The sequence below is a fragment of the Gossypium hirsutum genome, chromosome D04 (genome assembly GCF_007990345.1).
Source record: "Gossypium hirsutum isolate 1008001.06 chromosome D04, Gossypium_hirsutum_v2.1, whole genome shotgun sequence".
NCBI classification, from domain to species: Eukaryota; Viridiplantae; Streptophyta; class Magnoliopsida; order Malvales; family Malvaceae; genus Gossypium; species Gossypium hirsutum.
The window spans coordinates 3,007,511-3,078,709 of record NC_053440.1 but is presented as its reverse complement, the minus strand read 5'-3'; the positions used below and the strand labels follow the sequence as shown (position 1 = coordinate 3,078,709).

The window sequence follows — 71,199 nt, the reverse complement described above, 5'->3', positions numbered from 1 at the left end:
GCCAAATCTCATATTCAATATCACAAAAAAAGATGTTATATTGGGCTTTCCATGAGAGAAGGTCTATGCAGGGGTTAAGTCAAAGAAGTTAATCCCGGAGTAATATGATAATCATATGTTTAGCTAGTGTGAAATGAATGGATCAAGGTAGAGATCTACCATTATGGCGTAGACGATTGCAAGTCTGCTAGTAGCAAAAGTAGTCACCGAACCGTATATATGCATATATGGTTATCTTAAGAAGGCAAAACCTGGGAAGGTAAAATGAGAATCTAAGATGAAGCGGGACAAGATCAAGTTCCAGAAGGAATTGCTATTTGGAAGAGCATGTTTACAATTAAATCAGAGGGTATGTCAGGCAACGATGGAAATCAAGAAAGGCAAGGTGTTGATCACGCCAGAAAATCTGTGGAGTTCCCAACAACGCACAAAGAGTTTAAATTATGTACCTTTATTCTTTTTTCCCTGAAAATGTAGTATTTCCAATGCACTATTGTTTAGAATCTCACGAAGTCATTCTGAAGCTACGATTATGCTACCTTATATGCAGAAACAAGGATTTTCTGGACAAGCCAGACCCCGTTTAATTTACGTGTTGAGCATTGAAGTTGTTTCATGCGTAAAAAGAGCACCCTTTAAGCCTACGCCTCAAGTGTTGGATTAGTATATGGGCGCGAATTAAGTTTAAAGTCAAAATGAGTGTAATATTAGGCCTAGTACCTCAAATTGATTGCAAAACTTAAAGTGCTTGTACAATAGGAGATTTATTGAAAGTTAATCTTTGAATTATGCTAATTATCATGATTTGAAATAAATTGTACAAGTAAATCCTTAGGTTCCTAATCTAAATTTATAATTAAGATAAGTTCGAAAGGTGAATTTGTGACTCAAATTTTGTGATACTCGATACCCGAACCTGGCAATCGAGTTGGGTATAAGATGTTACATCACCGCCGATAGTAATGATTAATCACCTCGTCGTAACAATGTGCTTCATTTCTATGAGTGATGATCGGATTTTCTGCTCGAGTTCCCATTACTATCCTCAATGAGAGCACCAACACCCAGGAGAACTTGAAATTTGATTTGAGAAAAGAAACAAGAAAAAAGGTAAGAAAGAAAGAAAGAGAACAGGCTGAACGAGAAGAGAGAATTGGAGAGGAAAATATTATTCAATAACCAACTTGGAGAATTCTATTACATCAGATTAGAAATGTCTAATCCTTAAATTTCTTTAACTCTCTCATAAACCAAACTGGCGATTTAATGACTCGCTCACTCTCCTCATGTACCCCTACTAGATTTCCTTTTGGTAGCATGCCCATAACAGTACCCCAAAAGGAAAAAGAAAAAAAAACCTTGCCATTGTGGATGGTGTTAATCCTTAATCTTCTGTGTGGCCTAGTGCCAGACTCTTTGTCAAAAGGAAAACGCAGCAAAAGCATAATGGAAAACAGAAGTTTACTATAAGTAGTTTTCATTATAGATATCCATTTCTCATATCACGATTGCTGACCTCTACATTGTAGCCTTCCTATGATTTTCCTCGTAAAAGTAGATCTGACATTACTGTTGTTGACATATTTTCTTTAAAAAACCCTTCATTATTTTGATACAATAATAAACCTTCTGAAGAAAACAAGAGACTCTAAAAATAAAAAATTCATAATCATTTCCACAGTTTTTTTATGTTACATATGATTAGGGTACAAAAACATGGTAGAAAGCACAATTGCTAAAACCTGAAAAACTATCAGCTAATTAACACTAAAAGCAGTACACAGTTCCAAATGTCTCAAATTTCACTAGGAAGAACATACAAAATTGTGACGACCTTCTGGCAGCAACACAAAGAAATGATGAAAACTGTAACTGGAACAAGCATAAACAGCACCATTTTTAAAAGTTTGAAATTACCAGTCAAAGCCACTACCAGCACCAAACTATCTCAGATGGCTGCCACATGCAGCAACTATCAGCAGCTCTTATCTCACTCACATTAAGTTATTCAATCAACCATGAGCAACTATCAGGAGCTCTTATCTCTTCGCTGCTTGCGGACCTTCACAAATTTTCTGGCAGACTTATCACTGCCACCGGTGCCCAATGAGAAGCTCCCTCCAGCACCAAATTCAACACTACCAGAAGCCAGAAATGGAGATGGATTCTGTGGTGCGCCAATGCTTGTTTGGCCTCCAAATTGGACAGAACCTGCTCCTGATGGGTTTGATGCACCAAAAACAAACCCAGAAGCAGGTGATGAGATTGGCTGTTGACTAAATGTCACAACAGTCGGTGAAGCCTGAACTGTGTCCTCTGCCATACTATCTTCCATTTGATCATTATTACTAGAGGGTGTTGACCCAAACACCAAGCCAGGACTAGTGTTACCAAACACAGGCTGTGATGGAGTAGCAGCTGCAGCCGAAGTGAATGAAAATATGGAACTTGAGGAGGCACCGGTGGATGACCCAAAGATAGTAGGTGCGCTGCTAGGAGCACTAACAGAAGTTGATGATCCAAAGGAAAATCCCGATGATGACCCAAATGTGAGTGTCTTGGGGGCTTGCCAATTGGAACCAAATGCACCAGCAGCAATGCCACTGCTAGAGCTCAGAGAGTTAGTTTCTGAAGAGGAAGAACTTGTTCCAAAACTTGCACCTGAACTAAAAGGTTTAGCCACTGATGCTGATGACCCAAAAATTGAAGTGCCAGAGGAGAAGGTTGCATTCCCACCCAATCCAAAGGATGGAGATGATGCAGATGAAGAGAACTGAATAGGTGTGCTATGGGTTGAGGAACCAATGCCAGTTCCTGCTGCAGATGCTTGGGTATCAACAGCATTAAAAGGATTTAAACCCTGAGTCAGTGCAGTAGATGTGGGTGCAGCTGGAGCACCAAATCCAAAGATGTTGCTTCCAGAGCCCGTGATTGCAGATTTAGTGGAAAAAGTACTATTTCCAGTACCAGCTACTGGCAAAGATGTACCACCAAAAATGCTACTGCATGTGCTTGTAGTTGAAGATGAACTGCCAAATATACTACTGCCTGTGCCCATCACTGTGGTAAATGTGCTGCTGAAAAAGCCACTTCCAGAGTTTGTAATGGTGGAACATGTACCACTGAAACTGCTATTTCCAGAGCTTGTGAATACAGCTGTTGTACCAGTAGTGCTGCTCACAGCACTACTTCCAGAGCAAGTAAAAGCAAACGTACTACTGCAAGGGAAAATCCCTACATTGCCAAGACTTGTATCCTGGGTCTTAGATTTGGTTGCTTCCCGTGAAGTTGATGGGTCCCCAGAGGATGAAAACTTGAAAACAGGTGAAGCTGTAAAGGAAGGGATTGAAGTCTCCACAGAGGGGATGCTGGTATGGCATATAGTGGGATTCACAGTTGCACTTGCAGAAGTGGTGGCAGTAGCAGGAGAGTCATTATTGTTGGCAGTTGCACTGGATGAACTTCGACCATTACTTGGGACTAGATAAGGCACTGGTGAAGAGAATGAAAACGAACTAGAAGAAAAAGACCCATTATTTACAGCAGAACAATCTGCTGAGGCACCAAACTTGAAGTTAGATGTTGAAACAGCAGAGGTGAGTGCAGTTTCAGGTGTCCTAAAGATCCCATTCATAGTGCTTCCTCTATCAGTTTTTTCTGACAAGTGATTGGTTACACCAGGAGCAGTAGTCGCGAAGCTGAACGTAAAGCAACAAAGCATTTAAAGAATATTGTTTAAGGGAAATCACATACGCATGGGCACACAGACATATATATACTGATAAATCAACTTATTGAGAAGGTGCTTTTGTGATTATTAGCAAAGAGAAAGAGGTGAAGTGACCAGAGATACCAAACAACAGCTGGCTATAGAATATAAAGCAGCAAAGTTTTAAAGAATAACATACAAGAAACCATATGCACTGATCAATCATAGTATTGAGAAGAAGCATTTTTGAGATTGTTAGCAAAATGAAAGGGGCAAGTGACTAGTGAAAAAATAATTATAATAAGGAACTCTAAAGAGTGGTTCAGTTAATCTACAAAACACCCAATTATTTTTATTGGCCAATATGTATGGTTTCCTTATGATCCCATGTCTATTGTTGAATACTTAAATACTGAGAAGAAAAGAGTTCGACACCATCTCCTTTCTTACTAGTAAAGATACATCTAATTAAAAAGTTTAAAATGACAGGAATTAAAGAGAACTTCAAACAGGCAGGCTTTCTCTATGCCTATCACCTTACAAAAAAAAAAAAAGAAAACACACACCTAGGAACATCAGGCACAGCTTGATCATAACTCAAGCTAAAAGGCCAGAGAGCTATTGTTGTCTGGTGCTAAGGCATAGGCACACCTTGGAGGACACCTTGACACCATGAGATGGATGCCAACTTTCAAGTGCCAAATTGAATTTTTTAACTTTAGGCACAAAAATTGGAATTTCAATTAACCTTTTGTAACATACTATCCTAACCACACTACGCAAAACTAATATCATCAAATGGACCAACAAATAAACCCACACTTGATATCTACTATCTAGGAGGTTAGCCATGTAACCTAAACTCCCTTTCCATCAACTAACCACTAATCTACACCATTCACCCCACTATCAGTGATTCTACAGGCAAGGGTTAGATTCACCCCTAAATCCCCTCCCATCCTGTTATAAGAAACCCGAACATGGTAGGGAATTCTTTTACTCCCTTCCAATCAACTAACCAATAGTCTAAGACATTTGACCCACTATTAGTAATCCTATAAACAATCCTACATTGGAGGTATAGAAAGAAAGAAAGAAAGAAAGAAAGAAAGGGGAAGAGAAGACCCAAGTAAAAAGCCTTCCAAACAAGAGAAGTTGATTAACAGATATACACCAACCTGCTTGAGAAATCTAGTTCTTGGTCTGAACTTTTGGCAAGCTTAACACCTGAAGATCCAGTAATAGTTAAAACCTCACCAACATTTCTAGAGGCAAAGCCAAATGTGGTAACAGCAGCATCTAACTGCACTGGTGCAACTTTCTCCCCAATGCTAACCATAGGAGGAGCATTTGATTCTGTAGAGAAAGCATCTTTTTTGGCTGCTTGAGTTGACTGAGATCCCAAAAACGCTGACTGCATAGATGAGTTTGCCACCTGTACTACTGGAAAAGTAATACTGGAATTCTTTTCAACAACTGGAGATCCATTAGATGTTCTCATTCCAGGATTTCGATTGACTGCAGCACTTGATATAGGCATAACTTCAGAAAATATAGAAGGCTTCTCTACAACAGCTTCAGAAGCAGCACGCTTACTTCCGTTAACAGAATTATCTGACTTCTCCCTCCATTCACCAAATCTAGCAGGTGTGGCTCCAATAGAATAGTGACCATCATCCAGATCCAGATAATCCTGTGACAGAGACCATAAGCATTAACCGAAACAGCATATAAACCAAAAAGGAAAAAACAGAACAAAACAGTGAAGCTTCTAATCATGCTCTCCTAATCAGAAGTAATGCTTTGGTTGCCTTTGCCAAGAAATCAAAGACGTTAAAAATGAAAGAAAACAAACATGTTGGTTTTAGTAATATTCCTAATTAAAATTTATTTAGCAAGTACTTTATTACAATTAAAATCCTTAATTTTAGTTTCTTATTCTACAAGAATAAAATACTATCTAACTTGTATTTTAGGGGACAATTTTAGTTATAAAATAAGACAGAAATCCTACTAATTTATAGAGGCTTAAGACAAGTTCCATATATTATTAATCATAGGTCCTTTATGAGGTAAGTATCAATGCAAGGGTAGAGTGTTATCAATCAAAGCTGGTATTCCCTTAATCTATAACCCATGAATGTAGCAAGTAGGCATGATAGATCCTTATCATTTGGAATTTTAAATAAAATATATAGCACTTGATATGCAAACTAAGGAATTTAGATTATTAACAATTGCTCTAATATCACCAAAAACTCATAGCAGAATATGACATGACAAAAATTTTCAGTTTACCAATTACCTCATGTGCACTTATCTGAAAAGCCTGACTCTTTTCCTGAGATAACTGTACGACAGACTTGATACCACTGGAATCAGCAGCTCTAACACTAGGCTTATTATCCTTCATTAAACTATTACTATCTACACCATTTACCGCAGGAACTTGCTTGTCAGAGAGAGAAACCAACGTTGAGACATTTTTTTTAACCTTATCATTCTTGTTAGACACAGAGTCTTGAAAATCAGTCAATACAAAGCGAGAACCACTCACCTTACTTGAATCATGCACGTTCTCCAGAAATTTTGAAGAATCTACATTCACAAGGCTTTTACGAGCCTGCCCACATAGCATAGATGGTGACAGCATAGAGGGTGATTTTTCCCCTGGGGAGACCAACATTTCCAGTTGCTGGAATATTTTTGAAGCCATCTGACTGGACTTGGACGGAACAGTGGTAAAACTTGTGCCAGGACTGCTGTTACCCCCAGTCTCAGCTAGAGTATCTAAACCAGCTGAACTAGTGCCAACCACATGCGCAGATAGAGGGGCAGCAGAAGCAGGTAAAGTCAAGTTTCTTGAAGAAAGGAGACTTGATTTTTGACGAATCCGCCGAATTGGGCCAACTGATCCTATATCATTGTCTAATACTGAACTCCTGCTTAAAACCTGAGAAGGAAAGAAACATACCCATTTAATGATAATTCTCTAGATAGAGAAATCCTGAAAGAGAGATAGGATCCTGAATCAGTACCCCCTGCCCGGAGCCAGAAATTCTATTGTGCTCCCATGTACCCTGAGATGACGATAAAGGTCCACCAAAAGCATCACTATCAGTGCCAACACTCTACGGAATGAGTAAACAACTAGAATAAGACAAATGATAAACAAGCAAAAATACAAGGGAGAAGATTGTCAAGCACATCAACCTTGATGAGAGTTGATGAGTTAACCCTGGAATAAGGTGTTCGTGCCATACTATATATCGCAGACCTGCCCTGTGATCTTGGGGTCATGAAACCGTTTCCAAGACTCCCAACATGGCCAGAAGATCTTGGCACAAGTGACGTAATGGAAGACTTAGAAGGAAAGATTTTATTGCTCGGTGAAGATAAATCTCTCCTAGGCACTTGATTTTGTAATCCATGCATTGATGTGGATACCTTTGAAGGCCTACTGCCCATGTAAGCTTTTGCAAGCTCAGCAGGTGAAGCAACATCCTCATCAGGAACCTGCATAACCATGTGAGTTTTTTTTGTGTGTGTGTGTGTATAAAATTAAAATTATGCAGAGTAAAGAACATTTGAGGAACGCAAAATGAAGGAAAGAAGCTTTTCCTTACAGTTGATCTGGCAACAGGTGTTAAAATAAGATGGTTCTCAGTGCCATTTTCTCTAACTGGGCTCTCCAGAAAATCTTCTTTCTTGTCATGTGATACCACTGAGATCATTTCAGACCTCTTTTCTTCATTACCACCAGTAATATCAACTGTTCTGGAACGTAGTAAACTTGTCAAAAGATCAATTTCGGATCTGAAACAGATTAATAATATTCATCATCTATAGCATCAAGCTGAAGCAATGAAGGAAAATCATAAAGCATTACAACAGCATCTACAGATTGGAAAATAGATAGCACAACAATCAACTACAAAGGTTGCAAGTATAACAAGAATTTGCAAATTGAAGTGATTCAATCCAACTCATGCTCTCAGCCCCTCTTCCAGTTAATGGAAACTGGAAGAAATAGGAACTACAGAATCCTAAAGCATAGAAGCACACAAACAAATACAAAAGGTAAATTATCACAAGCAAGCCAAATTAATTTAGCAAAGTTCCCTTAAAGCAAAATAGCACAAATAACCATGCATTTTAACTTAACATCAACACAATAAAAGTTCAGATCATCTTGCCTGGTAAAAGTCTTCTGCTTTAAAATTTCCTCGAGTTCAGCAACTCCACCTTTACCGGAATGATTAGTGGGATTCTCGCATTCTATGATGTCTCCTTGCACAACAGGAGGAACCTTAGTGGAAAAATGCATATAAAACAATAAAGCATATACGTTGGGTTCATCAAAGAGAAAATTGCATAGGGGGAATGTTATATATAAGTACATAAAAAAATCATAAAACAAAGGGACAGATACATTGCCTGAAAGCAGCATCTGCAGTTAACAGTGAATAAAGGTAACATGAGAATTAAGGGCAAAGTCTGTCCCAAAGATTTAGTGCATGTGGGTGAATGTAATATTGCTCTAAGTAAAATGTAACAAACCAAGAAAAAAATGTCAGTTTTAAAAAGAATATAAAAGCTCTCAGTTTCATGCACAGTGCTTTGGGGAATAGAGAAGAAAATGTTACATGGAAAAATACGAACAAATAGATTTCATTGGTTCAAACAAAGTATAAAATACAAGTATAGAACATTATTTTTTAAACATAATTTAAGAAAGTGGATTTGACTTAGTTCGTTATAGTAAATTATGAAGATAAATGCTTGCAATCCATAAAAATTAATTAACGATCCAATACATCTATGTATTTGAGAGGGTATAAGAATAATTTTGTATTCCTTAGTTCACATATATCCACTTCAACTTATCCCTAAGCAGAGAAGCAACAAGTCCATGCATGTGAAACAATCAAGTCAGTCATGCTTTTATGCAATCCATCAAGCAATTTATATTACAACTTGAAATCTAGATCCCTTCTTTAACATTCAACTTGCCAAATGCAACCAGGAAGTACTGCATTATTAGACTATTGCACCCAAAGTAAAGATAATACAACCACATAGCATTTTCTACATATACAAAGAAGATATTGTAGTTCTATATGTTCAAAGTCAGCACTACAATGGCTTCTTTGTCTTTGTATGCTCAAAAAACCAAGAGTTTTCCGATTAAATAGGGCCAAGACCTTGACCGAATCCTATCGATTTTTTTCAAGACTTGATTCCAAATATAACCATATACTAGAATATTGTATAACATCCAGCTTTCCAAACTGACATAAATTGAAAATTTCCTCTACATCGAAATACAATTTTGATGCTATGTTTGAGAGCATAATTTTAGAAACTGGATTTGGATTTGGTTAGTTATGAAAATTTAGGAGGCTATGTGCACACAATACATAAGAATTAGTTAGGGATCAATCCCACTTATGCGTTTGAGAGAGTATAAAAAGATGGATTTTAGATTCCCTATTTCACATAGGTACATCAAATTTATCCTTAAGCAGTGAACCAATAAATCCATGCATTTGAAAATAGTCATTCTTTTATGCAATCATCAAACCATTTAGACTAAAATCTGAAATCCAGACCCTTCTTTAAAATTCAACTTCCTGAATGCAATTTGGAAGTACTGTACTCTTAGATTTTGGCACCCAGCGAAGATAATACTACCATATGAGATTTTCTACACATAATTATAAGGAAGAAAGAAATTATTCTAGTTCTATATGTTCAAAGTTTGAAAATCAACAGGTTTTCATTTTTCAGGCAAAATATGTTTAAAAATATAAAAAAGAAACAAATTACACAGAGATACATTAATAAAGCTATCAGGAGGCTAAAAACATCAAGGTTTAACTAATACTTACTGTTGAAGTTGTGTCCAGTTGATTCTCCGTTGGTTCCCGATTAGTCTCTGACAAGATTATTATATAATCAACATCACCAAAAAAAAAACTACTTTACCGTAATTTAAACTTCCAACATGCCTGAAATAATTAAAAAATCATAAAAAGATTATATAGTAATATCCTATTTATAGCTTATTCCTTGTTAGCAAATCCTGATCATTAACTTGAAGGAATAGAAGTAAAACACTGTACATGGTTAAGCATATTTCATATGTTCCTGTCTATAGTTCATTAACATATTTTTCCAGTACGCATTAATTTCACGCTACAAGCAACATTGCGTAATCGGGGAATGTTTTTAATCTATATTCGTATTCTAGGGAGTAATTCTTCATTTTAAACGAAGCATATATCAACTAATAAAAAATATTTTACACCAAAAAGAAAACAGTGGAAGGAACTGTTTTCATTTCAATAACAACAGCATAATTATAACTGCTATAGAGAAAATTATTATCCGTAAGAAACAATTTCTTCTACTTGGACTTTCAAGTCGAATAAGTAAAACCCTAACTCCTAAAATTTTTTCTATACCAGAAACAAAAAATTCCCTAACTAGATACTATAAAGTACCACTCCAAACCCCAATAATAAAAGCAACCCAACAAAACCAATTTTCACAAAAATGCTCCAAAATTATTTTTTTTACTTGCTCCCTGTATTTTAATTTGGGAATCAATAAAAGAGAAGCGAGGAGAAACTAACCAGAGTCCAGCAGTTGCGGTGTAGGAGGTGGCGGAGGAGGGAGGCGCTTCGTAAAGACGGAGGCGAAGAGCCTGTGAGCACTGGAAGTAATAAGCCTCCGCGCTGGATCCACCAATTTCGATAACCAACCATTTTCATTGCTGGAACCGCTGGGGTTTCTTATTGAGGTCGGTGGTCGATCGTATGGCGTAGTTTTTGTTGTTCTCCGAAACGGCCGTTTTTTGAATTTTCCTCCTGCTCCTTGTGCGCCGTCGTAGGGGTTCCCCTCCTCACGCGCCGTCGCCATCAGATAAATAGAAAAGGGATATGAATGTAAGGGTTTAGGATTTGGGGGAAATTTCTTAAAAAAAGAGCTCAAGTTTGGTTAATTAGGGTTTTTATATCTCATATAAAAGGCGTTCCTTTTACGACCCCTGTCAAAATAAACACAAAGCTTTTTGTTTTGAGATTTTATGAGAAGGGTTTAATTTCTATTTTAATCCCTATAATATGCCTGAATTTCAAATTTATTTTTTATACCTCAATTTGTATAATATCATAGTCATTCTAAATACACAATTTTTTTCTAATTATATTAATTTACTTCTTATTTTATGCTAAAATTTGAATATTAAAATCTCTCTATTTTAATTTTTAACATAATTTATTATAGCTTTTACTTTTTTAGAATATGTAATGATGGTAAATTTTTAATTTTAGTCTCTATAATTAAACTCAAATTTTAATTTTAATTTTTATATTTTAATTTTTTTAATATTATTAGTTAGTCTATATATTTTATTTTAATTAAAATATTGACATAAATTTTTAAGAATTAGCAACATTGTTAAAATTTTCTGTTAAATTCAAATTATTAAAATGTCATTTTTTGTTACATAATTATCAATTAACTAGTGTCTTTTTGGTTTGATATATCACACAAGCAAATGAACAGAAGAGGTCCCACCAAAATATATAAAAAAATCTTTTAATATAATTCAATATAAAATATTTTAAAATTTTAAATATTTTATATTTGTTTTTATAGAAAATATTATTCTTTAATATTAAATTAATGTAAAAATGAATTAAAAATGTTAAAGGGCATGTTCGTCATTCGAGTTTTTCTTTATTAGATATCTATTCTTCTCATCCAAACTCATAAATACTGTTACAATACTAATTCTATTTCATTCAATATACCCACTGTTATGCCTATTAAATTCCATTACAATCTTATTTCATTCTTATAGAATGATTATTCCATTACAGCATTTATTTCATTCCAGTGAACTAAACGTGCTATAAATATTTTGGTGAATCCTTGAAATTTTGGTGAGTCCTTTCAAATTTTGTTATATCAAAATGTTGACTTTGAGTATGAGTACTCTAAAGAAATATTTAGAATTATCAATATACCCTTAAAAGCATTGATAAATCTTTAGAAATTTTGGTAAAGCCTTATAAATTTTGAAAAATCTTTAGATATTTAGAAATATAGGTAAGGCCCCGTATATTTTATTAACTTAGAAAATTTTGTAATGTATGTACCAAAATTTGAATTTATACCAAAATTAGTTTCTAATCCTAAATAATATTTAATTACGAATAAAATATATTGTATTTTGTTTATTATATATTGATTATCGTATCATCTTATTTGGAGGTGGTTAGAGCTCTCTATGTCAGTGTGTTAGAGGATTCAAGAATTATGGAGTTCAGAAAAGTTCAATAGATTATAAGAACTAAAGGACGATGGTTGATTAGGTATATTCTTAGATAAGACAATCTAATGTTGACTATTTGGCTAAGTCGAATTTAAGATGGAAAATAGGCTTATAAGTTTACGATGACGTCCCTAATGAGGTATTAAGAGTTCTACATCAAGATAAAATTATATTTTATTAGTATAATTATTGTAAATCTTAAAGGTAAGTATGTATAGGATTTAAATCTCTTAAGACTTTTTTATTGTAGATGAAAATTAATCATCGTCATTGATGTAATTTGATTTGTACCATTAGATATAGAGGAGTTCAACTATAAACGGAGTCCTCCATTTTCATTTTTAATCACTTCATTCTTGAGTTACTTTATTTTTATATAATTTTTCTGTTTGTAACTTCTTTCTTTTTTCGAGTTTGTTTTTGCTTTCGGTATCCTAGAGAATTTTTATAAGATTTTTCATTTTTTAAGTGTTAGATTAATTTAGACAAATTTGAACTCAAGAAATTGTTTAAGATCAGTTTGATAGACTAAAATTTTAATCCTGTGACACTAGCAACAAGTTTTTAAATGCACTTTCTCACTATTATTTTATGGGTAGCCATTTTCATTATTATTTGATTAAATTCATTTGAAGATATGTGAATCGATTTCTCGACCTGTTGAGAAATTTTATTTTTAAAATCTATTATTTTTATTTAATCTCTACCACAGAAGAAGCAAGCAAATCAAGATTGCCATGGAAATTGCAACCTCGTATAAAGCTTATTTGATAAACTCTGAAAAATTGCAGGAGCAACTTGTGATGGAGACCACGAAAGAAAAAGTTCTCCATTGTCTCTTTTTCTCAACAAGCAATAGCTCTTTGGACTTCGTTTTTTTTTTGGGGGGGTGTATGAGTAGCTAGAAGAACAGTTAAAGGCAAAAAGGTAACTTAAGGGCAAATTTGGCTATGAATAATGTATAATGTAATGCATGCGTCAGGTTAAGAGTAGATAGCTTAAATAAGGATAGAGGAATTTTGTTCATATACAATTAATTGGATTTAAATTAAAACAATTAAACCCTAAATTAAAACCATGTATTAATCAAATTTCGAGCATTATATTTTTACATTGATATTCAAATATAAGTAAATAATGAGATTTTTTAGGGAAATATAGGTTAAATCAAATACCCTAAACTTAGTATATAAAACAATGCTGCATAAATAACGGTATTTTACAATGCTCAATCTCTTTTTTAACTTTTTTTTAAGTACCCACGTCCAACAATGTTATACGATCATTAAAATAGATGAAAATTTTCAAAAAAGATTTGAAAAGTATTCAAATCAAAGGAAATGAAATCGTGTGCATAGCTACACATTAAATCAAAGTTCAAAAGAAGCTTGCAACACATCCATATTCAAAGTCAATGGCTACCAGTTCATTCTTCCCATCTCTACACTATTTTATATCTTCTTACTCTTCATTTTTTTCGTTATAACATCCTACACATTCATATATTACTGAGTATAATCCTTCAAAGAACCTTTATAATATGATCCTTCAAAGACCATATAAATATATGAAAAAAAAAACCTTATAAATAATCAAACAAATACATATTCATATCCAACAGCCACTTGAGTCTAAGCCGCATAAAGTTGAATTTGGTTAGTGCTAATGGCAACTCACGGTCAAAGAACTGTTAATACAGCATAGGAAGCTGGCAGACTAAATTAAATTAAAAGTAAACAACGAACAGGACAAGACAGCTGAATTTGCCTAAATGATCTAATCGAAAACACAAGCAAGCAAATGATCAATAGTTCAACATAGATTTTCTGAAGCAAATTCTATTACACTAAAAAGCCATGTCCTTTCGTTGTGTAACGAGCAAGTTCCCAGACAGGTGTCTCGTTGGTGTGGGAAGCTACCATTTCAAAGTTATGTTAGCAAATTATAACATACAGTGAATGACGACAAGGATAAACAGACAGAGAGAGAGAGAGACCTACATAGGATATACTTCCATATTCCAATGAGGTCATTTCGACTTTTTCCTTTTCTTGACCTTTCTACTTGAGTTCTAATCTGATCTGGAACACTAACTTTCCTAAGAGCCTTGCCCCCTAACTACTTAGCCCTACCCTTCCTCATCATAATCTTCTTCATCCTCATCTAACCTTTTTCCAAGCTGAGCAAGTTGAAGAGGATCAATGGCCATCTTGTCCATGTCTGAAAGAGACCAGCCTGGGTATTCTTCATGTTTAGTTTCAGTTATTGGTTCTGCTGAAGAAGGCTGAGCTGCTGCTGCTGCTGCTGTTGCCGGCTCAAGAGCAGCAGCAGTAGCAGCACCCACTGTGGGCTTTGCTTCCACGTTCTCATCTACCTCTGCATTCAGATCAAAATTCCGAACAGCTTGGTTGGCATCTTCAGCAATTGTGTTCTCTTTTATCGGTTCCTTGGACTCAGAACCATCATCTACCACCATTCCAGGGGTTGGATGACTTTTGCTGTTTTGTTGAAGAGTTGCACAGGGTTCAGGTTCTATTTCACGATGAGCATCTCTTTCCACATTTCGACCTCCTCTTCCACGTCCCCGACCTCGTCCCCGGCCTCTCCCTCTACCAATGGTCCCTACATGACCCACATCATGCTGCATAGAGCATGTCTAAAAGTCAGTTATTGAAAGCACCGAAATTCACACACACATTAAATAGATGATCGATTTTAAGTTTATTTATACTTCATGTAAGAGGCCTGTCATTGAAAGTAATTTATTCACAAACATCTAAAATAATATACATTGCAGTGAACAAACCTAGTTCATCTTTTGCAGAAGTATCTGGCATCTATATTGCTCCAATTCACTAAATTTTCTTGAAATACCCATGTCCAAGACATACACGGACATGGGCATAAAGATATAACTCCTCAAAAACCCTCCAAATACATGAAAAAACTTATAGAAAATTTAACATACCCGTGTCAGATATATGTCCGTATCCGACACTCATACCCGAGTCCAAGTAACATAGTTTGGCTTTGGCATAATAAATTGAAGTTCACCAGATACCTCTTTGTCACTGAAGAAAAACATTCACCACCATTCATTCTTAAAGTTGCACAAAAGCAAATCCGATGATCTTTATTTTTATAGCTGTCTAGAAACACACACACACACTCACAAAAAAAAATGATGTTGAAATGGAAGCCATCTTACAATTCTGCTCCTCTTTGATTCTTCATCACTGTCATGGACTTCATCTCCGGCGGCTTTCCTGGCAGCAAATATGGAAACATATCATGAAATAAGTGAATCTTTCGATGAATTAAAAAGTAACAAACACAAAGCAACACTTTCTCTAACCTTCTCCTTGAAATACTTCGATCGTCATCAGCAGCAGCAGCAGCAACAGCATCAGAATGACCATGACCATGACCATAATCAGGAACCCGGCTAACAATTTCCCTCAGAAAATCAAATACATTATAGCTCTGTACGCAATGCTTTCTGCAGTTTAGTTGGGCACTTTAGTTAAACCAAAGCACAGGACATAATAAGATACCATGCTGATCAGAAGACTTGTTAATTGAAAAAAGTAGCATGATCCGGAAAAGGAGAGAAAAGATTCAGAATCACGATTCTCCATCTACAATAATCAGCATAGTTGATCTGTATCTAAATACTTTATGACCCGAAAAGGAGGAAATCTGGACCAGGTCCAACATAAAATTAGAACCTTTTAGGAATCAAATTTGTGAGAAAGGGATGATGTAGCTTGATAAGTTCTGGAATGCTAGTTTCAATTATTGAAATCAAAGAACACATTTCAAGAAACTTTCTATTCCTCCACTCACCCTAAACACCCCAAAAGCTCTTGTATGAGGACATGAAAGGATATTTGGTTGATCACCACGGAATCTTGATATTCTTATATCATGTTACTTTATATTAGTTTGCAGTAACATTGATAGTTGTGTTTTCCACTATGGTACCCTGACTCCACATTTTTCTTCAAGTACCCATGTCCAACACCCATATACAACACGTATTCAAACATGGACATGGAATATGATCCCCCAAGAATTCTTCAAATACATGGAAATCTTGGGAAAATTAAATACTCATGTCAGGACACATACCCACATCCAATTCTCACACCCAAGTCCAAGTAACATAGGTTTTCCATGTGTTTCTTCCTTCACTATTAGATACAATATTGTGCTAATTCTCTTCTCTTACTCACAAAGTGCACCTTTTAGGGGGAAAATTCAAATAAAAGAAAGATCAGATATTCTTGGTTTACTAAATACTGAGATGAGCACTTCTACAAAAAAGAATGGTCACGTCAGCCAATGTAGTTGCCAAGTGGTAATTTCTTTGTAAACTAAAACTATTACAAGAAGTCTTTACTGAAAGTATCTTACAAGCTCTAATTCTGTTGCTCCAACTCTTCATTTTCCCTCCATGTTTGATATCCATATCCGACATATATTCTGATACAGGTACATCTCCCAAATGTATAGAAAAACATAAAAAATAATAATCAGCAGACCAATATCCTAAAATAACCCCAAGTCTAACATATATAGAGGCAGCGGAGGGCTTTATTCATGTTCAGGACAGGAGAACGCTTGAATGTTGGTATTTTGAGAGAAATTGAATCTGGGTAGTAAGTAAATCTTAAATTTGTTTCTTTCATACCATCTTTGGTTTTTCGGCAGTATTGCATCTATTTGCTATCCCCAGTCCACTCACACACTCTCTCTTTTCCCTTGACTTCGTGTCACTCTCGTTTTTCCCTCTCAACATCTCTTCCTTCTCTCTCCAACTCCAAATCAATCAGTGCCCGAACCTTTAAGATCAAAACTCCAAAAAAATATCTAAGGCTTTTAGTGAGGTTATCATATTTATACTATAGCTATCAATGTAAATGGTGCACGTTCACATGGTCAGAAAATTGAAACAGAATAGACAAAGAGCATTATGCGTATGAAAACTTATATAAATGCAGAAAGATCCTTGAGCCCTCAAGTAGACAACAAACATTGTATGCTAATTGCTACAAAGAATAATGTTAATTCTTCACTTACAAATGTAACGAATTCATGGTCTTTGCTCCTCTCTGAAGGGTAATCTCATATGTACGATCACAAAGGTCTTGTAGAAACAATTCCAATGCTTTAGCTGCAAGGCCATAGAAAGAAGCATGAACAAGTAATATACAGACGTGGGGGAATTAGTTACATAAAATTGTTTACTTTGCTGCCACTCACAAACTAAAACAGGCACTGCTAACGCAATCTTCCCAACATCTTCATCGGCTTGCATAATCTTTTTAATGCGAGCCTGAAAATCAAATATGTTTGAAAGTTTCAGCACAAATCACAGCTAACATCTATTAAAAGTGATAAGAAAACCAAAGATAAGGGAATATCATTCCAAGAAGGATAGCTTATAGATCCATGATCGAAAAGCATACATAAAACATCAAAAAGATGTATATTATTTACCAAACTTTTTAATCATTCTCTTACAAAAAAAAGTTTAAAAACAGCTTGAAGGATGTAAAAATGTTTCCAGTGTGGAACCATAATATTGTATATTTAAATTAAAAGCAATCAACATTCTCTATTAGAATCTGATATATTAAGAAACCAGACAAGGTTTGTTAAAAAAATCCGAGAGAGTAGAAGATGAGAAGAAATGACCATTGACACGGCATTCCTTGTCATTCCATTAAGTGAGCATCACCTTTCAGGTCACTGGTTTAATATCATCAGCTTAATGCAAGTAACCTATCATGAAGCTCGCTTATTTTACCAGGTTTTGATTTCAAACCAATCAAGACACAAGTAAATAGAGCGCAGATGTCAACAATAAACAAGAACAGCAAGATTGATGAGAAACAAAACTTCTAGAAATCGGTACGCAAGACATTCTGAAGCCTACCATCAGTTGATGTTATAGCTCATAGTATGGTCATCTGAGAATATTACTGTAATACTTGATGAAAAACTATAATTCTAAAGATTTTATAAGCAACAGCTGCCAGTGACTACTTCAAAAAGAAGGCAATTTCCAAAAGATGCATTAGAGAAACTCTTTATGGATAATGATCCCTTCTTAAAGCAAAAGCTATGTCTGCAAAATCATTGCTTAGTTCTATCATCCTCTTAAAAATACATTTTATTTCAATATTTTCAAAAAGATAGTGGAGGCTTTAACATGATCCTTCACCTTCCTGTAGAAGGCAATAGAGGTGACCAGTGAAACTGTCCAGAAAAGTGCCCTATCAGTACTACTGAATTCCAAACTCCAACTAGTGATTGCAAAAGGTTACGTTTCAGACTAAGAAAAGAATTGTTAACACAAGAACAGAAAGAGATAAAGGGACATCCAGAGAGGATTAGCAATCACAGAGACCACACACTATACCATACTGCTCATTCTTAATATGTCAGAATTTATACAAATGATTACTTAAGGATTCAAAAAAGGCGTCGAACAGATGATAACTTAAAATACCAGATTAAAAAAGAAATCAGTCCCAAGTTCCAACTACTGTAGTGTTGGTACATTGCAGAAAATCAATCAAACAACTCTCGGTTCTTGCTTCCAAGAAAAGGAGAAAATCAAGAACAAATCATTGACTTTCAGCATGTGACCTTAGACAGTAAATCAAAACTGAACCATGCTCAAAACCACAAAAGCTCTGCACAACCTTCGAAGAATTATACCTTTTTTAAGAAGCTAAAATATTCTGACCAAAATAAGAACGCTAAGCATGAAGACTGATTACAGCATTTTAATTTGCTGAGAAACAAAAGTTCACTTGGCACCGTCTTCATTTCAAGATAAGAATAAGAATAAATTTTTTTAATAATAAAACAGATTTATGTATACATAAGCTACACGTTTCATAAGAGCTTGCATCCCAAAACCAAGGAAATAAACAAGGGTGCCAAAAGTTTTTTATGCTCGTCAACTTCATACACATTAAACCAATTCTATAGAACTGAAATAGAATACTATTCAACAATAGCATTAAAAAGCCAAAAAAAAGTAGCAGCAGCTATGTCGCTCCTGACTCTTTGCTTTAACTTTAAGTACATGAGTATGGGGCTATGAACTTCCAAAGATAAGTATATGGAAAAACTTGAAAAAAAAAAAGTAGATACCCATATCCAACTCTTATACCAGAGTCCAATTAATATCCTGATAACATAAATAAAAAACGACCTAATTGTTATATATAAATTAACTGAATTATGATTTCAAATCACCTAATTTGTTTGAACCAATCATAGCCTAGAAAAAGCATAATCCAAGAGGAATTTAGGAAAACATCACCTCCATAGCTAGTAAAAATTGACCAATTTTGTAGAACCATCCAAAAAAATAAAATTAGAAAACCATAAAAGAAGCTACCTGGGGTTTTCATAGAACAGCCAAAAGAAAAAAGAAGCCTCCCTAAAATGACTATGAAAAACACAAAACCAACAATACGCTCCATGAAAATTCCATAAAACTAAAAAACTTAATAAACTAAATTTTCAAAAACCCTAATTATTGAAAACATCATCCAATAATATGGGGAAATTTTCCTACAAATCGAAATTTCAGCAACAAAAACAATCACAAAACCAAAAAAAACACCCAGACTTCAATTCCATACGAATCAATCAAAAATCAAATACCCAAAACAAATTAACAACAGATAAAGCAAAGAAATTAACCAAATTCAAAGAAAAGAAAATATAAAAAAAATGAAGCTTACAGCTGGGAAACGGGTATCAAGCTTCTTCCTCATGGTTTGGTTGGCAGATTTGGATCATTAAATTATTAAAATACTAAAAAAAGTCAACCAAAACAAGATCTTTTCCCTTTTAAAGAAAAAAAAACCCTTCAGAAGGAAATCATTGTTGCCCTAATCCTTTCAAACATGAAAAAAAAATCTAACAAAAAACACCACCTTCCACCTATCGCAGATCCGAATATAGCTTTTTTCTTTTAGATCATATAAAAACCAAACAAAAAAACGAAATTCTATGTTTCAAAGCCGAATATACGTCCGTACAAGTTGGACAAAAAGGAAAACTAAAAAGCAAAAATAAAATAATTTTTTAAGTCAATTGTAATAGACGGATAAACTTACAGTAAGAATAATTTAAAGTTTAACAGTCCAATAGATGCTGGACGCGTGTTCAGCTCGATACTTTATGGGAGATCTAATATACCATTTTTACACATGAGATATGTTCATTGGACTGTCTTCACAGTTTCATGACTGATTCACAAAACATTTCTCCGATATTTGTTTTTTGTTTTCTATTTATGTTCTAATATTAAAGTATGTATGGGACACACAGTTCAAACTCATTATATTAAATGTTTATTTTATAAAAAAATTTACTTCATCTAAATAAAAAGTTTTATTTGTTGATTGAATTTTAATTCGATTAGAATTTGTATTATTGTTAGTGTATGAGTACTTAAGTTTAAGTGCGCTAAAGTATATTATCTTCTTTGTTTTATGGATTGGAAGAAACTATAAATCATTTTAAATATTGTGTCAAAAAAATAAATATAATTCAAATTTATAATGAAATTATGGAAAATAATAATAATAACTTTTATTTAAATCTTATATAAATATTCATATCTGCATATAATCCAAAACAGGCGAAGGAAAAAGCAACCGTAAAATTACTTTTTTCTATATTTAATTTGTCTCTTAAATTCAAAAACTTTAATTTAATTTGGGTTAATTTCAGTTTAAATAAGAAATTAATTATCTAAGTTAATCATGTATGCACTAATGTAAAATGTAAATCCCTTCATCAATAATTTAAGAGTTTTTCAAAAATTACCAGTAAAGCAATTTTTAAAAATGGCGTTTTGACCAGCTATTGGAATTTCTTTTGTCTTCTCTAATGAATATTCTTAAAATTTTTTAGAGATTAGAAAAAAAAATACAGAGAAAAATAAAGGTGAAACATGTCGGCTATTGACATCTTTATATAGCACAAACAGTGGAGACAAAGCTTAGTGGGAGGGTCAAAAAATCCCACTATAGTCCTTGAAACCCAATAATAGACTCTCCTAAAATTTTGAAACCCAATCATCTACCTAATATAACTACTACCACTAATCACCTAAAAATATCAAGTTGTCATCTACAATACTCTAGTTAAGTCCCAACTAGGTCTCAACTAAGCTCTAGCGATGCTCACCGAGTTATGGTTTTCACGCTAAAACACGGAAAAACAAATCTATCGACATACGAACTAACAAGTTCACCAAAAGCATATAGGGTTGGCAGATTGTCTTCCAGCGAAGCATTTCATCGATAGGCGTACTGTCAAATTCACGCAATATGTCACCCAAACACTTAACGAATAATTCACCAAACTCATCATTTTTCTACACCGACTTATTCAACTACATGCTAAACAACATATTGATATGGTCTACATCGGGCGGACTGTTACATCCTAATTAGCATAATGTCAAAATTTTCAATACTAAGGCTAGGTATCAGTTCCTAAGGCCTAGGTACTGCACCCCTTGTACTTTGTTGGGTCATTGCACTTTCTTGTGCAAAAAGGGCCCCCCAATGCCCAAAATTGATCCTGAACACCTCTGACCACCCGAGTGACTTTAAAATGATTTTTAAATTGTATTTAAAGTCTTTTATTTATCCTAAATTAGGATTGATGATTTTATAAAAAATGTTTTAAAATTTTAAATTAGTATTAATCTCTCATTTTCTCAAACTCAAAAAATTTCGTTTTAAGTACTCGTAAACTTTGGAACATTGTTTTATGAGTTGAATATGTTCAATTATGTTACTAAAGAACTAAAATGGCTTATTTAAGTTCAATGTTCTTTCAAATTGACATCAAAATATTTTAATATCTTTTGTAATAAGAGTTTTTATAAAATAAAATAAAAATGCACTAGCCTAAAAGTATTCCAATGGCACCTCGTACTTGTATCGTACGCTAGAACGGGTAAGAACTATTACAATGAACATCTTATTTAGTGTAATAGATTGTGTTGATCGTGAAAGAGTTTGACAACCAAAGGAGCAAAAGATCATCTTGGCGATAAATCTCTCTAATGTCCTTCCAACCATTGGAAAGGTAGTTGTTCAATAATAGCTTCGTCATCCTTAAAATGGGTTCGAGTTTCAGTTTGTATGATGTAGTTTTTAACTTACGAAGAGAAAATTGTTTAACCAATTCGAATTGATTTTTAATTTTTTGAATTTTTTAACCCTAATTAAAATTACTTTATTATGGTTAAGTTATCGTTAAAATTTGTTAATAGTCCCTATACTCTATGAAAATTATGATTTTAGTAATTATACTTTAATTTGATCATTTTTAGTCATATACTTTTAAAATTTTAAATTTCAATTCTCACAAAATGATAGTTGTTAAATTTATTATGTTATTTCCAAAATCTAATGCTGCAAATATATTATCATACATGTAACGTTATGTCAACATGTTATTTTCACATATTACTCACGAAAAATTCAATCAACGGATCAACGACTATCATTTACTTCAACTTTGAAAATTTAAATCTTAAAAACGATTCATTTAGAAAATATGAGCTAAATTTATAATTGTCTATAGTATGAGATTGAAAACTAAACTTAATCAAATGAATTTAATTACTATTATTTGAGTGAAAATTAAAATTTTAAATTTTAAAAAATATAATTTAATTATTTTAAAAAGTACAGAAGCTCCAATTGATTAAATTAAATTACATAGATTGAATCCACTATTATGGTTAAATTATAGTTAAATTTTATTTGGTTTTGATGTTTATTTTGATGCTTATGTTTAATTTCGATATTTCTTTTAGAATTTATGTTTTTTTAAATTAGTATTTATGTTGAGTTTTTGTTACATGTCCAGAATTAATGGTGTTAACTATTCATTTATTCAATGTATGTTTGGTACATGATAAATCTAGTATTTGACACATAAATATTTTCGATTGAAAGTTATTTAAAAATTTAAATTAAAATTATACATAAAAAATGAAATATATATTAAAAATTTTAAAATGTAAAACATAAAATTATTTTCTAATGTTTCAAAAAATGAAAATTATTTTTTATAGTTTTCATATTTTTTTATAAAACTAATGTTTTTTAAAAAAATTATTATTTTATCATTTTGTATGAAAATTAATCATGAAAAATAATATAAAATAAACAAATTATATTTTTCTAGATTTTTTTTATTTTTTTAAATTTTCAATGATACCATTATTGCCACGTATTAAATGTTTATTAGATCACATAGAAAAAGTTAGGATAAACTATACAAATAGTTACTCAACTATCAAAATTTTTTATTTTAGGCACCCAAGATAAAAAAGTTTACAATTTAAGTATTCATGTTACGTAGTTTGGTCATTTTGGTCACTCATGTTAGAATCATAAACCACAAGCTAAGGTGACAGTTAAAAAATTAGTATAATAACAAATTTAGCGTCAACTTTTATATATTATATCAACTTAGTCATAAATTTAAAAAATTAACCCTCAAAATTTACAAATAATCTCAATTTGATCCTAATTCTGAAAATTTCAAAAAAATATATAAAAATACATAAATATTTTAAAATATATATAAAAATAAACAATAATAACATATATAATTTAAAAATATAATGAAATAAATAATTAATTTCAAAATATATATGTTAATAAGTTTTAATATTATTAATATTAAATAAAATAAAAATCTTTCCCACCCTCGTCTCTCCCCTTCTACAAACGGATCTCCCCACCCCTGTTTCCCTCCCAAAAACGAAGAGAGCAAAGACTAAAAATCAAATGGCAGCAACTACAAAATCAAAGATTGCTCATTCACCATTACTCCCTTAGAGCCCCTTTAGATGGGTATTTACACTTACATTTAGTTTTTTTTATCTCACGTTACAATATTTAATTTTATCGTCATTATTATTTTTATATTAACTATAGATAAATATATCGCCAATTTAAAAAATTTTACTTTTTTGAAAATATTTATTTTATATATTTTAAATTATTATTATATTTTTTGAAAATATTTATGTATTTTTATATATTTATTTAATTTTTTTAGAATTAAGATCAAATTGAAATTATTTATAAATTTTGAAGATAAAATTATGACTAAATTGATATAATATGTAAAAACTAAGGGCTAAATTTATTATTATATTAGTTTTTTAACTGTCACATCTGAAAATGACTAAAATGACCGAAAATACCTAAAATAAAAAATTTTAATCCCAAAAATTAACACCGATTAAAGGCTGTTTTACCCAAATAACCCAAAAAAATATTATATTTACAAAAACAATCCAAGTTTAAAAACAATCATCAAAATAACCTAAAGTGAACAGTACTCACTCTTTTTTTTGCACCAATAATTGGCTAATCATTGTGTAAGACTTAAAAAAATTATTTTTTTGGGTTCTGGCCTGTCAATGGCCGGAACCCATGTATTTTTTTAAATTGTGTAATACTGAAATACGGATATACGAAAAAAAAAATTAAAAAAATTTTTTTGGTGCTGGCCTGTCAATGGCCGGCACCCAGTACACAGTACAAAGAAAAAAAATTTTAATTTTTTTCGTGTCAGAATCAGATAAAAAAATACGAAAAAAATTAGAAAAAAAAATTCTTGGGTGTTGGACTGTCAATGGCCGGCACCCAGTACACAGTACAAAGAAAAAAAATTATTTTTTTTCGTGTCAGAATCAGATAAAAAATACGAAAAAAAATAAAAAAAATACAGTACAAAAAAAAATTAATTTTTTTTTCGTGTCAGAATCAGATAAAAAATACTAAAAAAATAAAAAAAAATTTGGGTGCTGGCCTGTCAATGGCCGGCACCCAGTATACAGTACAAAGAAAAAATTTTAATTTTTTTTCGTGTCAGAATCAGATAAAAAATACGAAAAAAAATAAAAAAAATTTTGGGTGCTGGCCTGTCAATGGCCGGCACCCAGTACACAGTACAAAGAAAAAAAATTTTATTTATTTTTTTCGTGTCAGAATCAGATAAAAAATTACGAAAAAAATAAAAAAAAAATTTGGGTGCTGGCCTGTCAATGGCCGGCACCCAGTATACAGTACAAAGAAAAAAAAACTTTTAATTTTTTTTTCGTGTCAGAATCAGATAAAAAATAAAAAAAAATTAGAAAAAAAATTGAAAAAAGAAAAATGTAAAAATAAAAGGAATATTTACATAATAAATTATAATATTGACAGGCCAACACCCAAAATTTTTTTTTTCTATTTTTTTTCCTATTTTTTTATCTGATTCTGACACGAAAAAAAATTTAAAATTTTTTTTCTTTGTATTGTGTACTGGGTGCCGGCCATTGACAGGCCAACACCCAAATTTTTTTTTATTTTTTTCGTATTTTTTATCTGATTCTGACACGGAATTTTTTTTTCTTTGTACTGTGTACTGGGTGCCGGCCATTGACAGGCCAGCACCCAAAAATTTTTTTTTTAATTTTTTTTGTATTTTTATCTGATTCTGACACGAAAAAAAATAAATTTTTTTTTCTTTGTATTGTGTACTGGGTGCCGGCCATTGACAGGCCAGCACCCAAAAAATTTTTTTTCTAATTTTTTTTCGTATTTTTTATCTGATTTTGACACGAAAAAAATTATTTTTTTCTTTGTACTGTGTACTGGGTGCCGACCATTGACAGGCCAGCACCCAAAAATTTTTTTTTTGTTTTTTTTCATATATCCGTATTTCAGTATTACACAATTTTAAAAAAAATACATGGGTTCCGGCCATTGACAGGCCAGAACCCAAAAAAATAATTTTTTTAAGTCTGACACAATGATTAGCCAATCATTGGTGCAAAAAAAGAGTGGATACTGTTCATTTTAAGTTATTTTAGAGATTGTTTTTAAACTTGAATTATTTTTATAAATATAATATTTTTTTAGGTTATTTAGGTAAAACAGCCCGATTAAACATATCTAATCAATTTTGAAAAAGAAAATTATAAGCACCAAAATTAAGCGAAAGATACGTGCCAAGGCTAAAAGCAACCATGAAAATTGGCACGTGAATGGCATTTTCGTAAATATAAAAGAAGAATAACCTTTTGTATACCCCTTTCGTACATAACAGTTCCTTCTGTAGTATTTGATCTTTTATTCTTCTGACGAAAATTTTTCCACATGATTTCTCATCTTTGAAACCAAAACAAACCAAGTTTGAAGCTTTTCTTTTTCAACATTTAAGCATGAAAATGAAGAGAAAAGGGTTAACCTCAACGTATGAAGACAACCCAGAGGAAGAAGGTTTATATTATAAGTAATGCATGGGGTGTTTTTTTTGTTTTGCAAAGTTTCTAACTTGTTTTTGGTTACTGGTAGGGGAAGAAAACATGGAAGCACTTGATGATGACGATGAAGAAGAAAACAGGGGTAATGAGAAAAAAGACTCCTCCTTTTCCTTCATTTTGAACGTGAATGATGCTAAAGCTTCCTCATTTCTTACATTTTCAACGTTAATGCAACTCAGTTTTATGGTTACTACATGTTAGCTTTTTCTTTTCTTATCTGTTTCCATTTTTCGCCTCTTTGCTTCTCTCTTTCTCTCTTGATGAAGCATAACTTCTCTTTGATGAAAAAAGTTCATTCAAAATGTTTTTGGTTTTTTAAGGACTTGTGTCTTCTTAATTATCTTTTTTCTGTTTTATATCTCCATAACTTTTTTTTTTATCTTCATTTTCCTCTTTAGCTTTTTTCTTTTCCCTCTGGTGCTTTAAAAACAAGGGAAGGGTTATTAATGGTGATAAAAGTAAGTTCTATGCTAACTAAGTTTAGATATCTTGCATTTTAAGTATGAGAGCCCTCAGTATTCAGTTTGTATTAAGTTATATGCAATGTAATAAAATTTCATTCACTTGGGATTTATATTTTTATTCATATTCGTTCTTTTTTATGTTATGCTGTTAGTTTATGTTTTATTTTCTTGCTATTTCTGTTGTTTGGACTAAAATAATGGTAAAAGATCTTTATTGTTTATATGGTCGTATTGCTTCCTTTTTTTAACGTTCCTCTCTTAAAATCTTCCAAAGTGGCATTTGGGTTACATTTTCATTGTCCCGAATCTTATTTTTCTTGAAGTTCTTCGTTCATGTATAATGTTGTCTGAATCTGTGCTTATGGGGATGAGCAGAGAATTTGGACCAATTTTACTGTGTTAAGAGTATAGATAAGGACTGTGCTAGCTAACTCTGTTATTGAGCTAGCCTGTTACCTGTTAGTTTGTTATTCAAACAATTAAGTTGTTAGCAATAGCAATTACTTATATATTCTATCAATACTATTGTTACAATGTACAAACTATAATACTAGTCTAAATACAAAAGAATTCTTTCATTACTTAGTATATTCTATTCTTTCAATACCTAGACTAGTTTCATTTAGTATACATTGTAAACTCACCGTAGGTGTTAACATGGTATCAGTCGCCTAAGGTGCTGGAGACCTGCTCTTAGTTTGTTTCCATGACCACCATAGCTTCTGCTGATTCTCCCTCCGTCGAACATGGATATCCGATGTTCACTAGTGCTAGGCTCGTTCACTCGTTTCCTCGCCATGAGACTGTCAAGTTGGATGAAGGCACTTTCGTTCTATGGCAGCAGCATGTTTGGTTGATGTCGAAGGATACGAGCTAACTGGTTTTTTGGATGGAACGTTACTTGCTCCACTGCGCTTTGTGCAGTCTCCGGAGGGCTCGCTCGTTCCGAATCCAGATGCTTCAGCGTTTGTTCAACAAGACAGGTTACTTGTTTCCTAGTTACTTTCCACAGTTAATCCCTCGCTTCTATCTTCTTTTAATAGAGGCTCGAACGGCGTGTGATGTGTGGAACACCGCTACTCATCTCTTTGTTGTCGTTACAAGTACGAAGCTTTCTCGTCTTCGTCATGATCTTCACTTAATTAAAAAATGGAGCCTCTCAGTCAAAGAGTATATAGCGAAGATTCAAAACACAAGTGCATCAAAAGAGGCTTCCGGATCTTAGATCTCAGAGGCAAATAAGGTAGAAATAATGCTTGCGGGCTTACTCCAGAGTTCGATGCCGTACTTACCTTAGCGTCGTTCTCGTCGGAGCCTCTGCTGCTTCAATGTCTCATCGACGTGTTACTCGAGAATGAGAGTCGCCAGGTGCATACGGTATAAGACATGCCTCTTTATGCCAATATTTTGGAAATCGTTCCGTCGTTGGCTTTGGTGGGCTCTATTCGTGGTGATCGTCCCTCGTCTGGAGGCCGCATGAAAAGGTTTCGATCCCGCATACAGTGTCAGATCTGCGGACAGTTCGGGCATTTAGCCCAGAGGTGTTTTTTTGTTATAACCGTGAGTATCAAGGCCCATCGTTGGTTGTTCAACCGTCGAATCTGGCCCCTTGTCATGGTCCTGGTGTGTCGTTTTCGTCGTCGGTCTCTGGTATGCTTCATGGTTCTGCCTCGGCGGAGCTGCAGGATACTTTTGTGGGAGGAAATTTTTGGCCGTTTGTTGCTCCCTCTTTGTCTCGACATAATAGGGTTTCTAAACCTATTTTACAGGGTACTGACGGAACTTACGGTGGGCCCTATGCTGGGTTAAAGTTTCAATACGGCGTTGGGCATAAGATGTACAATGCGCCTAGGACTGCTAATGATGGGGTCACTAGGCCGATTGGGCCTGGTCTATTTAATGGACCTGCTAATGCTAGGCCGATTTGGTTTGGATATTTTAATGGGCAGTTACCGTTTGGCTCAAAGTCAAGATTTTGGTTGAGCTTCCTCTTCTTTTGGGCCGTAAGATCCTCCTCCTCCAAATGGGCCAACTTCGAATTGTGTAGAGTTTGTTGCTTCCCTTGGCCATGGACGAGACCTTGGGGATTCGGATGTTGGTATTTGTAATGAGCCTGGGTCGTCGGTTCCCTGGCGGACCAAACCAAGGGTTCGTGTGTACACTGGGCTCCCTCGTCTACCTGACTTGCATGCATCCGATGTTTTTGACTCCACCGGGTCTCATATTAATACCACTCGATTTGGTTCAAACTGTGACGGCAATGATTCCTATATTCTTATACTTGTTGGAACTGCATCTTGGTATCCAAATTCAGGGGCTACACAACATGTATGTCGCAATGCCTCTGCTTTGCATGACTCTACGCCATACTCAGGTACTTCTTCTCTCTTAATAGGTGACAGGATTCCCACCAAGATCTTGTATATTGGTAATTTAGTTTTACCTGCACAGTCTAAATTGCTGCGTTTATCTAATATTTTGTGCGTACCCAATATACAGAAGAATCTCCCGTCTATATCTCAGTTTGCCACTAACAATAACGTGTTTTTTAAATTTCATTCGATGTATTGTGTTGTTAAGGAAATCATGACTTGGGAAATTTTACTTATGGGCCACATTCGTATGGGCTCTATCACTTTTCTTTACCAGTTGCGACTGCTCAGTCTGTTGAAGCTTCTTCTACTCCTCCTGTTGGACTCTAGAATAAATATGACAACGGTGCTATTTTTTCTCTATGGCACAAACGTCTTGGTCATCCATCTGCATCAGCTGTTAAATCTATTTTAGATAAATGTAATATTGCTTCAGCTAAATTTTTTCTTAATAATGTTTGTACTGTCAGTCAAACGGGAAAGTCTCATAAATTGCCTTTTCTCAACTTTACTACTGAATATAGTGATTTGTTTGCCTTGATTGTCTCTGATCTATGGAGGCCTGCATCAGTTGCATGTGGTCGTAATTGGTATTATGTATCCTTTATTGACATGGGCATTCGATTTACGTAGATTTATCTTATTCGTCAAAAGTCTCAGGCAATCATTTGTGTTGTTCAGTTTCAGCAGTTAGCCAAAACTCAGTTCGAAAAAAATATCAAACAATTTCAGAGTGATTGGGGCAAAGATTTCCGAGCTTTCATGTATGTTCTAGCAAATCAAGGGATAATTCATTAGTTGTATTGTCCACATACCTCCGAACAAAATAGGGTGGCTGAACGCAAACATCAACAAATTGTTGACATGGGTATCACACTTTTGGCCCAAGCAAATCATTCTATGGAATATTAGGGCTATGCATTTTACTGTGCTGTTCATCTCATCAATCATCTTCCTACCTCAGTTCTGAACGGCCAGACTCCATATAAGGCTCTTTATGGCCAAGATTCCACATATGACCATCTACGAGTATTTGGGTGTTGTTGTTTTCCATATTTACGACTGTTTCTGCGTCATAAGTTAGATTTTCGTTCTCAACCTTATACGTTCTTGGGATATAGTCCTCAACACGAGGGATATTAATGTCTTATGCCGGATGGTAATATCATTATTTCTCGTCATGTTGCATTTGATGAACAAAGGTTTTTGTTTCATTTGTCTGCTACAAGGGGTTTCATGGCTTTGTCTGGTGCTATGTCAACTTTTATTCCTATTGTTAAGACTGTTCATTCTCAGCCTTTAGAGATTTCACCTGCTCTATCGCCTACATCATATTACCTCCTGGTTTCTCTGTTGATCTTCTGGCTGAGGTGGGTTCTGACCATGAGCCACATAGAGTATACTGAGTAATGAAAGAATTCTTTGTATTTAGACTGGTATTCTAGTTTGTACATTGTAATAATTGTATTTATAGAACATATGAGTAACTACTATTGCTAACAACGTAACTGTTCGAATAACAAACTAACAGCTAATAGGCTAGCTCAATAATAGAGTTAGCTAGCACAATCATTATCTATACTCTTAACATTCACCTATCTTCCCGACAGGTAAAACCCGAAGAAGATCTCGAAATCTAACAAAAGACGATATAGAGAGTGGCTTGGTAAGAATTTCAGCAACCTGTTCACATATAGGAACCTAACTAATAATAATAGAGCCATCTGCTACCTTTTCGTGAACAAAAAACAGATCAAGCTCAACATGTTTGAATTTGGAATGTATGACAAGATTAGTAGCTACGGCAACTACACTAGAGTTGTCACACCAAATGGTAGGAGGATCGATACTATGAAGGTGTAACTCATTTAGTAACGAGACTATCTAAGTAATATCACTCGTAAGTGCAACAATGCTCCGATATTCAGCCTTAGCCATAGACCGGGAAACTACATGCTATTTTTTGAAACACCAGGAGACAGGTGTGTGACCAAAATACATACAGTATCCCGTCGTAGAGTGTCGATCTTCAAAATCGAGCCCCCAGTTAGCATCTGCATAACCAACTAACAAAAGCTGGGTGGACAGACGAAAAATAATCCCATAATCAAGTGTACCAGATAAATATCACAGGATTTGTTTTAAAGCAACCAGATGGACAGTAGTAGGCGCATGTATGAACTAACAGATACGATTTATCACGTAGGCAATATTAGGACGAGTCAGGACCACATACTGTAAAGCACCTGCAATACTTCTATACTCATTAGGATCACTAAGATAATCCCCGTCAGTATTGGATAGAGTAGACGAGATAACCATTAGAGTATGAACACTCTTTGCATGAAACATAGAGCTCCTATCAAGTAGATCGCGAATATACTTTCTCTGAAAAAGACGAAGACACACTGTAGGGGAATGAGTAACCTCAATTCCTAGAAAATAGTAGAGATCACCCATATCCTTAAGTGAGAATTCATTATTCAACTGCTGAACAAAACTGTCTATACAGTCAGGCACACTTCTGGTAATGATAATATCATCCACGTACACAAGCATATACAGAGTAGAGTTAGTCGTAATTCTAACAAACAAATATGCATCAGATTTGGACATAACAAAGCTAACAGAAAGAAGAAAACAATTTAATTTATCAAACTAAGTACGCGGAGCTTGACGAAGTCCATATAAAGCTTTCTTCAGACGACAAACTAAAGGTCTACCATTCGAACCACATTGAACATACCCCGGAGGTTGTTGCATGAACACCTCACCAGCAAGATCACCATTCAAAAAGGCATTATTCTCATCTGCTTGACGGATTTGCCACCCTTTGGAGTCTACAATAGAAAAAATGACGTGAATAGTAGCAGGCTTTACCACTGGATTGAACGTTTCCTTGAAATCATACCCAGGTACCTGAGAATATTCTTTTGCTACTAACCGAGCCTTTCGATGAGTGATAGTGCCATCATGATTTTTCTTTACTTTGAAAATCCATTTACATCCGATTGCCTTGCGATTAAGTGGTAACAGAACAATATTCCAGGTGGAATTATTAATGAGCACGTCATATTCTTCTTGAGCTGCAGCACGCCACTCTGTGGTAGAAAAGGCCTCTATAATTGTGCGAAGCTTAAGAGTCTCAATAGACAAAGCCTTGGGCTTAAAAATGTCAGCCTTAGACCAAATAACCATTGAATGAGTATTTGTTGGAGGCAAAGAGGATGACAGAAGAAGAGGAGAGGATGGAGTATTAGTGGTAGGAACGATAAGACTAGGAATACCACCATCATTAGGTAAGGAGAAATGTCTATGTGGCTCATGGTCAGAAACCTCTTCTCAAAATTATTTTTTCAGGAACTACTGTACCAAAAGAGCGTCCACGTGAAAGCTTTTTTAAATTAACAAATAATTTAATTAACCCTAAACCCCAAACCCTAACTTATTTAATTTTTATTTAAAAACCTTAAACCCTAAACCCTAATCTAATTTTTTTTAATTTATAATTAATTTACTCAAGTAACCCCAAACTCTAATTTATTTGATTTTTTTCTTAAAATTTCTAAACACTAAACCCTAATCTATTTTTTAAAATTTATAATTATTTTACTAAAGTAACCCCAAATCCTAATTTATTTGATTTTATTCCTTAAAAACCCTAAACCCTAATCTATTTTTTTTAAATTTATAATTAATTTACTCAATAACCTTAAACCCTAATTTAGTTAATTTTTTTCTTAAAAACTCTAAACTCTAAACCCTAAACCCTAATCTATTTTTTAATTTTATAATTAATTTACTCAAATAACCCTAAACCCTAATTTATTTATTTATTTCTTTAAAAACCATAAACACTAAATCCTAATATTTTTTTAAAATTATAATTAATTTAATTAAGAAATCCTAAACCATTATTTATTTATTTTTTCTTTAAACCCTAAAATCTAAAAATCTAAAAACCCTAACCCTAATTATAAAAAACCCTAACCTTGAACAACGAGAAAAACGCTTCCTTAAGGAAGCGCTTTGTCCACGTAGACACAAAGCGTGCCCTCAAGGATGCGTTTTCTGTCCACGTGGACAAAGCGCTTCCTTGAGGAAGCGTTTTCCTGCTTTATCCCCTGACAACGCGCTGACATGGATGTGTTTTGTGGAAAATTGGCCCATTCCGATAATTAATTCAGGACTTGACCCATTTCGGTAATTTTCAAAAGAAAGGGACTTTTATTGGTAATTTGCCCTCAAATTTGTAAACAATTTCTCCTATTAATTAAATAAAAAATCCTTAAAAGTCAAATAAAAATAATCTAAATAAATTTAAATAAAAAAGATAATTTAAAAACAAAACTTAAATGAAAGTATTAACATAAAAGCGTTATGCCTCGTTGAGGTAGAAAAATACTATAAAAGTGTTTTTCTACGTAGAAACAATAAAGAATAGTTGGCTTTTTTAGTCAAAAGTATAATGAAAAAGTGTTTTTTCACCTAAATGCACAAATTTTGATTCACGTGCTTTTTGTGTTTAGAAATGAAAATTATTAAATTATTTTTATTTATATTAATTATTTAAAAGTATATATAAAAAATTAAATTATTTAATATTGTACATATTATTATATTAATTTATTTAAATATTAAATATTATTATATTTAAATTTTAAAAATATTTATATATTATAAATTTTAAAAATAATTTATATTAATTACTTAAAATAATTATATTAAATTATTTAAATATAATATAATTTAACTAATTTTTTAATTTCTATATATAAAAATAACATTTTAATAAAAAGCATTAAAAATATTTTATAGCACCTTTTAACCAATTTTTTGAAAGTAATTTTTTGTAAAAGCAGTTTTGAATGAAAAAGCCAAGGCCTGTGGAGTCCATCAACTGTGTCAGTAATTATTACACTATAAAAAAGGCCAAAAGCCTCAGAGTCCTTGACTTGCTTCACCCTATACCTATGCCTATGCCTATGCCTATGCCCACCTCAAGCCTAAAGGCAGAGCGCGGGAACCATGTATGCTTTTGTTTATACAAACAATACAACCTCAAATTAAAACACACCTAAAACTCCCTTCTCTTTCTCTCCTCTCTCTCAACAACGAAAATGGCGAGGAAGAGAAAACGAAGCTGGAAAGCCCCAATGGTTTTATGGCAAATCTTCAAAAACGATGCCAGAAACTTAGCCAAAACCATCGCGTTTATAATCCCTCGGCCTTCGCCTCCCTTTACTTGCGGCCGTTGCGAAGGTCGTTCTTGTCTTCGATGCTGTGAAGATCCCATGTCTTTTCTTATTCGACCTGACGACCCTTTGGATTACGTCAATCTTCTCAATGATTGTTTTGTTGTTGTTAATGGAGATGCCCCTTTTCTTGACTTTTATCCCGATAAACGTTGGACTCAAGAAAAGGTTTGGTTTCTGCTTTTAAAAATGTCTCATTTTTGCTTCAACGAAGATCCTTTTTTACAGGTCCTTTTTTTGGGTTTCAGCTTGTCGTAAGGGTTGTTGAGATGATGTCATCTCTAAGACTCACGGCTTCTAATGTAATATGTTCTGGTTTTAACAAGGCAAGTTTTTTGCTATTATATTTTGATGATTATTTTGTACGAAGGGTTTTCTTTTTCATATACAGTATTTTAACTTTGCAGGGTTGTGACTATATTTACAAACTAAGTGCTTGTGTTCCGTATATGATTAGACTAGAGCAAGTACTTTTAGAACCTGTATAAGTAAATTTGTCTGTCATGAAAGTTATATTATTCATTGGAGCATGCTACAACAATATATGACTGTTCGTAATATTTTGCTTAAGGTTTCCTTTTCTCCTCCATGATTGTTTATGGAAAACTTTTTGTATTTGACAAAACAGCGTACTAATTCAAGCCACATTGTCGAGCTTTTGACGTCTTCAGCATGGGGTATTCTCCATGAAAGGGTATGTCGAAGTTTCGCAAATGTTTCTGTTTGTTAACTGTCAAGCATGTCAAATAGCTGTGTTCTTGGTATATTAAATCCTTTCTTATTTCTTCTTGACAATTATTGAGTATTTGCAGGTTGGGGATAAGTGCATGTTTCATCTACTGTGGCATACAACAATATTTGTGCCCATTTCTGACAAGAAACACCTCCAAGTTGCGGGTTCTCCTGTCAATTATTTTCGCAAGAAGTCAAAGGAAGTGAAAAATCCTCAATCTGGTATGCAATACTATGTAGCTTCAACTTCTCATTGGTACGAGGATATGGCCCTTCAAAGACCATTCAAATACGTGGAAAAAACTTGCAAAACAAATCAACATACTTTTTTCGGACACTTATCTATATCCAACACTCACATTAAAGTCCTGCGTATCATAGATGATTGGTTGAAATAATATATGCTTGTGCATATAAATAAAAATAATATAATACTTTTGTTATTTGAATTCCTTTGCAAAGCTTGATTCAGTTTCCTTTCATAAAACAAATATTAGGAAAGTGGTCTTATCTCTACCTATAATATGGATGCATTTATGTCCCAACCAGAAGCACTGTAAGAATCAGAATCATGTAAACGTTACATGATGGATGAAGAAAAAAGGTTCTAATACAGTAAGCTACAATGTGAGTGCAGCTGCTAAGCTGCATAAATATTAATGCCTGTTAAGTTCTGGTTCTATTGTGTCCTTTCAAATTGGGCAGCATTACAAATTCCTGAAACACAAATACACTGCTATATTGATTTACTTCGATTTCTATATATTGTATCACAATGTGAACGTTTGCCTGCTAAACTGAATAAATATTGTTACTCGATGGAAAGATAAAGTAATTATGATAATTTATTACTGCTATTATTATTTTTGTCGAATTTACTTTTTAAGTCTGATTTTAATACTTTGAAGTTACATTACAGTGATAACAATTTCCTTCCTTAATGTGCTTCTTTCGGATTTTTTTGCTATTAATAAAATAAAATTGTGATAAAAAGTTCATTGGTCATGCAAGGTATTCTGTTATATGCTGAAAGACTACTAACTTGCACACTCTGCTTATGGTGTCCAGTTTGTGGGAAATGTTTGGCCCTAAGAATGTGCATGGGCATTTTAAAGTGAGCTAATTATTGTAGGGTGCATTGTGTACCACATACTTCAAGTTTTTGTATGCTTGTAGCTGTAAGTTGATTCTATGACTTGTATCCTTGCCTTGATCTATCCTGGTTCCTCCTTTTTTAAAATCAAAATATATAGGCTTTTGAAGAAATATAAACGTCTTGTTATTTGCACCCAAAAGAATGGACTTTAGTTGGGACATCAGTGGAACATGATATATGGTCAAGAGTCATTGATCGTCAGAACTTGGTTCTGTTCTACCATTAGATACTGGAGTCATTCTTTGATATCAGTATGAGTCAGACCCGATAGAATTTGATCTATCCTTTGTTCTTTTCCTCTCAGTTGCTCTCTTTAATGGTACTGTCATGTTAATGTTTCACTATCACTGCATGCTATTTTTTGACACTCCCTTTATTTTAAAGCTTTGCAATTTAATTTAAAGATAAAATAATTTATTGGTTTTTGCCTTGTTACCTATTGGTTTTGTTCTCACTTGCAAAATTTTGATTGAGCTTGATGACCACAGTTCCTTACGTCAGATGTTTTCTCATGAGCAGGAAGGAAAAGGAAACGAACTTATGGTAGCAAATCTCTTTCCAATGGAGAATTTCAAGGAAGTTCAATTCAGACTGCAGAGAAGCAAAAACCATTTTCAAGACCATTTAAATGGAAACGTGACAAGAGGCACCGACTACACAGCATTCCAGAATCCAAAGAGGAGTCAATCTCCAGAACCTTTTGCTTTTATGAAGATTGCTTACCTGGGAGTCTCGTGTGCCTCTCCAACCCCAATCAGGTTGGTTATTTGTTTTAACCCAGAACTATGTTTAACTGTATAGTTGTTTGATTAATGCTAATGCAGTTTATTTGTAGAATCATGGATGCCATATTGTGTATACTATGTAAGAAAGAATCTTTACTGCTAGTATATTTTATTTAGAAAGAGATTTAAGTATTTGGATTGAGCAAAGTTTAGATCCTACCGGAATTCTTAACAATCTTTTGTAGAGAAAAATGTAGTAGCTTGTAAATCAAGGATTTCGATGGTTTTTCTTCTGTGACTTGCTTAGAAGTGATATCTGTAACCTCCAATATTAAAACTGATGGCTTAAATTTGTGAAAATCACACGTTGCATCTATACTAATTATAAATTCAAAATTGACTTTGATGTCACAAGTCAAGTGGCACTACTTCGAGAATTACGAAGACATCTTATTAAATCATAATAAACATATAAAACAAATATATCGTAAGACATCTTATTAAATCAAAATAAATATATAAAACAAAATATATTGCCTCGACTGACATTTGCATATGGCCTTCACAGTTTCATTTATTTTCTTATGCAGGCAACAGTTCCATGTTCCTGTTACTTGATGCTAAAAGCTCCCCGCAAAGTCTCGAATTCAATTGAGATTAGCAGGCAATCTATGTTCTATAACATGGAATGTTCTTCATCTGTTCTTCCAGAAGGACGTATCCTTGATAGATTTTGAGAGATAGAGAGTCGTACTTTTTCCTTCAATTTTCTTTAAGGTAGTCATTGTCATGCATTTCTAGTTTTATCCGGCAATTTTCTTTAAGGTAACCTTAATATTCCAAAGATATACTAAATACCTTGGTACCAAACTTTTCAAGCTCGAAGTGTCTCATGGAGAATATTTTTGGCTTGACTGGTGCAAATGTAAGCAGTCAATCAGTTCCATGCTCCCACAATGTCGAATGTCGTCTCAAAGGATCTTCTTGCCTGTAAGTTACATATTACAAATTTTATTACTCTAGGGTTTCAATGTTATATTATTTTATGTTATTGTTTAGGGAGTGATTTGCAATAAGCATTGTCTTTTCTGGAATTGCTAAAGTAGGTTGTTGTTGGCTTTATAATACCATGTCTTATTATTACGTGCTGCGGAGTAAGTATTCATTACTGTGCAGAACCTATATGCTGGTAGGTTTACAACTGAATAGATCAATAATGCTAGAAATTTTTCTGATGATATACAGATCTTTCTTTTGACTATGCATGTGAACACTGCAGGAATGGGTAAGGTAAAAATTGTATATGAAAGCTAAACCACTATTAATTATTTGCATTAGAATCAGTGTGGCCCTTGTTAATTATTTCGAAGTTAAACCTTGCAAAATATATGAAAGTATGTTAAAAATTGTATTTAGACCATCAATCATGTGGTAAAGAGATTCTATAGTATGGTTTTTGTATATTTGCTTCCCAGGTATCACAAATTTATCAAGTTGCTAAAGATGCTCATACGCAGAGCCAGGCGTTGCAATCACTTAAAATTGTTGGAGAAGTATTGTCCCTTACCATCTTTGGATCAAAAGGCTGGAAAGTCTAGAACAATAGTTGAGGTTAGTATTGCCTGTGAAATTCATATTAAGTATTTGAAGTTGCAAGAGCAATCATTTGATTTGTTTAGCTGTATGTTTTGTCTGATGCTATTTTCAAGCCTTGCTTGGTGCTATAATTTATAGATTTGTGCTATTGCATGCATCTGATGTTGAAGGTTGTATGTAAATTTCAGTTTGTCTTTTTTATTTTGCGATTTAAATTAGAGAGCTTGCAACACAATTAAAAGTTGACTATGATTTCTATTCCAGAGAAGCATAATGGACAAAAGAGGGATCAAGCGATCCAGTGGTGGTGTTGCCAAAGAAAACCATAATACTCCAGAAACGGATAATGCAGAGCTCGAGTCAACCAGGCCTTATTGCTTAAAGAGTCAGGTACTTGAATTTTTGTGGGCTGTTTGTAGAAGTTTGGTTCCTCCAGAATTGCTAGGAACTCCTTCTAATTGGAGATTGCTAAAGAGAAATATTTTCAGATTTATTCGGTTGAGAAGATTTGAGAAGTTCTCAGTAATGCAATGCATGCATCAGTTAAAATCCTTAGATTTCCCCCTTTTATCGGATAACAGTAATGCTTGGGTGGCGAAGAATGGTTCAGAGTTGAAATTTGGTGAAGCAATTTGTAGCGAACATGATATTAAGCGCGAACTACTTGTCAACTGGATTTTATGGTTTTTTTCATCTCTAGTGGTGCCATTGGTGCAAGCCAACTTCTATGTCACAGAAGGTGAGTGTGGGAAACTTGATGTTTTTTATTATCGCAAACCTGTTTGGCAGGAGTTCATAGATGATGCTGTTAGTTGCTTGAAAGGTCGAAATTATCTTGAAATGGATGAGGCTGCTGTTAGAGCTATAATAAGAAAAAGGCCTTTTGGTTTCTCGAGGCTGAGGCTTTGTCCAAAACAAAATGGAGTTAGATTGTTGGCAAATCTCAATGCATCCTCAAAAATGCTGCAGGAAAAATCCTCAAAATTTCGATGTTCTTGGATGCGCAAAAGTTCAAAAGCTCGATCAAGAATATTCAAGTCCAAGTGTGTTAAGTCGCCAAACTCTGTACTTCGTGGCGTACATGCAATTCTAAAAGGTTTACTGTTGAAAGAACCTGAGAAGTTAGGGTCAACGGTGTTTGATTATAAAGATGTCTACACGAAGTTACGTCCTTTTATAATCACTCTAAAGAATGCATCAACAACTATGCCTGGTGTGCCTGGTATATTTATTGTTGCTGCTGATGTTTCCAAGGCATTTGATTCAGTTGATCAAGATAAGCTGCTTAGGATGATGGAAGATGTCATAATGGAAAAAAAATACATCTTACAACAAAATCGTGAAATTGTGTGGTTAAAAAACCATTTGTTGGTTCGCCAGAGTCTCATGTTGGTGGATGAGACTGTCAACCTGGGTTTTACAAACTTAGTGTCTTCTGTCTCATGCCGCTCATTGTCTGGTGTCGTCGTTAATCAGGTATGTTTTCTGGTTTCCTCAATGGGGCTTTTATATTTTATTCCTGTTGAATCTTTCCTCTTTCGTTCTATTGAATATTTTGGTGCTAGAAACTCTCACACCAACTTCCAACATGTATGGGAGAACATATTCCATGTTCCTACTTGAGAAGGGACTGATACAATTATTTTAAGGAAAGTTTTTAATGCAATTTATATGTATATATAATTCTTATCCTGACCCTTTTTTTCGGTGCTTGGACTTGCTTTGTGGAAATGCGTTCAGGGGATATTCACAGCGCTTTTAAAGGAACATCTATTCTCTCATCTGTATCAGCTTTTGAAATGCAATGTGCTTCAATTGGATAAGAAGTTTTATTTGCAAAAGTTGGGGATACCTCAAGGAAGTATCTTGTCCACTCTGCTTTGCTCATTATATTATGGGCATATGGAGAAGCATGTGATCTTTCCATATCTTGAAAAACCTCTTGAACATTCTACTGAAACTTTGTCCTCAAGGCCTTTTGATTCCATGGATGCTCAGAATTCTAGTGAGGATCCAGTGATCTTTCCCCCTACTTATTTGCTTCTAAGATTTGTTGATGATTTTCTTTTCATATCAACTTCGAAAGAGCAGGCTAGTGGCATTTTGTCCATGTTCCGTCAAGGATTTCCGGATTACAACTGCTACATGAATCAGGAAAAATTCTGTCTAAACTTTGACATTGAACATCAATCTGGGATTTTATCAAATAGGGCTGTTACAGGTGATGATAGTACCTTGTTTGTTCCGTGGAGCGGGTTGCTTATAAACTCCAGCACTTTAGAAATTCTGGGTGATTATACAAGGTCAGTTTGCTTCAACTTGATGATTGTTTTGCTGCTGTAGTAATTAATACTTTGTTAGATTCATTGCTCTAGATGTTCATTCTAAAAATCATCATTGAACATTGCAAATGTTTATTTATGCTACTCTGACTCTTCAATTCCTTTGAAGGATTCATGACTCATGCATATTTGGCAATTGATATGTAGTTCCGATCTTCAAAATATATAGCATATCTGTGTTGGAACCATATCCGTACCCCAACAGAAGTGAGCAAATAATGTTTCCCGAATGATATGTTAAATCTTTGTTTATTAACAGGTATTTAGGTAAGCATTTAAGTTCCACTCTCACTGTCCGATGGAGAGGACAACCAGGCAATCATCTAAAGCATAAGCTGTTCAGCTTCATGAGACCAAAATGCCATTCCATATTCTTTGATTCAAGTATCAATTCCGCATCTGTTGTCAGATTGAACATCTATCAAGCTTTTCTGTTGAGTGCAATGAAGTTCCATTGTTATGTCTCTGAATTATCGGACTTTTTCCGACCTTGCAGACAATATTGTCTGAAAATCATCCTAAAGTCCTTCAGGTACTGGATTAAGTTCCTCATTATTCACATTTTTGGTTTCCTCATGAAAAAAACTATAGCTTTGCCAATTATGCTTTTGCCATATCTAGGCACATGCACAGGCTGATAGAGAAACAAATGGCATTGGGTAGATTGAGTTCCGGATTGTGTTGGGATCGTAAGCATAAAGTGGTGAGGGATGAAGTTGAATGGTTGGGATTAACTGCATTCATCGAGGTGTTAAAGAGAAAGCAGTCAAGGCACAAAGCATTGCTGTCGATGTTGAGATCCAAGTTCTTTTGTCACAGAATCACAGGTAAGGAATCATCTGAATTAAGATATGCAGTTGAAAGATCACATTCTTCTTGTTTGTGGAAAATCAAGTATTAGATTCTCTTTTTGCATCTGTTTTTCAAGTTATCTCCATGTGTTTGTCCAAATCTGTTCATTCTAGGCTATACTTCTGGAATGAATTTATTTGATGTTATTTTTTGTTAAATTCTGCAACTCAGTTTGTTTTGCATGAATTTAGTCCCCTTATTATTTTCTCATAATCAATCCCTTCACTTTTTGAAAATTTCTATTTAGTCCTTAAGCTAATAGATTCCTGTCGTCTTGGATTTTCTATTTTACAATTCACTTTATGTTGGTGAGGTAACCGGTACACATGGAATTGAATATATTTTGATAAATTAAAATTAAAATTAAAATTAAAATTAAAATACTAATAATTGTACTAAATAGATTTTAAGTTTGCTCTGTAAACATTATTTAAAATTAAAAATTCTTTCGTTTTTGTGTCGTCTTATCATGTTTTTGCTTAATACGGAATGACATTTTAAGATGGACAACACTTTGAAATCCTACTAAAATAATTAACCTGTTTTCTCAGCATTTCCAATCTTTATGTTTAATTTAATAAAATGTAACCACATGGAAAATTTTTAATTTCATATGTAACGCCCGTCTTCCATACATAAATAAAGTGGAAATTATAAGATGAAAATCGAGCAATTCAAAAAGTGGATTCATTTTGCTATCTTAGACTAATTTTATATGCCCGCAAAAGAAGTCAATTGTCGCTTCTTCCGATCACTCGACGAGTGTACTGTTTTGTTTACGAATATGTATTATCGTGTATCTTTAAGTGTTTATTTTTAGTAAATATATATCATAATTTATAATTACTTAACAAGTTAAATCAAAATAGAGTGACATACCCAAAACCATTTTTGATATCAATTTAAACTAATGTTAAAATGAGAATTTGTTTTGAGATAAATCATAAAATTTTACATATCAAGTAAAAATAAATGTGAAAAATTTAAATTATAGTAGATTATTATTAATCCAATTCAAAAATTTTTTCCTTGAAAATATGTACTTCAATTTAATTACGAGAACAAAAATAAAAATAAAAGTTAAAACAAAAAAAAAATCGAAAACAAAAAAAATCATAAGTACCAATGTAAGAGAAATGAACAAGTTTAAGTAATCAATTTATATTTCAGGCATTAATAGAATAATAAATAGCCTAGGCAAAAATATTAATAAAAACCCAATCCAAAGATTGTATTAGTTTTTGAGATCTGGCTGTAAAATTACAGTGTTTCCTACAAACGAGTTAAGACCAACTTGTCACTTTTTTATCAAGTGTTTATGTTTGACACTTGTTCTTGGTCTATCAAATAGACAAATACATAAACATATCACACTCACACCTGAATAGCATCAAATAGCAAAATCAAAGGACAAGTGTTCCACAGTTATTCTAATATTAAAACAGCCTAGAACGCACCTTTTAGTTCTATATCCGCATGCACGCGTCCAACAGTTAAGAAAAACAAACCAAACACTCGTATCATAGTCTCACCTGAAATGACCTTCAGTATAGCAGGTTCCATTCGCATCAAACAAATCATGGAATGAATGATACAAAAAGGTTCAGAGAAGTTCATAAAATTGAGGTCCAAGATCTCAAGGAAGTTCAGACATCTGACACACAGCAGGCATGTTATTCCATGCACAACAGCTGGGTTCCCACACTTGACTTGAAACTGATGTTCCGGCTAACATGCTCGTGTACTCACTACTCAGATCATCACTGAGAAGGGTTGCTATGGCATCAATCATGATTGTCTCGTCCTTATCATAACCAGAACCCTGCTCGAGCCAATTTGAAGCAAGCAAAATATCAGGGCATCTACCGTCTGACCAAATGGGAGCCTCTTTTTCCACCTCGGGGGTCAAAACATGATCCGATGATTCTGATTTTGTATGAGGCTCTGAAAAACAATCCAAACTCAAATAAATAACCCTAGCAAAACAATTGAAAAAGTTGAACGTGTCTGATTCTCATTTCCAGTAGCCTTGGAATATTAGTTCGAGGACTCCATCATAAAATACCTGGAATTACTAAAAGGAATTTCATGATATAAAAATGGTGAAAAATAAATAAAAAACAGAACATGTATATAGTGTTATTACGCAGGACTACAAAAGAGTCAATAACCAGGGTATGAAATAGGGAGCTGTAATTTTCTAAATTCTATGTCAATTGTAAATTGTTTAAACATCACTAAAATCTAAGGGATATGAGTAAGCATGTTGCTTGATAATGCATGCAAACATGAAAAGTATAAATCATATATCATCCTCAATAAGTCCAGATTAAAGAGGTGCTCACCAGTAAAGGTTTCAGCAGGTGGTTGTTCATCCAATGAACTGCCACTGCCACTTGCACTGATACTTTCACTGAAGAAAGAAGTTGCCGAATGACACATAGGAGAAAGAGTCTCACCACAATTTTCCCATTCTGTCTCGCAAATGTTGAAATTGGACCTTTCAGCTATATCACAGGGAGTTGATGAATTTGATGTCTTGTCCGATGCATGGTTCTTTGCAGAGCTTAGAGTTTTTGCCTCATGGAGTAAAGCGTCCAGCAGGCCACTATTACGGGGTGAAAGACTATCCAAGACCACTGCGCTGGTTGTTTGTGGTGACTGGATAAAAGCATCAACAGACTCAAGTAAAGATGAGGAGCAAGAAAACGTGCCCCAGTTTTCTAATTCAGTTTCAGGATATTGGAGTGAAGGGAGCTCCAACTTCACAGCCTCCAAAGTGGGCTCTGAAGCAGAGAAATTGCCATGGGAAAGGGCATGGCTACCTTGGAATGCACTAAATGACTTGGATTTTTTAGTTAAAGGATCTGGTTCAAATGGAAAAGACTGCCCAAAGGGTTGAGCAGCCTTGTTGAACATATTATCTTCAAACTGCTCAAACAAGGGGCAGTCATTTTTAACAGCAGCAGTGTAACCAGGGGAAAAGGCAGCAGATTCTCGAAGACGCTTCTGGCGATGAATTGCTGGTGGCATGAAACTACTATACTGAGAAGAACCTAGAACTTTCATCATCATGCTGCTAGCAGATATATCAGGAAGTTCAGGGACATAAGGCAGGACATTCTGATTGGCCTTTAAACTGTCAAATATGACATCAGGTATCTCATAGGTGTTGTTCTGCAAGATATCATGAGTTCCTTTATCCCCTCCACTAACTGCACTGGTACGATGGCTCTCCTTCAGTGCTTGCAAGCACACTTCAGGAGGATACAGAGGTAATCCAGCACGTTGACGTCTCTTAATCCGGGTATTCCAATAATTCTTTATCTCATTATCTGTGCGACCAGGCAACTGCAAAGAATAACAGAACATAGAGAAGCTTATCTCCAAGATACAAATTACTGTACCTGAATGTATTATCATGATTTGCACAGACGTTTAGCATTGCCAAGGTTGGAATATCTGCCATAGAAATCTGGAAGGCATAAATCCCTATTGCTCTGCAGCTAGCAAAAATCTTACAATACTGAGAAAGATATATTATTAATGGGGTTCATTATCCTTTAAGGCATGAACTAAATACTGTATTTTGGTTTTCTCATTACTTTCCATTTTGGCTTTGCAATGCACCGGGATATGGGCAATGGATGAGGAAGACGGGTACAGATTGACGAGGACCTGGATTTTTATAACCTTGGGAGATGACTTCACCTGGGACAAGGATAACATTCTCTTATCACGAAGGCTCCTTATGACTCTTGACAAATTTTTACTCCTTAAAAAACTACAAATTCCTTTCTCAATTTGGATTCCCGGAAACCAGGATACCATCATTAGAGCACTTCAGCATTCCATGGTCAGCAAATAAGCAAATCTTAGAACTTCAGTTAGTTTAACTGTATGAGAAATGATAGACACATGCCACAATGATATAGACGTCGATACGAGGATATGGCTTTCTAAGGATCATCCAAATAGATAGAAAACCTTATAAAAATTGAACATGCCCATGTCAGACAAAGGATAGAATGAGACAGACAAATGTAACTATCAGGAATGTTATTAATATTTCATGTAACTTGTACTAAACAGATCATAGAATGAAAGTATATAGTGATATCAATAAAGATTTTTCTTTTCTTAAAAGACAATTCTACAGGCAGATTTTGATTCTTTTTTTAAATTAAGCTTCTTTTTATTAATGTATTTCTTAAATTTCTTTTATGTTCAGTAAATTTCTCTTATTCAATCAATCATGAGAGTAACTAAATTCACAGCGAATGAACAACACACTTACATTTGCAGCCATCCGAGCCCATTTATTTCCCATCTTTGAATGGAGTTCAATGATCAGATGCTCTTCTTCTCGTGTAAATGCTCCTTTCTTCAAGTTTGGCCTCAAGTGATTTGCCCAACGTAAGCGGCAACTTTTTCCACAACGAAACAATCCAGAGTGCTTCTGAACGGCATTCCAGTTGCCTTCTCCATGCTTCTTCACATAGTCAATCAAAATTGCATCTTCAGCAGACGTCCATGGTCCTTTCTTCAGAAGAGCTCCCCCATCTGCATCTCCACAGTTTCCATCATCAATCAACGGCAATTCTTTCTGATTCTTTGAGAGCATTCTATCTTCCCTCTCATTTTTTGTGTGACTCATCCCTTTGTAATCACACACAAATTCTTAGAAACATGTGAGAACCGTCCAAGACCTGAAACCAGAGTAAAGATATAAGACGCGCAAAATTAAGATACATAGAACCAAAAAATAAAATTAAAAAAAAAAGCAACGCCTTTTCCCCTCACTTTTTCATACTTGCACTCGAACTCTCATAGGTTCATTGATTTTGTTCCTATACATGCTCTTTATGCATCACGACAAGCTAAAAGTGGACCAACCACGGCACTCCTTTATCCAAATGTTAAATAATAATTGCATAAGCATATAGAAATATATTAGATCTATAAATCAAAACAAAAGTTATTGGGATAATACAAGCACAACTCTCTCCAGATGACGAAATTCGAAATGAAGAAAGTCATCCACATACAGGAGGACTAAAAACAGTTAATAGAAAACAAAATTATTCATAGAATTTAAATACTAAAATCCAGCAGACATAAATGTAAACTTCCAATTATATTCTTAAAACAGCAAAATCATTTCCAATTCTAGAAAGTTAAATTAAACCTTTCACTTAATTCAGAAGGCGGATAATAAATAAATTTTAAGAATTAAAACAAGAACCTATTTGCCAGAGATGATGACATAAATAAGTTGAGATTAAAAAAGTAAATTCCAAACTGCATTTATTGCACTGTAGTTAAAAGTTCTCTCCTAAATTACTCCAACATTACAAGCTGCAATAACTGCAATAGGAACTACTCTGCACAAAATAATAATATATAAAATATAAAGTTACATTAAATAAATGAATCTACGCATTTCATTAAAGAAAAGAAAAAACTAAGAAAAAAGTAGAACCCAGTTACCTGGCTCCGTCAGAAGATGCAAAATTACGAAGAGGAACTTGCAAAAAATAGAACTTCTCAATCAGCTCAATTATGATTCTCGGTTGAAGTAAGAACTGAGAGAAAAGTAAAAATGGAAAACCTGAAATCCAAAACCAACAAGAGCAGCTATAATTAATATAAAATCCTTGATCTACAATCAATCAGTAAAAAAAAGAGCAAACCCTAGATAAAATAAATGAAAATGTATAATTTTTTTAATTTCTAACCGTAATGTTAGAGCTAGAAGAAAAAGGACCGAGAATGGAAAGAGCACAAGATCGAGATCTAACAGAGTAGCGATGACAAAAAGGAAAGCTTTCCTTTACTTCAAAAGAATTTTGACGTATTGTCTTGTGTTTGGAGAGAGAAAATACAAAAGAAAGGGGAAGAACTGTGAAACGAAAGAAGTTTGGAAGCTAAGTTTACACTGTGCTTGGTATTACAAAATATACAAAAACTTACTTTTCTAAAATTTCATTCAATTAAAAGAAAATACGAAACTTGAACTCACATTTTTGTAATAATATCGATGTCAATCGAATTAAAACTCAATTAGCTTTAAATTTATATTCTTTTAAATTTGTATTTAGACGTTAATATTTACTTTTTCTTCTTTTTGTACATGTATATTTTTTTTGTTTTTTATTTTGATACTATAAAATTTATTTATATATACTGCGTGGAAATATTATTTATCAGAATACCTTTATTTAATTATCTCAATATTTATGAGTGTCGAGTTTACTGATCACATCACTATCGGAGTTAATGTCATGCATGTAAAAATCTGTAAAGTGTAATCATAATAACTTGATGTTTACGAGAGTTTAATCCAAAAATTTATTTGACAATTGATTCAATTATCATCCAAAATCACTGACTATTGAAAGAAGTTTATTATTTTATTCTTATTTTCTGTAGAAAATGGTAGAACCAAAGTTTTAGGATGAGCATATGCCATATAGTCAAATATGCGATTAATATGGTGAAATTTTTAATTAGTTTTTAAATTTTGTATATTTTACTAAAATGCTTTTAAGAAAATACCAGACTTGATATTTATTAAAATGGACAAATATTTATTTTTCTAAAATTTCATTCAATTAAAAAAAAACCATAATTGATATATTTTTTTTAAAAATTTGTATTAAAATGTTAATATTTAATTTTTTTGTACACAATTTTTTTTATTTTTATTATTTATTAATACATATGTGATGGGAAAGTATTTATTAAAATATATTTATTTAGTATCTCGACATTTATGAGTGTTGAGTTTAGGAAGTTGTCAAATCACTATATGAGTCAGTGTCATACATGTCAAGAATTGCAAAGTGTAGTTAATGGTAACTTAATGTTTATGGAAGACTAATTCAAATTTTAGTAGTGTAATCCAAGAATTTATTTGATAGTTGACTCCGCAAATATATTAAGTACAATGGAAAGTCGAAAACCACGTAACGACTTCCACCTTATAGAAATCCATCATTCTCTTTTTTTCTCATCCAAGATTCTCTATGAAACTTTAAAAGTCACCAACTATTGAAAAAAGTTTGATTCTAAAATAACAAAGTTTCAGGAAGAGCACATCGTTAACTATGCGATCAATATGGTGAGATTTCTAACTATTTTTTAAATTTTGTATTTTTTATTCTTATTGTATCGTATTTCTATTATTTAATCGAATAATTTGAGTGATTGATTAAAAATTAAAATTAACTAATTTAATTACTAACGAACGCGGTAAAGAACAACTCACGAAAATAATCGAATAACAACTAAAAAATGAAACAATACCCAAGAAAGAATTTTCCTAAATTTCATTTGTAACTAAAAGTCTAAATAACACAAATTTTTTACTTAACACATCAATTTGTAAAAATCCTGAATTATGCTAATATCACTTTCAAGTATAAAAGCAACCGACTCTAGGTTGATTAATTAAAATTTCTTTCTAATTAAAACCCCTATTAGCGCATTAACTCTTACTATGGATTCTGTTATTATATTTGATTCTAATCCGGTAGATTTATGCTGTCCTATTTCAAGGATTGCATGCAGCTTCACTCAATTATGCAAGATCTAATATTAAATAGGGTTCTATTCAACTACCAATTTAAGCACATCGAGCATGGATCAATACCCTAAAAATATCAAATCAAGAATTAAGCGCACATAATTGAGAATAAGAAACTAAATATTTATTGCGTAAAATAAAAATCAAATGATATAATTCATCATCAGGTTCATCTCCCTAAGTATTTAGAAAATTAGTTCATGCTCGAAAATAAAAACATTCAAGATACAATATAATCGAAAAAAAAATAAACTCATTATAACTTCCTAAGAAATCAATTGAGAATCTTTAATATTGACGGAAATCTGCTTCAAAGTCGGCTTCAATGGTGTTTTTCAAGTTGTTTTATTGAATATTCCCTGACGGTTTTCTCTCATCTTCTTATGCTTGTCATATATACGTTTCAGACCATGATTTTTTGCTGTTTAGTGTGCAATCCCATGAAATGAACACGACCTACCACACGCCCGTGTGGTCTAGCTATGTGAAATGGTTCAACCCGTGCGGCTTTTGCAGCTTGCTCCGACTCTTCGGTTTTTGCTCGTTTTGCTCCCAAGTGCTCTATTAAGCATTAAAATATGAATTTAAAGGATTAGGAGTATAAAATTTATTATTAACATCTGATAATCACCCAAAAACGCGTTAAGAATAATGTTAAAACATATTATTTTTAGTACTTATCATGTACAATAACATTGAATAAATGATGGGTAATTAAAATGAAAACAATTTTTAACAATAGTGACTAAAATGAAAATAATTTTTAATGTTAATACCTAAAATTAAAAATTTTATTTTTTAATACAAAAATGAAAAGTTGAATATAACTTACCTAAAAAATAATGTGAAATGATAGATTTTTGTTAAGATAACGATATTTTAAAATAAATTCTGTTAAAATAATGTTGGATTTTTTAAATATATTTAGTTTGCATTGTATTTAAACTATATTTAATTTTGTTGGACAAGTCCACTCATTCAAAGAAATTTTGGAAGTACTTCCATTCTTTAATTAAATCAAATGTTAATAGTTTTCAAAAAGTTAAGAAATAGTTTTATTAAAAAAGTTAAAAAGTAAATTTATGAGAATCATTGAAAATATATTTAAATCTTATTATTTAACATTTATAAGAAATAAAAAGAATAATTTTAACTTTGAAAATGTCCAATTACATGTTATCTTACATTTAAAATGCACAAAAAGGAACCTTGCCATGGACATTTGAATGGATTAATTGGATTTCAAGGCATTGAAATTGAACCGCTTTTGAGAAGAAGTAGAGGCGTTAAGAAAAGGATCCGATACCCAAATATTTGAAGTAAAGCGTTCATCTTCATTTCATTTGTTCATTTGGTTTCCTAGACTTGGTATCATCCTTTACACATCGTTGCTTTAATTTCCAGACTTACAAATTTGTTATCTTCTTTTCCCTTTCTAGTTCCTAACATTTCAAACCTTTCAGACTACGGACGCAAAGATGGCAGAAGCTCTTTTGGGTGCTGTTGTGAACGAAGCGGTGGCGAAAGTGATTCCAATTGCCGCTGAACAAATCAGCCTTGCGTGGGGTTTCAAGAAACAGCTGAAAAAACTCGGTGAGACACTAGGAATGATCGAAGCTTTCTTGCAAGATGCAGAGGAAAAGCAAACAAAGAATACCTCAGTGAAGTTGTGGTTAGAGAGGCTCGAAGATGTTGCTTATGAGGCTGTTGATGTTCTTGATGAGTTTGCTTATGAAATTCTCCGAAGGAAAGTGGAGATTCGGAACCAAATTCTGAGGAAGGTACTCGACTTCCTTTCTTGTAACAATTCCATTTTATTTCGTCTCAAGATGGCTAATAAAATTAAGGACATCCTTACATCACTGGATGACCTTAACAACTTGGCCAGTCAATTTGGTCTCCAACAGAGAGCTATATATCCTATAACTCCAGTTCCTGCGTATGGAGGACCAAAGGTGGAGACAATCTCCTACCACGATCACTCAAACATTGTCGGAAGGAAACATGATGTTTCAAAAGTAGTTAACCTGTTAGTCAATCCCAAAGATAAGCAGGTTGTCTCTGTTGTGCCTATAGTAGGTATGGCAGGTCTTGACAAAACTACTTTAGCAAAGCTGGTGTATGATGATATGAATGTGAAAACGCTTTTTGATGTCAAATTCTGGGTGTGTGTTTCTGATCATTTAGATGTCAAGAGGATTTTAAAAGAGATGTTAGAGCATTTTACTGATAATCAGATCTCAGTTCCTCAAAATAAGAATGCAATGGTTGAGAAACTCAAGCAGAAGATTGAAGGGGCCAAAGGAGGAAAGGATCAGATCAAGTATCTTCTTGTACTTGATGATGTATGGGATGCTACGGAATAGGAGGATCTAAAGCTTTGTCTGGAAGGAATCAGTACAAATGGCGGGAATGGAGTTATTGTGACAACACGCAAAGAAGATGTAGCATCAACAGTGCAAGCACGTTCGGATCAATGGCATCAACCAGAAAAACTAGAAAACGAAGAATGTTGGTCCATAATTAAAGAACGTGCACTGAGAGACTCTCCAATATCTCACGAATTAGAGCCTATTGGAAAAGAAATTGCTAAGCAGTGTCAAGGTGTGCCATTGGTAGCTAACGTTATTGGAGGGTTAATGAGCAAAATTGAATTGAGTCCCAGCGCCTGGTGGGAAATTCAAAGAAATAGTATACGGGGTTCACCAGAAAGTGTGTTAGAAGTGGAAAGTGTGTTAAAACTAAGTTTCGATCGCTTGTCTTCTCCATCTTTGAAGAAATGTTTGGCGTACTGTGCCATGTTTCCTAAAGATTATTGCTTTAAAAAAGAGGAATTGATCCAACTGTGGATGGCTGAAGGATTTCTTGGCAGCTCTATGGCAATGGTGGATAATGGTAACAAATACTTGAATGAACTTTTATCAAATTCCTTATTCCAAGATGTTAAGAAGGACACTTGCGGGAATATTCTCACATTCAAGATGCACGACTCAGTGCATGATTTATCTTTGTCTGTGTCAAAGTTTGATGCTTTGATTTTTCAAGAAAATTCCACTCCCATCACAAATGAGTGTTCTCATATTCGTCATCTCAATGTTGGATGTGATGGGGAATCATTGCCAAGAATGTTGACAATAGTTGCTCCGAAATTACAGTCACTGTTTTCAGAGATTGATGTGTTCAAGAAATTATCAAAAAGCTTCAAAAGATTAAGAGTCCTAAAGTTGGTCGGTGCTTATTATATTCTTGAGTTGCCATATTCCCTTGGAGAATTGAAGCACTTGTGGTACTTGGACATCTCACGGACTTCTATCAAAGCACTTGAGGCTCTTGGGTTTAAAGACATCCACCTTTCAGGATCTCCAAACATTGCGGTTCTTTGGTTTCGAGACGTTCACCTTTCCGGATGGATTGGAAAATTTGATAAGCTTGAAGCACTGGTATTTTGATTGTGAAGGGCTTCAACCAGATAATATTGGAAACCTAACTTGTCTTCAAACATTACCCGTATTTTATGTGGGTTCAGAAAGGGGACGTTCAATTAAGGAGTTAGGATCCCTAAACGAACTCCGTGGAGAATTCGAGATACACCGTTTACAGTGTGTTAGAGACAAACAAGAGGCTAATGGAGCAAATCTACACCTTAAAGAAAAATTATGCAAGTTGATATTTGATTTTAAAGGGAGTGATAGTGATAACAGTGAGGAAGTGATGGAAAGTCTCCAACCCCACTCAAATTTGCAAAGCTTAACTGTTAGCAGTTATCAAGGCAACAGCTTTCCCTCATGATGTTAAGATCTGTTGGTGATTCTGGTTTGTTTTTGCTTAACAATTTGGTGGAGCTGAATTTTTACGATTGCCACAACTGTGAAAGTCTTCCACCTCTGAGCCAATTGCAGCAACTCCAATTTCTTGAGTTGAGAAATCAGAAGAAAGTGAAAGGCATGGGTAATGAATTTTATTGCAACCAAGGTATTGATGATATAAATAAGGAGAATTCGACCCATATTTTATTTTTTTGTTTAAGTCTATTTTTCGAGCTTAATATTTTTACTCAAATCCTTCTAAATTTCAAGTAAACCTTCGAATCTAAACGAGTAATCCGACTCATAAACAAATCTAATTTATAATTAAAATATTATTACTATATCTTTTAGGTGTCATAATCTTTTAAGCTAATCTATCTATGGATATAATTTATATTTCAAAAAGGCTAAAACCCCATTTATAATGAAACATATCCTCTCAAAACCATTAAATTTTCACGTTTGGTTCAGTGTAATAAACGAGTAACAGCGTGTTTGGTTCAGTGTAATAGGTAATCCATTACGCCCCGATTACGTGCCTATTACATTACCCACCTATTCCGGTGTTTGGTTCGCTGTAATCGGTATTACGTGCCTATTACAATACCGACCTAATCCCCAAATTCACAGCTTTTCTATTCCCTTCCCAAATCGACGCTTACCCATTACGTCCGGCTTCCCTTCCCAAGTCTCTGTTTTACCCTCCCTCCCTACCCGAAATCGACCTTCACCCTCTCCTTTTTCTATCCTCATCATTTCTCCTCCCATTTCTTTACCGATTCTCTCTCTCGGTCTCCCATTTCTTTACCCGAAATCCACTGCTTCATTTTTTTCTCTACGGTCTCGGCGTTTGGTTTTTGTTGAGGTATGAATCTTGAACGATTACCCTATTACACTGCTTTCATTGTGCTGCTGCTGATTTTGGTTGATCAATTGGTTGATCAGTTTGTTTTTATGCTTTCTTGTTATCTAACTTTTAGTAGTGTTCGATTCAAACGATAGTTATTTGTGTTTCTCATTTGAATCCTCTTTATTCCTTTGTCCTTGTGTCATCTTGTTTCTGACAATGTAATCCTCTTTATGTATTTTTTAAGGCATTTTTGATGAATTAAATCTATTTCGTCTCCCTTCTTCCTTTCTCCTCCTCCTTGCTATTCTGTCTCTATTTCTTTTATTTTCTTCTGAATTCTCTGCTGTTTCTGTCCTCCTTTCTTTTTCTGCTTTTCTTCTGGCTTTCTATTTTGTTCCATAACAGTGTGTTTCCAATTTGTTCTAAATGAATCCTTACGTGATCGGTGATTCAGTGATCTCTCTTTCTCTTTGTTTGTATAAATTCAATTGAAGAATCATCTGAAAAATTAATATATATGTAATAAAATTAGAAATATTAGAACAAAGTGCAATCTTACAAATCGTCCTATACACCGCATTATTTTCCTATTTATTAGTTTCTTAGTAATGTGATTCAATAATGTTTATATACATAGTTGATGGATTATTGTTGTTGTACATATTGAGACATATTGAATGGAAACCACCTCCTGCATTGAATCATGCAAAGTAAATAAATTAATTGTGTTTGCTGGAGTTGGAGAGTGGATCTGGTAGTATTTGATACTTATTTGGACATAACTATAGGATATGATCTTCAAGAATATAAAATAACAAAGAAAATTGAGTATACTTGCATATTCATATTCGATACTCACCTAAAATCTAGATAAAATAATGGTAACTAAGATAGAATGTAAATAATCTGGATAAGGTATTGGTACAATCTTTATTGGTTTGGAGAACCGTTTAAAGGGAATTGAAAATCTATGTTATTCGAACACCTCATTTTTTTCTTTATTGGGTAATACCATGATTGATTTCATAGTGATTATTCATAGCTGTTTGGATTGGTTTAACAGGGAATGTTGTGTTGAAGACCATATTTTCCTTGTTTGAAATTTGTAAATGTCTTCAATAAAAACTATCAAAAGCGAAGATTGTTGGTGCCAGTTACATTATCTAGATGCAACTTCAATTGATAGGATAGTATATCTCAATTAGATAGGGTGTATGACTGGGGTTATTATCACCAAGCAAAAGTAAACAGAAGCAAAATAGAGGAAATGTTGAAAAATGAACTGTGCAATTACTGCATACTTAATCTCCATAAAATTGGGAAGATTAGGACTTAATATTCTTAAATTTGGAGCATCTTGATGTCTTAAATTGTCGTGGATCTTTATCTTCAAATTATTTGTCACTGCATAATGTGGGAGAAACCTGAGGTGTGATCTTTAAGTTGTCATTTTTTGATGCATGCGATGTGATGAGTTCTCAATTGTCATCACTAGGAATAAATCATTCTTTATGAATAAGGAGTAATGGCATTTTCTTGTGTGTTAGGTATTAAACTTCCTAGGGCATATAATTCTTTTTCTTTTCTGTTTTGTGTTGGATCTTAATTTCTTGATACCGACAAGTCACTTATTCTGAATTTTTTTGTTACTTATTTTCTAACTTTGAAAATGCTTATTTTGTATGAATTTTGAAAATATCAGTTAATAATATTGAAATAAACTTCATTATTCCTCTTCTTTTAAAAAAAATGGTTTAAAGGGTTGGTAAATGTTTGGTTTTGAAGTTAGAAATGGATGTAGTTTGACCATTTAATGTATGGCAAGCAAAATTACGTAAAAACATAACAGCTAAACTCAGTCTATGATGCAGAGTTGACATTTTATAGTCTTCGTTTTTAATTCTACCCTGCAAGTCAAATGTGAATATATATGAATTTGATTGTTTGGTTCCATCCTAAAGATTTCATGTATGAATTCACACACGGCCTTAACGCGGAAGAGGATCGAATTCGTTAATTACTCTTTAACAGTTTATTTGTTGTTTAGTTGAATAGATTTTGCGGAATCACCCATTTCCTTTGTTTTTATCTTGTTTTCATAATGTTTGCTGTAATATTGATTTTGAATCATATATATTCAAAGCTGCCAAGTTGGTATATTTAATAATCTAAAGGACTGGTTACTAAAAGAGAGGCTGCTTTGGTTATTGGATGATGAACCAAAAACTGATTTAATGTTGGAATTATTAAATGAATAAAATTGAAGAGGATCCTCTTTATTGATTTTTGTTGTCTCTCAACACTTAATCGATTTCCCTTTTCTCATTACAGGTTCTTTGTTCCAACACTTCTTCATCGCAGTCGTCCCCGATTTGCTCATTACAAGTTAGTTTTCCATTGGTATTCATGGTTTTGTTTGTATGGTTTCCCCGATTGCATGTTTGTATTGTTGTAGCAGCTTTTGTTGTTTCCTTTGTATGGTTTTGTTTGTATGTTTGTATTGCTCATTATAGCTTTTGTTTGTATGGTTATGGTTATTGCTGCATAATTATTGTTCTTTTTTATCACCAATTTGTACGTGGATGACTCGAAATGGCACACACACACTTTTTCTTTCCTTTATTCATTTGCAGCAACAATGAACCATACCCCAATGTCTTATGACCTTTATCTTTTATTTGATATTTTTCTTTTCTAGATTATTAAAAAAATATTAAAATTTTTTTAAAAGAAAGTAGTATGTATTCAAATCTAAAGTTGAAAACTTTTTGAATTTAAAATAGGTTATATGTTTTTACTAATAGGTAATATTTTTTTTTTAAAAAAAGTAGTATGTATTCAAATTATTGGTGTACCAATGCACCAACTTTTTACTAATATATAATTTATTAGTGAAAGCGTACATAAAATCAATGTGATACAAATTTGATACTAATATATAATTATGTTCAACCTTTAATTAATATTATTCAAATAATAATAATTATGTTCAACCTTTAATTATGTTCAATCTTAAAGAGCAGTATGCCTACAAATAATGGGCTTAAATCACAATTATTTGTACATGTAAATACAATACTAGATTTCAATCTTTTCCAATCATAATTGCAAATACAATACTATTAATAATAATTTGTACATGTAAATGAGATAAAAGTTATATATATTTTTACAAAATGAAATTTAAATTTAAAATGTTATAAAAGTTCTAAAACTTCAATTTCATTATTAAACCAAATGTTCATTCTTCATTTTATTTATTTTGAAATTAGAAAACCTTAATTAAACTAATCATCAATAAAAAAATTAATCAATGATCAAACTTTGAACATGCTTTATTAAACCTTCAATTTCATTATACGAAATTAAATTTAAATTTAAATTTAAATGTCCAAACTAATCAATGTTCAAACATTGAACATGCTTTAATTAACTAATCAATATATTTATACGAAATGAAATGTTCAAACTTTGAACATGCTTTATAATTTTAAATTATAATGAGTTTAGTTATAATCTAACAAATACCAACAATTAATTTTAGGTCAATTAATTTTAGGTCAATTATACATATTATATTAAATTTTAATATATTTAAAATGTAATTAAATATATTATCTTTCATTATTATTTGGGTGATTGATAAAGAAATGAAATTAAAGTTGCAACGATATCATTTAATAGATTTTTTTTTGCTTCGTGTGTTCTAAATTCGTGAGTTTAGTTATAATGTGTCTTCTAAATGTTGCAGTAATGGCTTGTCTGCCTTTAATTGCACAAAGTGTGAGGCGTAAAAGTATTGGTATTGTTGTGACAATATGGTTGGAAATCTGTAGAATTGCGATTTGGTTCTTATCTAGAATGGGTGCCAGCCTTAGCCTACATAGACCAAGGATTAGGTCTTATACCTTAGATTTTTATGCAAAACGGGATTATGTGAAAAGGCTTGTATATACTAGTGACGAGACCTGTATTGAACAACTTAGGATGAATAGAGCTGCCTTTTTTAAACTATGTGAGATGTTAGAATCGATAGGGGGATTGAAGTCGTCAAGGTTCATGCTTGTTGATGAGCAAGTAGCAATGTTTTTACATATCATCTCCCATCACATGAAAAATCGAGTTATCAAGCATCACTTTAAAAGGTCTGGGGAAACTGTTAGTAGGGCATTTCATAGTGTTTTAAATGCTGTCATACGCTTACAAGATATGTTATTTAAAAAGCCGGAGCCAATTACAGCCGATTCTTCTGACACAAGGTGGAAATGGTTTAAGGTATTGGACTGAGTTTTATATATAGCTTGTACAACATTTAGGTCTTTTAGATTTAAATTAGTATTCTGACTCAAGGTTTTATATCATGTGATATAGAATTGCTTAGGTGCTCTTGATGGAACCCACATCAAGATTAGGGTTCCAACAGTTGATAAACCTAGATATCGAACGCAAAAAGGTGACATAGCAACAAATATGCTAGGTGTTTGTACACCTGAGATGCAATTTGTTTATGTTCTTCCTGGTTGGGAAGGTTCAGTTACCGATGGACGGGTTCTTTGAGATGCCATTAGTAGAAGACATGGACTAAAAGTTCCTCATGGTAAAGTGTATAGTTAGATGACTTTGAATTATTCATTAAGATCAAACTTTGTGTGTTGAATTAATCATTTTAAAAAAAATTATTTTATAGGTTGTTATTATCTAGTTGATGCTGGATACACAAATTGTGAGGGATTTCTTGCACCATTTATAGGACAGCGATATCATTTGAACGAGTGGCGTTAGGGTTATCAGCCAAGTTCTCCGCAAGAGTTTTTTAATATGAAACATGCCTCAGCACGTAATGTTATTGAAAGATGCTTTCGCTTATTAAAACTTAGATGGGGAATACTTAGGAGTCCATCGTTCTATCCTGTAAGGGTGCACAATAGAATTATTATTGCATGTTGTTTGCTCCATAATTTTATTCGAACCCATATGAGTATTGATCCCATTGAAGCGGAGGTGGGAGAAGGATTACCTAGTAATGTGGTGGATGACGATGAACCGAATATCACAAATATTCATCCATCGGATGCTTGGGCTAGTTGGAGGATGGAACTAGCCAACCAAATGTTTGATGAATGGCAAGCATCTAGAAATTAGTTTGTGAAACTTTTGTGAAACTTTTGTATTGATTTTTGTATTGTACTAAACTTGTTGAATTATAATTTAATTTCTTCTCATTCAGCATCTGTTATAATTTTAAATTTTTTGTGGTATGAATCATATATATTCATGATATTGAACTTAATTATAATTTTATAAAGTGTTCACCTTTTGAATCACGATATTAAAATAGTAATTAATATAATTTGTTTTCTTTTTTGTTCTTAAGATCATTATGTCAGGTGTTCCAGAATCAAATGCTTCTTCTCAAGCTTCTCAAGGAAGCAAAAGAAAATGGGTTCCAGAAGAAGATGCAGCATTGGTTTCCTGCATGGTGGACCTGCACAATGTTGGAACATTTAATGCTGATACCGGGTTCAAAGCCAGTTATTTAAACGAGTTGGAAAGAATGCTACAAACGGGTTTACCAAATGCAATGTTGAAGGCGAAACCTAATATTGAATCGAGGATTAGGTTACTAAAAAGGGAGTGGTCAATCGTCTACGACATGCTTAATGGCCAAAACAATAGTGGTTTTGGTTGGGACGAGCATAGGCAGCTCGTTGTTGTGAAGATGCGGTTTGGGACTCCTATTTAAAGGTAAGATTATTTCAAGTCTTTATTATCTTATTTTTACCAAACTTATGACTAATATGATTTCCTCATTTTTTTAGAGTCACAAAGAAGCCACTCAATTCAGATATCGTACTTTCCCTTACTACGACCAGCTTACTACCATATACGCAAGAGATCGAGCAACTGGGAAAGATGCTCAAATAGCTGCTGATGTTCTTGAAGAAATAAATGCTGATGATGTACGTACTACAGGTATGGATGAAGAAAGAAACTCATTCTATGACTGCGAAGCTGACATCTCTTTGGATGACATAGATGTTTCTGCTGCGGGGCCGCAACGAGATAGAGACCAAGGGGGTTCCTCATCTTCAAACAAGAGAAAGAAGAAATCTGATGCTCGTGATATGTCTTCTTCATTTGATGAGGCTGCCACTTTATTGGCCAAAAACATCAAGGCCATTGGCGATCAAATCAGTAGGAGTATTGCCTCGGAGGTGGTAGTTCAGCAGAAGTCAGAAGAATATCAAAAGATGGAAGAAAAAGCTTCAAATTTATATTCAGCCTTATGGGAAATTGAAGGTTTAACCGACAATCAGTGGTATGAAGCTTTGAGTAAAATTCCAGATCATCCAACTCAAATGATCGTTTTCTTTAGTTTACCTTCTGTTGCTTGATTGGAATGGGTCAGAAGATTTCTTTCTCACCATTAAAAATCAATGTTCAAACTTTTTGATGTTGTAAAACTATATAACATATGGATTATGATGTAGAATTTCATTTTCATCTAACCTTTTCTTAATATTAAGTTAATTATGTCTATGCAGAATATAATTCTCAAGTTATATATTGATTTTAGTAAATTCATATAAGAACATTTTATTATTAAGAATTTTATGAAATTATATATCATTATTAAATTATATTTAATATTAATTATTTTAAATTGTATAAATTCATATAAGAAAATTTATTATCAAGAATTTTATGAAATTATATATTATTATTAAATTATATGTAATAATAATTATTTTAAATTATACAAATTCATATAATATAATTTATTAGTTATAATTATTTTAAATTTTATTAAATCATATATTTTAATTAAAATATATTTAATATTAATTATTTCAAATTATCTTTTATAGTATCATATATTATGATTTGAGTAAATTCATATAAGAATATTAATTATTAAGAATTTTATTAAATTATATATTTTAATTATAATATATTTAATAATAATTATGTTAATGTGTCGTTTATAGTATCATATATTATGATTTGAGTAAATTCATATAAGAATATTAATTATTAAGAATTTTATTAAATTATATATTTTAATTATAATATATTTAATAATAATTATGTTAATTTATCCTTTATAGTATCATATATTATGATTTGAGTAAATTCATATAAGAATATTAATTATTAAGAATTTTATTAAATTATATATTTTAATTATAATATATTTAATAATAATTATGTTAATTTATCTTTTATAGTATCATATATTATGATTTGAGTAAATTCATATAAGAATATTAATTATTAAGAATTTTATTAAATTATATATTTTTATTATAATATATTTAATAATAATTATGTTAATTTATCTTTTATAGTATCATATATTATGATTTGAGTAAATTCATATAAGAATATTAATTATTAAGAATTTTATTAAATTATATATTTTAATTATAATATATTTAATAATAATTATGTTAATTTATCCTTTATAGTATCATATATTATGATTTGAGTAAATTCATATAAGAATATTAATTATTAAGAATTTTATTAAATTATATATTTTAATTATAATATATTTAATAATAATTATGTTTAAATATGATTAAATTATTTATTATTGATATTAATAATCTTATTAAAATTTAAATAACAATAACAATAACAATAATCATTTACCAAAACAAATTTATGCTAAGGGTATTCTAGTCATTTTAGTTTTTTCCATTATGCTATTACACCTCTATTACATTCAACCAAACACAAGAATACTATTACGCATCTATTTCATTACATTCAACCAAACAACTAATTTGCTATTACACCTCTAATCCATTACGCTTTTATTCCAATACAGCGAACCAAACGTGCTCTTAATTTGGATAAATAGAGTTCAAATCCAACAATCTTAAACACCAAAAACGTAGTGAAAATTCATTCTTATAGAGGACCTTCCTGATCCAACCACAAAGTACAAACTAAACATTTTCCCTTTTCAAGTTAATGTCCCACATATACAGCATTTAGGACTTTAAGGAAAAGAAAAAATAAACCAAAATTTAACCTGATATTTATAGAACAAGAATCAGCAAGAAGAAGTAAAATGTAGAATTTGAAACCAAAAGAAAAAAGAGCGATGAATATCCAAACTTAGATCAGAAATTAGTGTAGTTAAGAGAGGTAACATCGTGGTATTCACATGTGATGTCATTTGTCTACGTGCATGACACTCTATATATACACTTCTACACCATGCTTTGGGTGTCAAACTTATCAAAATTCAATTACGTTGTTTATCTGAACAGAAAAGGATGGACGTCCCACACTGGACAGCGGCTGTCAACTCTTACTACTATCCCCGAGTTCCCAACATTTCCGTTCCACTTAGAACGCCCGAGCTCTGTAATTGGTAAACACAACAGAAGCATTAAGATCATGCAACTCAGGTTCAATTTACAAGAAATTCATGCAATTTGTAAGAAGGCTTAATGAAGATCTTGAAAGGCAGTGTATGAAAGGTAATATCCTCAACATGAATTGTAAGTGCAGGCAAGGAGACATAGATTTACAAACTCTAAACCGTTGCAAATGAACACAGATAAGGAGAATCTCACCTAAATTGAATGGATAGCTTCATCATGAGCCCAGACCGCTTCCAAGCCAAGGCTTGTGAAAGACCCAGTGCAAATGATTTGTCAGGCCATAGAACCATTGGTGTGATACGAGTTCCCCATTTATTCTGATGAAATATCCAAACAAAAAGTTTCAGCACTCTTACAGAAAGCACCCCAAAATAGAATAGTGAATCCTTACGCCAAAGTTGTTTCAGAAAAACTAATTAACTACAACTTCTGATGCCTGTCATGTTGGCAGGCAGTAAGAGCTCAAGATTGACCTTGCATGAGAAACTATATCTCATTTCCCCTGGGTATTGGCCCTGAGCCTGAAGAAGGCCCCCACAAAGAGGAAGGAAAGCACTTGTTGTCAGCCCCTCATAAGATACGTAGGTCAACTGTCCATTTGGAAATTGCAAATCTACAAATGACTGAATAAAAGAAAGGAGAGTAAACATGGCAAAGAGATTGTCTATGTTAGAAAGTCACCTCAAGCAGATAAAACTTTCTTGAATATTTAGTGCAGAAAGCTAAAAATAATTATAAACCATAGCATGGTAGATCACATCTGCCATTTCTGAGGCAGTACATGAACTGCCCTCTTTCTCCTCCAGCGTTCGGCACATCTCATCTGCTTCTTCCCTGCATTAGTAAACTGATCACTTAAAAATAGGAACAGACATCATAATTGTTCCAAGATAGGAACTCAAATATGTCTGAAACTTGAGAGAACCTCTAATCTGCTAGTACTGATATAAGTTCAACCCACCCAAAAATAGGCCTTAGTTAACCTATTAAAAATTGAATAAATATACCGGTTAACAAATACCCAAAGTTCCCTGATAAACTTGCAGCATCTAACCAATAAAATTATTTACACAGTCAAAATATAAATTTAACACCACACACAAACAGACACATATGTATATACATGTATACATATATGTAAACTCTGGCTAAAGAAACATAGATGAAGTAATCAAAAAATTAAACAGATCAAAACTCAATAGACAATCAAAATCTCAACTTTTTTTTTTCTTTTCAAATCAATAGCAAAAAAAGAAGAAGACCAAGCCAAGGCAATCAAAACTTCAACTTTATTTTTGGCCAAAGAAAACCCTTAACTTCATCAACAAATAATCAAAACTTGCTGTTATAATCTAATTGAATTTAGCTCAATTTTGGGTCATTTAATGAATTATTTATTTCATGGGTCTGGCCACGAATTTTGCAGCAAAAACTTGCACATCCAAATTTCTTTTCAGTAGAAAAATGCAACAAAATGGCGACTACAAGGTAAAAGAAAACATTAACGATAGACATTATTGGAGCAAGATCATCATTAAATAGTTCTTGTATCGAGATTGGAGTTTGTTTAAATAATTGCAAGTTGTTGTAGTGTAAGTAGTAATTTTAATCATATGATCGACAACTTTGTTGTAGTTCTTAATAGTATATCGAATTTGCACTTCCTAATTGCAGTCGACATCATACTATTTGCAACACTTTTAGCTAAGAATGTTTCAACTAATAAAGCATGATCACATTCCTATTATTTCCGGTTACTATTTTTGTTATTTTGGTTTTAAGCTTTTTTTTAAATACTTTAGTTTAACTTTCAAAATTTAGTCAATTTGATCTTCTTTGAATAGAAAAGTTGACCAAAGTATTAAAATTTTAATGACATTGATATGATAATTTGTATAGTTGTTGTGTGTTTCATTGATAATTATTTAGCGATCCAAAAATTTAATTTGATTAGAATTTTAAGGTCGAGAGTGAAAGTGATCCAAAAATAATAAAAAGAAGGTGAAAAAAAGATAAAGCACACAGAGTTTTATGGCCGTCAAATTCCATACTTAAATCAATGCTTTTTTAGTTACTTATTCAAAATGCATCACAGAATACATATTGAAGCTTAGCCTTCTTTAGTTGTAAACCATTTGTCACAAATACCCATTCTATGATTATGAAGGGAAAGGCCGGTATATTCAAGCCATAAGTGTTTTTAGCTTCAACAGAACCAACCACTATTAGTGAAGCTGTGCAACAACTTGAATGTAAGGTGTTAAGCTTAAGCCTGAAGCCTTAACAATGGCACTCGGACTTTACAACAGCTTCCATCAAATAGAAAGCACGTGGGGTGTAAGTGGTTGTTTCGGATTAAAAAGAATCCAGATGGAACTATTGCACTCTATAAAGCTTGTCTAGTTGCTCCAGGGTATTCATAAGAAGCTAGCTATGACTTTCATGAAACATGTTGCGAGATGACCAATCATGCAACGGTGAATAAAGGTGGCGGACAGTACATGACGGACGGTCCAAAAAGCGAGCAAATATGGTGGATAGTCCAACAGTGAGCACATCTGACGAACTGTCCAAGTGCGAATCTCTTGGCAGATAGTCCTCTGGCGAACTGCCTTGCGGACTGTCAATATGCGAACTATCATGTGGGCAGCCAGTGGCGGAGCTCCCTTAAAATGATAAATTTTCAATTTAGGCCTTGTATAATTTATAAAATTTTAAATTAATAATGGTAAAATTATACTTTGACCCTCAAAATGATAAAAAATTAATTTAATCTTTTAAAAATTATAAAGATATAAACTATATTAAAATGATGAAATTATATTTTTACTATCGTAAAAATATAAATTTAATTTCGCTCCACAAAAAGAATTTTCTGGCTCCCGCCACTGTGGACAGCCATGTTGCGGACTGTCAATGCGACAAGCTTGGAGGACTGTCCAAGCGAGAACATACTTGCGGCATGAGTTGCGGATTGAAGACATGCGAAGTGTATTTGCGAAATATGCTTGGGGATCATGAAGCTGCAAAGTGATTGGCGGCAAACTGACTCATGCGAGTGGTGCATTGCGCAAATGATTGACTTCTCTTTTGAATAGATGTTTAGATGCTAATCTTGTCATGCGTACAAGTTATGTTTTCCAGTTTTTTAGGAGATTAAGCATTTTTAGTAGAGTACGAGAAAATGAATCTTGTTATAAATAGTAATGTTTTTCTTATTGAAATTATTATGAAAAATATTAGCAGATTGTTTACTGCTATCATACTTGTTTCTTCTCTACTTCCCTTTCTTTCTTAGTTCATATCTCCAACAAAACATTTAGGCCTGTTGTTAAGGTCAATGCGGCCGTTTGCAGGGTTCTAGCAGTAGCGGTGAAGAATGGATGGCCACTCAGACAAATTGATGCTAATAATGCTTTTCTAAATGCGAATTTATCTGAACAAATCTATATGAAACAGACACCAATATTCAAAAGTTGGTGGAGTTGGTGGTAAACAAAGTGTTTCCAAGCTAAATAAGGCATTCAATGAGCTTAGATAAGCCCCACGAGCACGGTTTGATACATTGAAGCAGCCCTTAATTGAGAAGTTAGATTTTACAGTTTCAAAAGGTAGGCTCGTCGCTTTTTGTACGGTGTAATGCTACATCTAAGGTGATTATGATGATATATGTCGATGACATAGTATTAACAGGGGATTCAAGTAATGAGATTGATGAAGTCGTGACCAAACTCAATTAAGAGTTCTCTGTGAAGGAAATTGGTGACCTAAACTTCTTTCTTAGCATTGAAGTTCAACAATTGAGTCATGGTCTTTTTCTTAGTCAACGGAAATACATTTTGGAGCTACTTGATATGACATCAATGCTTCATGCTACACCTACACCAACCTCAATGGTAGGTTCGTCAAATTTTACTTAATTTGATGCACAACCTTTAACTAGCATTCAAAAATATCGAAGCATTATAGGAGCATTACAATATATATGCATTGCACGCCGAAATATTTCATATGCTGTAAATAAGTTAAGTCGATATGAATGCACCATTTGACTCTATTGCAACCTCAATTCATTAATTGGCTGAACTTTCTTAGGTGAATGGAAGTGTTTGATTGTAGTGATCACTTAAACTGCACTACAAAAACCATGTAAAGAAAAAAAATACAAATTTATTTATGCAATCCGATTTCCCTACGTCTGTTGAACCTAGCTCAGTGAGTAACTCTACTATCTTTAACCCACAATACAACACTTGAATCACATTTTATCACTCTCTAAGTATAGAGACCTCACCCTTGTATCTAAAGACTAAAACACTCGCATCTAAATCCCCCTAAGAATTTAGATAGGAAAAACGACCAATTTACACTTCAATTGCACTCACACAATAAGTTCCCCTTTGAACAAATAAAGTGCTCTCGATATATTCTCATACAAAACCTAAACAAGTTAAAGTTTTTAGACTTACTAACATGCTAGTTATTGATTACAATGCAACATGTTAAAAATAGCAAAAGTAATAATGTCCAATATAACGTGATATGAGGAGATTCATTCTTCAAGGTAATCTTTAATCCAACCCTGAATGATTCTCCATAATCAAAGAGTTGTATATTTCAATAATTTTCATTAGGCAATGGATTAATTTTCAAAGTCACGCTTTCATATCTTTAAAATATCAACATAATTAATTGTTCAAAGATTTTGTTTCAATAAATTGGTAACATCTAATATAGTAAGTTTTCTACTTTGTCACAGGGATGATAGTAGTGACCACTGTCAAGTGTCACTTAGATGACACCAAAATTTACCTCAATAGAATCACATCGGAAAGCAAATTGCTCAGATGCTTAAAATGGTATATAGACTACGAACTTTCTTATAGAAGGGGAGGATCAACTACACTAATATCCTATGTTGATGTTGATTGGGCTTCATCCTTAGAGGATTGAAGATCGAGATCTAGATATTATATATATGTGGGAATGAATTTGGTCGCACGGTCACGATCAATTTTTGAAGCAAAACATTGAAGCTTGAAGAGTGCATTATCAACTAAATGTTGTGTCTCAAATAGAAGCTAATGATTGAAGAAAAGAGTTGATAAATGATAAAACTAACATATTTAAATCGCATTCTTAATGCGTTTTTGGATAATTATTTATGCAAATGGGTGAATTTGATGCTCCTGATCCTTTTAACTCATGTTCTTATACTTAGGTGAGTATTTAGGAGCAAAAGGAGTGAAAATCAAAGAAAAAGAGAAGATTTTAGAAGCCACATGGGTTGGGCATATAATAGCTCGTTTTTGGGTCAAATCGGAACAGTGATTTTAGGACCACAAATCTGAAGTTAAAATATTAATTTTATTATTATATTAAAGTTTACATCATGATATAATTATTAGGTGAAAGTTTCGTAAGGAAATTTTACAGTTTGAATGCTTAATTCGGTAAAAAGTATTAAATCGCGTAAAGTGTAAAAGTTGAGTTCTAATAGCTAAATGTATTAAATAACTATAGAGCTTTAAAGTGGAAGTCCTTATATGGTAATTAGCCCATTAGAGTTGATAGTGGATTTTAATGGCTTGACATTTGTGTAATTTTTAAAGTTTTTAAAGGTTAATTAAGTAAATTAGTAATTAATTATTATTATAATAAAATAAATTAAGTTACCATCTTTCTTTCATCACTTTCAACCGAAAGTTAGGGATTTGGAAGCTATTTTTATGCTTAAGCATTCGGCAATCTCATTCTTGCCTATTTGGTATGCATTTTTATTCAGTTTTTAATTATTTCTATGTTTTTGTGATCGTTGCATCTAGTACTAGCTAGCCCGTGCCTTCGATTTCAAAACTATTAAAGATTTTGATAGTTTCCATTGATGAGCTTATGTGTTCTTTGATGTTTAATGGTGAATATGAATATTTGATGTTAGATTTTCATATTTTATAAAGTGGTTTTTTTGATGAAAATGCAAATTAGGGATTAAATTATGAAAAGATAAAAATGTGGGGTTAAAAGTGTGAATAAATATGAAATATGGGTTGCTAAGGGCACTATGGTAATTCGGCCAAGCATGGCTCTTGTTGAATTTTATGAATTTTGTGTATTTGTGAAATAGGGACTAAATTGTAAGAAATGTGAAAGTTTAGGGCCAAAGTACAAATTGGCTTAAATATGTGTTTTTGGACTGAATTGAATGATTATATGATTAAATGAGTTAATTTTGAATGCATATAAATTAAGAAAAGAGGAATTCGGAATTAGATTAGGGGAAAGGAAAAATTATCGAGTAATCGATCCGATTCGTCAATTCCGAGTACGAGGTAAGTTCGTAATGTGATGATTTCATTATAATGTATGTTAAATTATTTGATTATGCCTAAATTGTGATTACGAGATTTTCATTAATGTATGAATTGTAAATATGACTTTACGGATATATTCGAAGATAGAATCGACAAGCTAGAAATCTCGGTTGAACCTTAGGAATAAAATTGGATACTTGTGAAATGTTATAAGTTGATATACCGATTTGGTTTCGGGCCATGCATATAGGATGAGTTGGCTTCGGGCCATGATATTAGCACTTCGGGTGTGATTCATATCGATTTGGCTTCGGGCCATGATAATAGTTCTTTGGAGAAGTTACCTTGATTTGGCTATGGGACATGGTATAGGTGCTTATCATATGAGACATTTGAGTATCCGATTTCGATTCCAAATGGTTCAACGGGTAAATGAATGAGATGATTGAGAAATAGGTTAGTACGAGACGGTACAGGTACGTACAGAACCTATTCGAGTATTTAATAGAGAAAGATAATGAAATGGTATTTGATCATGTTTTAAGACATGCGAAAGGTTTGTTGTAATTGTATATATGGTAATGTTATGTACAATTAGTTGAATTGTATGTATTTGATGTATTGAATTATTCACTTACGAGCTTACTAAGCTATGAAGCTTACTTTGTGTTATTTTCTTATGTTTTATAGAGAATCAAGGCTAGCTCGGATCCAAAAGTCGTCAGGAACATCACCACCTTATCGGACATCTAAGTTGGTACTTTTGAATTGTATATATATGGTATATGGCATGTATAGGCTAGTGTCATCTTGGTATGTTTTGAGTTATGATATTAGCCATTAGATTTAGCTTATAAAGGTTGGTGTGTATTTGGCCATATGAATTGGTTGTTTAAGTGTTGAGAAAATGCATGTTTGAACTTAAGATGAATTGATGGTTATAGTAAGTTAAATTGATATACTTTTGAGTTAGTTTGGTACTAAAATTGAAATGAAATGAACGAAGTTTATTAGTTAACTTTTATATAGTATTATGAATGTTGTTGATCAATTTGATAAGTAAATGTTTTAGGCATGATTTAAATATGTTTGAATGTGAAAATGTATTGGTTTCCATATTGATTGTAAATTGGTTGCGGTTGAAATTGCAGGGAAGGCTAGATATTTATAAAGGAGTTATATTGAGTTCGCAAAAAAAAAATTCTCGAGTTTTCGAATTAGTCCTGAATCACTCCTAACTAAGGGACTTTAAGATTATTTTATATTATATTTGATAATTATTTGTATATTAATTGTAAATTGTCCGATGGGTCCAGTAATGCTCCATAACCCTGTTCTGGTGACGGACACGGGTTAGGGGTATTACAAGGCATGCGCCTATGTGACCCACACGGGCTGGACACATGTCCATGTGCTAGCTCGTGTTGATTTCGCACATTGTTAACATGCGAAAAAACACAATTTTTAGACTTTTTGAGCATTCTAAAGTCTATAAATACCAAATAAAAGAAGAGATAAGGGGGCAATCGGAGAAGATCGAAGAAAACACTCAAAGAACACCATCGGAGCCAACTCAAAAGCAGATTTCCATTAAGATTGAAGATCTCCTTTTAATTTTTTTCGAATTTTTCATGAGTTTCTTTATGTCTTGTGGTTATTCTGACTTTGAGATGTTTTCATTAAGGATTATGAACTAATTCCCTAATACCTAGGGAAGAATATACCTAAGACAAATTTTATTATTTGATTTCTGATTTAAATGATAAATACTTAGTTCTTGTTCTCAATTAAGTGGGCTTATTTCTTTTTTTAATATTTCTGGGATATTAACTCATGTGTAATATGCTTTAAGAGTAGATCTAACATAATTGAGTGGAGTTGCATGCAATCTTAGAAGTAGGACGACATAAATCTACTGGATTAGAGTCAAATCTAATAGGGGAATCCATAGATCGAATTAATGTGACGATAGAGATTTTAATTAGAAAGAGATTTCAATTAATTAACCTAAAGTCAGTTGTTTTGACTCTCGAAAGAGATTTTAACATAATTTAGGGATTTCTACGGATCAAGACACTAAGTGAATAAATCATTTAATTCAGATTCATAATAATAGGTGAAGTCTAGGTGGATTCTTTCTTGGGTATTATTTATCTCATTGGTTAATATTCAATTATTTCCTTGATTCATTCTCTGTTGTGTTCTTAGTTAAATTAGTTTAGTAATTTTAGATTAAAACTCACTACTGATTTAATAACTCATTTTTTAATAACATATTTAATAACATTCATGCACACAAATTAATTAAACAT

General features: G+C 33.0%; 5 protein-coding genes and 2 long non-coding RNA genes across 28 annotated transcripts; 3 read left to right on the top strand and 4 right to left on the bottom strand.

Moving 5' to 3' along the window:
* Nucleotides 1-1,649: 1,649 nt before the first annotated feature.
* On the bottom strand, nt 1,650-10,734 carry LOC121216231 (nuclear pore complex protein NUP1). Of its 11 annotated transcripts, none has more exons than XM_041091671.1 (9): nt 10,348-10,734; nt 9,601-9,647; nt 7,906-8,018; nt 7,336-7,525; nt 6,923-7,225; nt 6,748-6,840; nt 6,015-6,662; nt 4,888-5,402; nt 1,650-3,698 (listed from the first exon to the last, which is right to left on the bottom strand). In XM_041091671.1, exons 1-9 carry the CDS (start codon nt 10,631-10,633, stop codon nt 2,030-2,032), a joined length of 3,864 nt encoding a protein of 1,287 aa, XP_040947605.1. In that variant the 5' UTR covers nt 10,634-10,734; the 3' UTR covers nt 1,650-2,029. The 11 variants fall into 11 exon arrangements, with proteins under 11 accessions (XP_040947605.1, XP_040947606.1, XP_040947607.1 ...); XM_041091672.1 differs by having other exon boundaries at nt 6,748-6,789; XM_041091673.1 differs by having other exon boundaries at nt 6,267-6,662; nt 10,348-10,733.
* A 3,120-nt stretch (nt 10,735-13,854) lies between these two features.
* LOC107927594 (dr1-associated corepressor homolog) lies at nt 13,855-20,179 on the bottom strand. 2 transcript variants are annotated; one of them, XM_016858699.2, is made up of 6 exons: nt 19,823-20,179; nt 17,319-17,391; nt 17,136-17,229; nt 15,409-15,552; nt 15,262-15,319; nt 13,855-14,694 (listed from the first exon to the last, which is right to left on the bottom strand). In XM_016858699.2, exons 1-6 carry the CDS (start codon nt 19,853-19,855, stop codon nt 14,182-14,184), a joined length of 915 nt encoding a protein of 304 aa, XP_016714188.1. In that variant the 5' UTR covers nt 19,856-20,179; the 3' UTR covers nt 13,855-14,181. The 2 variants fall into 2 exon arrangements, with proteins under 2 accessions (XP_016714188.1, XP_040947604.1); XM_041091670.1 differs by lacking the exon at nt 19,823-20,179 and adding an exon at nt 17,754-19,147.
* A 14,053-nt stretch (nt 20,180-34,232) lies between these two features.
* Nucleotides 34,233-42,146, top strand: LOC107927522 (telomerase reverse transcriptase). Of its 4 annotated transcripts, XM_016858612.2 has the most exons (13): nt 34,233-34,698; nt 34,779-34,856; nt 35,159-35,224; nt 35,343-35,484; nt 36,938-37,176; nt 37,734-37,860; nt 37,989-38,133; nt 38,619-38,754; nt 39,004-39,129; nt 39,214-40,215; nt 40,480-41,042; nt 41,341-41,613; nt 41,703-42,146. In XM_016858612.2, exons 1-13 carry the CDS (start codon nt 34,396-34,398, stop codon nt 41,980-41,982), a joined length of 3,480 nt encoding a protein of 1,159 aa, XP_016714101.2. In that variant the 5' UTR covers nt 34,233-34,395; the 3' UTR covers nt 41,983-42,146. The 4 variants fall into 4 exon arrangements, with proteins under 4 accessions (XP_016714101.2, XP_016714099.2, XP_016714098.2 ...); XM_016858610.2 differs by having other exon boundaries at nt 38,661-38,754; nt 39,004-40,215; XM_016858609.2 differs by having other exon boundaries at nt 39,004-40,215.
* A 993-nt stretch (nt 42,147-43,139) lies between these two features.
* On the bottom strand, nt 43,140-47,877 carry LOC107927598 (transcription factor GAMYB). Of its 8 annotated transcripts, XM_016858703.2 has the most exons (6): nt 47,672-47,877; nt 47,424-47,544; nt 46,737-46,839; nt 46,231-46,642; nt 44,279-45,284; nt 43,140-43,877 (listed from the first exon to the last, which is right to left on the bottom strand). In XM_016858703.2, the coding sequence occupies exons 4-6, from the start codon at nt 46,588-46,590 to the stop codon at nt 43,570-43,572; spliced, it is 1,674 nt and encodes a 557-aa protein (XP_016714192.2). In that variant the 5' UTR covers nt 46,591-46,642; nt 46,737-46,839; nt 47,424-47,544; nt 47,672-47,877; the 3' UTR covers nt 43,140-43,569. The 8 variants fall into 8 exon arrangements, with proteins under 8 accessions (XP_016714192.2, XP_016714191.2, XP_016714198.2 ...); XM_016858702.2 differs by lacking the exon at nt 46,737-46,839; XM_016858709.2 differs by lacking the exons at nt 46,737-46,839; nt 47,424-47,544; nt 47,672-47,877 and adding an exon at nt 45,539-45,644 and having other exon boundaries at nt 44,279-45,439; nt 46,231-46,405.
* A 3,122-nt stretch (nt 47,878-50,999) lies between these two features.
* On the top strand, nt 51,000-53,310 carry LOC107927558 (putative disease resistance protein RGA3). Its single transcript, XM_041090682.1, has 3 exons — nt 51,000-51,854; nt 51,888-52,961; nt 53,068-53,310. Exons 1-3 carry the CDS (start codon nt 51,000-51,002, stop codon nt 53,308-53,310), a joined length of 2,172 nt encoding a protein of 723 aa, XP_040946616.1.
* Nucleotides 53,311-62,078: 8,768 nt separating this feature from the next.
* LOC107927532 (uncharacterized) lies at nt 62,079-63,915 on the bottom strand. The gene is made up of 4 exons (XR_001692467.2): nt 63,258-63,915; nt 63,050-63,166; nt 62,769-62,893; nt 62,079-62,554 (listed from the first exon to the last, which is right to left on the bottom strand). It is a non-coding gene; the product is annotated as an uncharacterized lncRNA (long non-coding RNA).
* Nucleotides 63,916-65,825: 1,910 nt separating this feature from the next.
* Nucleotides 65,826-70,024, top strand: LOC107927565 (uncharacterized). Its single transcript, XR_001692474.2, has 3 exons — nt 65,826-66,472; nt 67,336-68,343; nt 69,578-70,024. It is a non-coding gene; the product is annotated as an uncharacterized lncRNA (long non-coding RNA).
* The last annotated feature ends 1,175 nt before the right edge of the window (nt 70,025-71,199 follow it).

Excerpts from the sequence above, each read along its gene's own strand:
- LOC121216231 (XM_041091671.1), bottom strand. The coding sequence starts at position 10,633 with ATGGCGACGGCGCGTGAGGAGGGGAACCCCTACGACGGCGCACAAGGA. Across the intron at positions 9,648-10,347 it reads ACCGCAACTGCTGGACTCTG|AGACTAATCGGGAACCAACG; the intron begins GTTAGTTTCTCC and ends TAATCTTGTCAG. Across the intron at positions 7,526-7,905 it reads AAGCAGAAGACTTTTACCAG|ATCCGAAATTGATCTTTTGA; the intron begins GCAAGATGATCT and ends AATCTGTTTCAG.
- LOC107927594 (XM_016858699.2), bottom strand. The coding sequence starts at position 19,855 with ATGAGGAAGAAGCTTGATACCCGTTTCCCAGCT. Across the intron at positions 17,392-19,822 it reads TTGATACCCGTTTCCCAGCT|GCTCGCATTAAAAAGATTAT; the intron begins GTAAGCTTCATT and ends TTTGATTTTCAG. Across the intron at positions 15,553-17,135 it reads ACCATGAATTCGTTACATTT|AAAGCATTGCGTACAGAGCT; the intron begins GTAAGTGAAGAA and ends ACTAAACTGCAG.
- LOC107927522 (XM_016858609.2), top strand. The coding sequence starts at position 34,396 with ATGGCGAGGAAGAGAAAACGAAGCTGGAAAGCCCCAATGGTTTTATGG. Across the intron at positions 37,177-37,733 it reads GCCTCTCCAACCCCAATCAG|GCAACAGTTCCATGTTCCTG; the intron begins GTTGGTTATTTG and ends TTTCTTATGCAG. Across the intron at positions 41,043-41,340 it reads ATTCTGGGTGATTATACAAG|GTATTTAGGTAAGCATTTAA; the intron begins GTCAGTTTGCTT and ends GTTTATTAACAG.
- LOC107927598 (XM_016858703.2), bottom strand. The coding sequence starts at position 46,590 with ATGAGTCACACAAAAAATGAGAGGGAAGATAGAATGCTCTCAAAGAAT. Across the intron at positions 45,285-46,230 it reads GGGCTCGGATGGCTGCAAAT|TTGCCTGGTCGCACAGATAA; the intron begins GTAAGTGTGTTG and ends TATTCTTTGCAG. Across the intron at positions 43,878-44,278 it reads ACCTGCTGAAACCTTTACTG|AGCCTCATACAAAATCAGAA; the intron begins GTGAGCACCTCT and ends ATTGTTTTTCAG.
- LOC107927558 (XM_041090682.1), top strand. The coding sequence starts at position 51,000 with ATGGCAGAAGCTCTTTTGGGTGCTGTTGTGAACGAAGCGGTGGCGAAA. Across the intron at positions 51,855-51,887 it reads ATCAGATCAAGTATCTTCTT|GAGGATCTAAAGCTTTGTCT; the intron begins GTACTTGATGAT and ends GCTACGGAATAG. Across the intron at positions 52,962-53,067 it reads TTGATAAGCTTGAAGCACTG|GAGTTAGGATCCCTAAACGA; the intron begins GTATTTTGATTG and ends CGTTCAATTAAG.